The sequence below is a fragment of the Delphinus delphis genome, chromosome 20 (genome assembly GCF_949987515.2).
Source record: "Delphinus delphis chromosome 20, mDelDel1.2, whole genome shotgun sequence".
NCBI classification, from domain to species: Eukaryota; Metazoa; Chordata; class Mammalia; order Artiodactyla; family Delphinidae; genus Delphinus; species Delphinus delphis.
The window spans coordinates 20,755,586-20,826,293 of NC_082702.1; the positions used below are offsets into that span (position 1 = coordinate 20,755,586).

Consider the following 70,708-nt stretch of genomic DNA (forward strand, 5'->3'; position numbering starts at 1 on the left):
CCATTCCTGGAGCAGTCCCTCCAGAGCTGACACCTTGGAGTAGGCCCCTTCAGATTTCTAGTTGTAGAGGACACTAGTTATTTATGCCTCCCAGCATGCGCCTCCCTCCTAGGAATAGCTTACTTGTTCTTTGCTCTTAGCCCACGTGCATCCAATGAAGGTGAGTCCATCGTGGGCTCACCCAACCAGCACATTTAGTCCCTCTGGCCCTGGCGATTTGTTCCAATGAGCATATGATCCAGGCCAGGCCAACTCCGGTACTTTGGTTGAGCTGGTGGACCTGCTGCCATGGGCTCACCACCATGTGTAGCCACCTGTGCATCAGGCAGACCTGAGAGACAGCAAGAAGAGGACAGGCCTTAATGCTTCTGTGCCCTGGACCCAGCTGCAGCCAAATCCAGCCCATATATTCTGTTTTGGCTTGAACCAGTTTGGATTGCCATATTCGGTCAATATGATACACTTTTACTTCTTAGAGATCAGGTGGGCCCACCTCTCCTACGTGGAACCTGATGCTTCAGGTACAGGTGCTGTGGAGAATGGATTTCTTTAGTGTCTGTATGTCACACCATTTGAGTGCCCCAAGGTAGTCCTAAACTGTGGTCTTGAGTACCATGCATGGATGTCCACTGCATCCATGCATTTATGGGACATCTGCCAGCAGCCTTGAGGACAGGTCTCAGAATTGTAGGCTTGGGCTGGTAGAAACAAATCTGGGGTTTGTGGTCAGGCTGTCATAGTCTAGCATGTGACCTGTCTGTGTCTTGTCAACCTCTTTTGGCAAACAGGGAGAGTGGTACTTGGATTGCAGACTTGTTCTCTCTCTAGTCTTCAACCTTCATTGCTTTGGTACCCATTCTTCCCTCCTTTCTCCTTCCCATCGTCTGGGATCTTGCTCCATCAATTATCCTTTCTTCCACCTCTCAGGCTCTACCTGTTAATTGCCTTTTCCTCCCAAGCACAGATTGAAGACTTGGATACTGAGCAGAAAGTGTCCTCTACCCTGGCCTTGGTCCTGTCATCCTCTAGCTACTAATCTCTTTCCCTTGTCAGCCAAGCTTCTTGAAAATATGGTCTATACCACTTCCTCCCATCTCATTCATTCACCCCCACTGCAATCTTCTCTGGTAAAGGGGACCAGTTTGTCATATTGGCAAAATCAGTGGAAGCAGCATACACAAAACTACATCACAGAATGTACTCAAGGCATGGGTGGCTTTGTGCCTGTGTATGCCCTTCTGTGTATGTGCCTGTGTGTAGGTCTCTGGGGCATTGGATATTTGGAGCCCTTCAGTTACTTGAAACTCTCTAAGCCCTGGGTTCCACAACCTCATTCTCTGATGAGTTTTCTTCTAGTTCTCTCTTTCTTCCACTTCTCTACTTCATGGTCTCCTTTGTGTTCCTGCCTCTGTGGGTTTTGCCTTTAAGATACTGTCCTTCCTCTGCTACAGACTCTCTCCAGTGGCACTCATGGTTTTAGTTACTAGCTCTATGCACTTGCTCCCGAATATTTATCTCTGGTCCCAACCTCTCCCATTACTTACAACTGTTGGTTAGATATCTGCAGTTGGGTATTCTGCAGGAACCTCAATTTCAAAATGTCCAAAATGGACTTCTGCCTCTGACCATGACAGAACAAAAGGACTGAACTTATCACAAACAACTAAAAGAAAAAAAAAGAAAAAACAGACAAAATGGATTAACAACTGCTCTCAGCCATTGAATAAAAGGCAGCACAGGGCAGTGATCTATGAGAGAAGGGAGACAAATGAGGTGAGGCCAGATTGCCTGAGCTTCCTGCCTGGAGTGGGTTTCTAGGGAGACGGAGTCCACACAGAGACCAGTGGTTTCCCTAAGTTGAAAGGCTGAGTGGAGGATTCAGGGAGGCAAAGTAGCTAGAATTTGCAGGAAGAATACCAGAGAAGAGATGGAGAGAGCATGATAGAGGGTCCTGAAAATTTGCTCAAGTCTTTAGTTGAGTATTTGTCAGTGTGTGAATGTGAGGAAAGTACTTGAGGCCACTGGAAGAACCACCAGGAAGAAGCAGGTAGAACAATCTCTGGAACTGATACAGGCCCCAAATAGGTCATGTTCCCAGTGACCAGAGTGGAAAAATACTCAGTATTCCACAGTATAGATAAAATGGACAAATTTCTTGAAAGACACAAATTACCAAAGCTTACTCAAGAAAAAAAGTAGATAACCCAAAGAGCCTTATATCTATTAAAGAAATTAAGTTTGTAGTTAAAAACCTCCCCACAAAATAAACGCCAGGCCCTGGTGGCTTTAGTGGGGTATTGTACCAATCGTTTAGGGAAGAAGTAATATCAATTCTATCCAAACTCTTCTAGAAAATGAAGACGAGGGAACACTTCCCAATTCATTCTGTAAGGCCAGCATTACCTTTAATTTCAAACCCAGAAAAAGACAATACAAGAAAAGGGGACTGCAAATTAAGATTTCTCATAAACATAGATGCAAAAATTCTTAACAAAATTTTAGCATATTGGAGCCAACAAAACATAAAGAATACATCATGACCAAGTGGAGCTTATCTAAGGAATGCAAGCAGTTTAACATTTGAATATAAATCAGTGTAATTGACCTTAAACAGACTAAAAAGGAAAATCATATAATCATCTCAATAGATGTAGAAAATAATTTGATAAAATCCACAAACATGATAAAAATCCTCAGTAAACTGAATAGAAGATATTTTCTCAACCTGATAATGGGTTTCTATGAAAAACCTTCTGCTAACATCATACTTAATGGTGAAAGACAAAGTGCTTTCCCTGTAAGATCAGTAACAAGAAAGGGACGTCCATTCTTATTATTTCTATGCACTTCTCTTCATTTCTATTCACTTCTAGCAAGTACATTGTATTCCTATATACTAGCAATAATCATAAATTTAAAATAATATAATTTACATTAGCATTAAAATTTTGAAACACCTAGAGATTGGCAAAAAAAGTGCAAAGGCTGTAAACTGAAACCTACAAAACACTGCTGAGAGAAATTAAGAGACCTACATAAATGGGGAAAGATATACCATGTTCATGGATCAGAAGACTCAGTATTGTTAAGATGTTAATTCTCTCCAACTTGATCCTATAGATTCAACATGGTCAAAAATTCAATCAAGATTCCAGAAGTTTTTTTTTAAGAAGCCAACATGCTAATTTTAAAATTTGAATGGAATTGCAAAGGTCCTAAAATAGCTAAAATATTCTTAAAAGGATGAACAAAGTTGGAGTACTTGCACAAACTGGAAAGGAAGCAGATAAATGGCTAATTGTGCCTGGAGTTTTATGGCCAGGCTGGATTTGGCAAATCTCCCTTCCATCCACATCTCGTTGCCATAGTCGAGTCACTTCATGTTACAGACTGGGTGTTGGCCCACCTTGATGCTCTTGGGTCACTTTCATCAACTCCATGCACCTATCCCTGAGCATCTGTCTGTTTTCTGCTTACAGATGGCCCCTGCAACCTTCTGTGGGCTGCTCTTGTTTACCAGAGCCTCCTCCCATATATGTAGAGAATATTGTGTGACATGAGACATGATTGACTGCTGTGGGAGAAGAAAAGACCAGCGTTTTTGCCTTGAGGCAGGTCAAACTCCAAGATGTAATTTATGCTCCAGAGCTTCCCATGGGTCAGGCTGAGTCTGGGACTTTCATGTGCAGTCACATCAATCATTCTTGTTTGCCTTCTCCCCTTCCCTACCCTGCTTCCCCCCTACCTCCTTGCTAGCAGCTTCAGCAGCATATTTTCAACAAATCAACTGCACCCAAGAGAAGCAAGAACTGGTGAGCACCTACTCAGTCTCACAGCTCATTATTTACCTAAATTTTTCTTTTGGAGACTCAGGTCTAGGCTTCTCTGTGTGAAGAAACCTCTTCAGCTCATCTCCATCACTGAGTGGCTCTGTTGACATGTCTGTTTTCCCTCACTGGACTGGCTCTCCTGCAGACAGGAACTAAGCCACATTCATCTGGCATCCCAGGTGCTCATGCAGCCCAGCAGCAGGCATACAGTGGACACACTGTTCCTAAACTTTGCATCTCTTCATGAGGTTCTGCTGCAAGGGTAGCATGAGGTACGATCCAAGGGATCTTTGTTCTCTGCCACCTCCCTGATGTGGAGAGAGCTGAACTGTCCAATGAGGCAGCTGGAGAGAGATGCTGGACTCTTGGTGCTGTCCTCAGGACAGTGTTCCCAACTCTGGACTTTGCAAGAACAGTTAAATCATTCTTGGCTCCCCAGGCATTACAGCTCCCAAATTACACACTCTATTGCTTTGCAATTAAGCAATACTGCAATTAGAACTAATGCAGCAGAGATGATGATCTGTGAGACTCGTTCATAAAAATGCTTCATTTAAATATTGAGCTCAGTGCTGAGAAAGAATAAACAGACATAATCCTCTGAGATGCATCGGGGTCTCGCCCTCGTGGTGTCCACATTGCTTGTCCCCACCGTACAGTGGGGGTGGTTCCACAGGCAGATCATGTCTCTTGCCACTTGGGCAGCCCCTCTGATGCTTTGCCATGCAGTGCCTGGGGACCCAATGACAGTTACCTTGTACTTTCTACCCTCTTCCCTCTCCTGGGGAGGTGGGGGAGGGTGGTGCTGAGTCAGTGCAATGGAGGAGGGGCCATTAAAGCAGAGCTTTATGCCTGGAGCACAGTTTCCATGGTAGTGGCCCCAGGATGGGCTTCCCTGGCATTCTTTGTCAAGATGGAGAAAGTCAGGCCTGGAGACCCCAGAGTGACGTGGGTCCCTGGCTGGTCTGATGAGCACAGTGCAGACAACACAGCAAGTGCTTCATGTCTGACATTGTGAGACAGGAACCTTCCTATATTTTTGGTTAAAATAGTCTTACCTGTTTGAAATGGAGTTTTTTTCCCAATGTTCTTGCTTACTAAAGTCAGTTGCCAGATTGTTTTGTATTCAGTCGAATCATGTGAAATTGCTAATATTTGACTGTTTTGACCTATAAAAATGGCAAATTTGCTTTTATTTCATCATTTGACCAATAAGAATGGCAAGTTTGGATGATTCAATCTAATAATTTTACTAACGCTTGGGAAACCAAACATCTGGGGCCCCATGGTGTAGTTGGAAAGAACTATATGCCAGGACTGGGTGGGTTTAGAGTCGAGTTTGGTTTCTACTTCTTCCATCAACCCTGGTAACTCCCTTGCCTGGATGAGTCTGTGGAGTGGAACTCACAATCCATGTCCTTCCCATCTCACAAGTCACATGCCTTTTAAATGGTAAAGTGCCCTGTGCATGTGGGTTAATGGCCTACAGCTGGGAAGATTCTTCGGTGTCATGATCAAACCCTCGGCTTGGACTTTTTGGGGGCAAAGTGTCCCTTCTTTAAACTCCAGTTTTTACCTCTTTGGGATGAAGACAGTTGGGGCCCAGCTCTGGGGACTGGCCAAGGTAGTCTGCGAGAGGCTAAATTCTGTATCTGTTATGGTGGCATCTCATCAAAAGTCAGAACAACTGGGTTAAAAGTGCAAAAATCCGGGCTTCCCTGGTGGCGCAGTGGTTGAGAGTCCGCCTGCCGATGCAGGGGACACGGGTTCGTGCCCCGGTCCGGGAAGAGCCCACATGCCGCGGAGCGGCTGGGCCCATGAGCCATGGCTGCTGAGCCTGCGTGTCCGGAGCCTGTACATCCAGAGCCTGTGCTCCGCAACGGGAGAGAAAAAAAAAGTGCAAAAATCAATCTGTCAGTTACATTGTCTCCAGAAGATTATGCAACCAGTTTGGATCTTTTCAAAAAAGAAATTGACTTTAGAAAAAACCTTGAAATTCAGTTTTCCCTTCTTGGGGTGGCTTAGAGACCATGTTATTTATAAAATGTTTTGAAATTCTTAGAATAATATCAAAGAGGAAAAAAGTATCATTATTCAGGAAGACATTTCTAACCTTTTTTGTTTTTTCTTGGCGGCACGAGGACCTCTCACTGTTGTGGCCTCTCCTGTTGCGGAGCACAGGCTCCGGACGCGCAGGCGCAGCGGCCGTGGCTCACGGGCCCAGCCGCTCCGCGGCACGTGGGATCCTCCCGGACCCGGGGCACGAACTCGTGTCCCCTGCATCGGCAGGCGGACTCTCAACCACTGCGCCACCAGGGAAGCCCAAGAACACGTTTCTAACTTTTAAAGCTCACAAAGTGACTTTACTCAATATTCTACCTATGAAAAATCTCTACTATGTTTTTGTAAAGGGCCTGATACAGTGGTACATGGTATTACTATTACAGACCTGGAGGAATTGAAACATTCTCAAGTGACTTTAGTACCTCCAAAACAATGTAGTTCAGTCTAGTCAGCCTTTGGAAATCGCGGATGCTGTTGGTTCCCTGCCCATGTCCTGTTACCCTTCTCACTTTAGTGCATGTGAGCCTCGTTTCCAATAGCCAGCACCTGCATCTCTTTCCCGGAGGACTCGTTTGTCACTGGGCACTGTAAGCCAGAAGAGCTCCGGGAGCAGTTCTCAACAATAACAGGAGTTGGTGTCTAAAACCCGCAGCTCCCTCATTCCTTGGGTGGGATAACTCTGAGGTGTGACTTGCTGTCTTCCAGAGTTCCCCAGTGAGATTAATTTCAATCTCCCATCACGGTAACTAGCCTGGTAACATACCCTTTATCGACAGCCTTCCTTCCCTGTTTCACTTTCCCTCTCCCCTATAGATATTTCATGATCTCCCAAACAAACTACTTTTGCTCACATCTTTATCCCAGTAGCTGAATCTGGGGTGACTCAAACTAAGACATTCAGTAATCTGGGGATGTTGTGTGTGTGGTCCCAACATATTAACCAGAAATATAGGATTATCCATGACCTGCTACTTCTTGGGCATGTTGGATAATGGCTTATATAACATTATGTAAAATAATTACAATTATAAGAACTTATGCATTGTCCCCAGAGGTCTAGTTGCTTTAGCCAAATTATAATGTGCTTGCCTTCTTCTGGAGCAGTCCCTCAACTTCCCCTTCAGGAACATTCTTCTCCCACCCTCTGTCCTCAGCTCTAGTGAGAGGCTTATAACTCATGTTGGCCAGTGAGAGTGCCACATCTTCCTGGCCACTGTGGTTGGCTCTAGGTTTGGCATATAACCCAACCCAGACCAATGAGAGGCAACCCCAGGATTTTTGCTGGAGTTTTAAGGAAAGAGGTGGTCTCTTTCCACAGGTTGCTAAAGCAGTGGGATGCAGGCTGGGAGCCACAGGAGTTACCACATGGAGAGGGGCCTGCCCAGGACCCATGTGAGCCTCAAGGAAGCCAGAGCTGGGAGATGGAGGGAGAATAGAGCCTGGTAATGGTGTTTCACCCTAGGTCATGCCTGTACTTTTCATCACATGAGTTGTTTTTCTGTTACTTGCAGTTGGACCAGTCCTGACCAAGCTGCTGAACTGGGAAGAGGGTTTCCCTGGGGGAGTACAGGGCTCCCTTCTCAGAAATGGCTTTCTTAATGGAGGTGTGGGCTACTCTTGGGTGTGGTTACTGAGAAGAAAACTCCTGGCTCTGGTGCCAGACCTACAAAAGATTAAACTCTATGAACTGGGAAACTTGCCTTTGGTGGCTTTTCCTAGAAGAGAGGTATATAAGAGTTTTCACAAAAAGGTGGGGTACAGGGGCCATGTGAAATGCTGAGTAATAGGTGTCAAGGCCGCACTGCTCTTGCAGCCTCACCCATGGAGCACAGTGCCAGGTGGTCCTCCCCGGCCCCTGTGGGGCCTTACAGACAGGCTCTGCAGCATTCGGGTGGTAGCCTCTCCACTGAGATTGTGTTGCGGCCCTAAATGGGCACCCCCTATACCCCATGGTGGTTTAGTCAGAGAACTTAGCCATCTCCTAGCTGGCTATTAAGCAGGGAAGGGCTGTGAGGGGCATGTGGCCACAGCCAAGAAGAGCAGGTGAAATAGGATCACCTGGTACTGGTTGTCACTGAGACCACAGACAGGGCAGGATAGAACAGATGCAGATGGAGGCAAGGGGGGCTGTAGGGGAATGAGATTTGCCAGAGGCTGGGGCCAGGATGGACAGCTGAGCACACTCCAGGGACTGGGTAAAGGGGACAGATGAAGCAGATCACTTTGACTTGGCCAGTTGATGTGACCACACCAAAAGTGCTGTGTTGAAATGTAAAATCACTGCTTTTAATTAATCCGTGATGTTCCCATCACGGTCCCTAGCAGATTATGGGGTAAGGCTCAGGCCTAGGGTCTGATGTTATCTGATTTGATCATTACTTGGTAAAAGTAATTACTTGGCTATAAGTTTAATGGTTTGGTTTGTAGGCTGAGTTAAATGTCCCTGTGTAAAAACAAGGCCCATCAAAATGTCATCGACAATTCACTTCTTATCATATCTCAACAGTACGTGTGGGGAGGGCGGGCCCTTACTTAGTGAGACTGAAGAGGGCTGAGTGTGTCCTCCTTGGCTACGCAAAGTATGGACTGTGCACTCACATCAGTACCACCTGTTACCCCAGACCTGCATTTTAACAAGATTCTCCAGTGGCTTGTGGCACAGAGAAGTGTGAGAAGCACAGAAATAATGGATCCATTGTAATATCTTACGAGATCACAGTGGCACCCTGTTCCCTCACCAGCAGGATGAGGTAGGGCTGGCAGCCATACCGGATACCATGACCCCAGCTCCTTACCACATTCACTTAGATTAAGGCTGGTCATCTGACCTAAGATTTGCCAATCAGAGCCCTTCTCTGGGAATTTGGAATAGGACTGGTATGTGTGTATGTGTGTGTGTGTGTGTGTGTGTGTGTGAGAGAGAGAGAGAGAGAGAGAGAGAGAGAGAGAGACAGGAGGCAGGGATACAACTTCTCCTTGGGTAAGTGGATGTATAATAGGCGTACTTTCACCAGCTGCAGTGCCCTGAGCAAAGGGAGCCAGTGGGTATAGAAGACAAGCAGATGTGTTTGACAATGCGTAGCTTGGCTGTACACTGAGAAGCAGGCAGAATGCTTTCCAGAGTGATCCGCCTGAGGATGGTGAGGCAGGGACATCCATCCATGGGATCCTCCAGGGCACTGCCCCCCCCCCCCAGTGTGCTTCTGCTGTGTCTTCTCTTGATGGAAACAGGTTCCACAGCTTAGAGGAAGCCCTTGGTAGAAAAGCAGAGAGCACAGGCTGCACCTTGAGGTGGGGCCTCAGTCATTGTCTGGAAGCATCCACCACAGCTGTGTGAAGTCGGAGAGGGCTGAGGCAAAGTCCTATGTGACCCAGAAAGTACCCGTCACAGTCAGGACATACTGACAGTCACATCTCCATCCCCTCTGTGCCTAAGTAACCCAGATGTGGGAACGTAGTAGATGCCCCCAAATTGGAATGGCTGAAATTATCACCTCAAGTGGCAAGAGCAAATGATCTTCCAGCGAAACTTCCCTTTTAATCTTTACCAACGGCATAAATTGGGAAATTGAGAATATATATATATATATATATATATATATACATATATATACATTTTTTTTTTTTTTGCCGATACGCGGGCCTCTCACTGTTGTGGCCTCTCCCGTTGCGGAGCACAGGCTCCGGACGCACAGGCTCAGTGGCCATGGCTCACGGGCCCAGCCGCTCCGTGGCATATGGGATCTTCCCGAACCGGGGCACGAACCCGTGTCCCCTGCATCGGCAGGCGGACTCTCAACCACTGCGCCACCAGGGAAGCCCGAGAACTTATTTATATTAACAAGCAAGGACAAAAATCTCTGAGTTTTCTCCCCAGTTTTATGGACTTCTTTCTACGATTTCTATTTTGTAGAAAACGCACACTGTAGCATGCCAAACACCGTGCAGCTCTTTAATAAATAAAAACCAACTGCTGAAATATTTCCTGCCGGATAGATCATTTTCTTAGTCCCTATCTTATAAAATTTAGGAGGGAAGTGGCAAATGTCTCATTTATTTGACTGATTTTAGTTTTCTACAAAGGCAACAAATACATCCTTTGGACCTGGATCCGCCTATTCATTTGCAAAATTTCCACGTGGCTCATGTTTCTGTTTTCCCAGGTGAGTTTTTGTGCACAGACTGGCCGGCTCTGGCAAAGCTAAGAGCAGAAGAGCTGACGTTTCTTCAGTCTTATTTGACTGGAGTTTTCCTTGTTATTTTTGATCTGTGGTGTGCCTGGCTTCCACCACATCTGTCTCCCTCATTATAGGTGCCTTCTGATTCATGCGGTGCAGCACTGTCTCTCCCAGGCACCGCCTGCTTGGAATGGCTCAGAACGGGTCCCACTCCCTGTGCCTGACTCAGCTCTGCACCTGCTGCCTGTCACAGCCCTGTCCAGACCCATGCTCGTGAGTGGGCTCTGAGACCCCCACATGGCTGCCTTTTGCTCAGACACCCTGAGACTCACTGGTTCTTGTTTCCATATCTCAACACATCTTGGAAAGAGATATAATAAGGCCTCTACTTCTGGTGACAGCCATTTGTGAAAAAGCACTGAGTTTTGCCCAAATGACAGCAGCTCTGGTGGTAGGGGAAATCCATCTGTGTCTGGTCTGATAGGACTCTCCAAGCACTGGGGAGAGGGAGGGAGGCCTCGTAAGTCTCAGCTCAAATGCCACTTCAATTCAATTCCACTAACATTTGATGAGTCCTTGCTATCCCTCCCCGACACCTCCTCGCAATTAATTATTCCTCCCTCGGGGCCCCTTTCTACCCCATTTCTGTGCTTATCATGGTCCAACTTAAAATTCCAGTTAACTGTGGATGTGTTATCCCTCCTGCTGGACCACCAGCTCCTTTATGGGGTGGGGGTAAATCCTTCCGTATTCATCTCTTTCTGCTATATGGGGCAGTTTACAGAATAATAATCAATGTGTTTGTTGAACGAATACAAGTAACTAATGTTCAGGCCCTGCAGACCTTGTGGGTCCCTGGCCCCCAGGACACCCCACATCCCTAAACTCCCCTTCCTCTGAGTCCTGTTTGCCACCTCTCCCCTGCTTAGGCCAAACAGATCCATTTTTGCCGGTGGCAGGTGTAGTAGATCACCCACCCCAGGTGTGCCTCAGGCTCCCTGCCTCAGCTATCTGCTCCACTCCCAGCCACCACGGAGCCAGGTGTGAGAAAAATTACATTCCTGCAGAGCCTCTCCATAGAGTAAACGTTCTTCTGAAAACCACTGGGAAGTTACACCTTCATAATTGAATCTTCGTGTGTGTGTGTGTGTGTGTGTGTGTGTGTGTGTGTGTGTGTGTGAAATTGTCTTTTCTTTAATTAAAAATATTTTATTGCTTTTATCTTATTACAGAAGTAATAAATGTTCATCACAGAAAAGTTGAACCTCACAGTCAGGCATTAAATTATACATCATCCCGCCCACCGTGGAGACATAAACGTTTAACTCCTTGATGTATAACCTTCCAAACCTAATATTTGCAGTGTGCTTCACTTTCTCTGGGTAATAAAGTTGGGGTTCAAATCCTATTTTAAACATGCTACAGAAACTTGCTACTTAAAGGAATTCTAAAGTGATTCCTTTTGGGATGTGAATAATTCCTCTGGGATTTATTTGTGCTACTGGATCAGGCAAAATCTGGAAGTCATAAACTGTTTATGGTTGGGGGTTTTGTGTCTGATCATTTTTGAAAATTTCTGTCTCTATCTCTGCCTCCATATCCATCCACCCATCCATCCATCCATCCGTCCATCCATCCATCCATCCATCCATCCGTCCATCCATCCATCCATCCATCGTCATCCATCATCCATTAGCTTGTCGTATATTTCCTAACTGAGTGTTGAGAGATTGAGATAAAGAGACAGGCAGGGAAGCCAGCGCTGGCTTGATCGAGTGCCCTCATCAGGGAGCCTCATACACCCAGTGCCACATATTCATGGTGTGCCTCAAGGACTGGATTACATGGCAAAAGATTAACATCCCTGCCATACAAATTAAAAACGTTCTATCATTTGCAGCATGCAGCAGACTAGCTAAAGATGAGCATCTTCTCTTTGAACAATATAATTGAATGTCTCTCAGCCTGAAGCCCTCGTTGTATTGATTTGAATTAATTATTTGTGCATTTGTAATCTCCTGGCTTCCCCAGTCCAGGAGTGCCCACATCACAACACTGCGTCCTCCCCAGCCATCACCTCTGGTCTGGAAGCCTTGACAGTACTAAGGACAATTAATCAGTCAAATGGAATCAGTTTTTGCTGATAAAGGAGAGCCTTCCGTGTAAAACTGACATTCCATTTTATGGGAATTAACGTTTTGAAAAGTGACTGTGCTCTGCCTTATTTAAAAGCACCGATGATCTGTGAGGGCCCAGTTCGGGGAAGCTGTGGAAGGAGGTGGTGGAGGGATCAAACTTTCACCGTGGAAGTGCTTAGAGCTGGGTGAGTGGAGGGAGCTGGAATAACAAGACCAAGGCTTTTGGTGTTCAAGGAGCAGGAATCTGTTCAGCTGCAAACCGAATTAGTTACATAAAGTATGTTGGTAGATTGTGTTGCAGACACACCGCAGACCTTCCAAAGCAAAATGGAGAATTCTGTATACTATAATTTACTAAAAACAAAAGGCACAGAAAAATTAGCATTTGCAAGGAAAAGAAAACTCAGGTTATCTGCAATCCAATTGAACTTTGCTGTGTGCTTAAATAAAAAACTGGATACATGGTACTTGAAAACATCCATTACCTGCTTTGGGAATGGGATTCTGGTGAACCCTAAACCTTCTCTTGCTTCAGCCTCTTTGAGGAGCATTCTGAATGGCTGCTTTCTGGTCCTGTAAGTGACCACAGCTGTCAGAGGCTGCTGAGGGCAGAGGCGGGATGGAGATGGCAAAGGATCTGGGTGCATACTCATTTTCCTGCAGGTGCTCACAGACTGTGTATCTGCATAGAGCAGGCTGCGTAAGGTGATGGGGAGTGGTAGAGCTTGTAGGGAAGTGGGGAGATTGTCCTTTTGTAGGGGACAGCTACTGCTTGGCACCGACACATTCACCATGTGGGAATGTGGGCCCCATATTATGATTTTTTTCAAGAGAAGCCAGAAATTTGATTTTTACATGAGAGTTCCCAATATTGTCAAGTAATAATAAAAATCCTTGTGCAGGCCAAACATCCTTGTGTGGCCCACGAACTGCCAGTTTGCAACCTCTGGGTGGGAGATTAAGATATGCATTTGTCTTGGGGGCTTGGAAAGGGAAAGTTATTTTGTTTTAATATAAATCCCTGGTAGGTCTCAGTCTTTTTGGCTTCTTTTGTTTTTAATTTCACCTGCACAGAAGGTCTGTCCTTGTTTATGATAGGCTCTCAGCATTGATTCCTGTATGGCATCATTCATTCATTCAAAATAATACAGTAAGTTCCCTACCCCACCACTCAATTCGAAAACTAGGATCATGAGAATCAGCTGCGTCCACCTGTGGGTTCCTCTCTCCCTACCCGCTTCCTGCCTTCCTCTACCAAGGTATCCATATTCATCACTCCCTTACTTTCCCTTTTAGATTCTTTATCTCTTGGTTTTAGCTGGATTTTAACTTTATAAAAAGGGTATTATACTATATGTAATCATTTGTAATTTATTTTTTTCAACTAATAGATGCTGAGATGTAGTTTATCCACTTTGGCTCTTGTGTAATATGCCATCAGTGTGTTCTACAGCAGATTCAGCCATTCTCCTGCCTGTGGGGACTTGTCTGTTTCCAGGTTATGTGAATGGGTCTGCCGCTACTTTTGTTTACATCTTCCCTGAGCCTACAAACCTGAGCAAGAGTTTTTGCCACTTAGGAGTGGAACTCCTGGGCCACAAGGTATGTGGATGTTCAGTTTTAAGAATTAGTGCCAAAGTGTTTTCCAGTGACGTTAGACCAATTTACCCTCCTACAATCAATGAGTAAGAGATCTTGTGATCCACATCCTCTCTAACACTTGGTACTGTCAAACTTTTTAAATTGTTGATAATTGAGTGGGCATAATCATTGTGGCTTTCATTCACATTTCTCTTATCACTTTGAGGCTGAACACCTTTTTTATATATTTTCTGGCTGTATTTTCTCTTCCATGATATGGTGGTTCATGTCTCCTATCTAATTTCCCATTGTATTATTTGTGCTTTTTTATTGATTCCTAGGAGTTCTTTATACATGCTTGATACTAATCCTTTGTTGGTTGTATTTCATGAATTCTTTCCACTTTCTTTACAGTGGCTTTTGAGAAATGATCTTAATTATAATGCAGTCAAAATTATCCATCTTATCTTTTATAGTGACCACTTTTGATGTCTTATTTAAGAAATCCTCCCTGACTTCAAAATCTAAAAGATATATCATCTATATTTTCCAAGAGTATTACTTAGTGATAAGAGCTATCACTTATCACTTCCCCCTTAAAAAAAATTAGATCCAGGGAACAAATCTGATTTTTGTTGGTTTTTTTGCTAGTTGCTGGCAGACTAGACTTGCTGTGAAGTCATGTTTTCTGACTTGAAATGTATTTTTAGTGCTCCATGGCTCTTTCTCATTTAAAAGGGGTCACTGCCAGTGTTGTTTCTAGACTTTACCTCGTGCTGTGTCTGCAGCCACAAAATAGGATGGGTCCCTCCTAAAGGACATGGGTTTTCCATGCATTCTAGGGCCCCTGGAGTCCCAGGGATGAGATAAAGTTTCTTCTGGGCTGAGGAAGGCAGGGAGCTCTGCAGGGCCGCAGCATCACTGTGCAGCCAGGTTGGCTGAATTGGTGCACAGGGTGGGTCACTCCACTGCTGCATCCTTCCCTTCCTCCCTCTGGAAGGAAAGGGTTTAGAGCAGCAGACTGCTAAGCAGGCACATGCACGGACACAGGGAGCAGATGCACTGAGCTTCTTGCCTCTTGTTATCCAGAAAAAGAAGGGGTTGCACCCTCTGAACCCTGGCAAAATGGATGCCAATGTTGTCTGATGTGGAGGTGGGCCTGTATGGGGAAGCAATGCAAAGATAAGAACGGGTACCCCTGCCTGCCTGTGTAAGAAGCACCTTAGCTACAAGATCAGCTCACAAACGGCTTGATTGGTTATACTCCAACCAAGGCCAGTCTTGAATCAGTCAGACAGAGCTCTTTGTTCTGACTCAGAGCTGTAACTAAGATTGTGGGGTGGTGATAGACTCAAAACACAGCATGCCCCTGGCTCTGGTCACATCACCTCCTGTCAGACTGAGAATTCCTGTCCCTCCCCCAAGGCTGTGCCCTGAAGTGCCACCTGCTGTCTGAAGGGCCCATGTGGGTCAGCAACAGGAGGTGCTGTCACAACTGTAGATGCGGGGGCTGCTCCCCCCTCGCCTCCCCTACTGCCCTCCTCCACCCTCTCGCTCCGCCTCTGGCAGGGCTGGAGTTTGCCCCGCCATCACCTCCCTCCTCTTCCCTCCCGCCTCCACGCCCTCATTTTGGTGTTGGTTGCAATGCTGACAGTCCCTTCAAGCAGAGTGGGTGGTCCTCACAGGCTGGGACCAGAGGTCCTGAATCACCCACAGTGTGTCCTTCCCAAACTGAAATAAATTGTCTTGTCCTTGGACCCCTATCTGCCCTGGGCTGGAACTAAAATCCAAAGGAAGAGGTGGTTTGGGTGGTGAGTCCAATCCCACCTTTTCCCTTTTCAGTGGTGCTTGGCCCTCCTGGTTTGTATGCATCCCATAAAATTCAATGCAGGCTATTCAGTCTTTGTCCTTATCTTGGAGTGTGGCATAAAGGACCCCAGAGAGCATGTGCCAAGATCCCCATCTGTCTGCTTTGTGGATCTGCAGGGGAACACTTCACTTCTCCCTCCTTTGAGTCCAGGGCACCAAACTAGCAGGGATGCTGGGCCATGGGTGTCCCAGGGTCAGAGGGATTTGCTGTTGCCTCCTATGGACACTCATTCCTCCTTAGTCTGACTTCCATTTTCATCTATGGCGGGGGGGCAGTTAAGCTCCCACTTTAGGGAACTTGCCAAGCCCCGTCATGACTTCCTTCCCAGAAGTCCTTGATCGCCAAGGAGAGACTTAAGGGCTTGTTCCTCTGGGTGCGAGACACTGCCTCTCTGTGCTGAAAAGGGGCAGCCCGTGGGAGCAGTTCCCCAAAGCACCCCTGCCTCCTCTTTCCCACACACATCACACCAGGACCAGTTGCTTCCAGGTAGGAACCTGGCTGATTGCATGTATGCAGAGGGATTTGGTTTTGGTGATGCAAAATGGCTCCCCGGCTCCTGGCCCCTAGAGCGATCTGGCACAACATCAGCCCATCACTGACACATTGCTTCCATTCAACCTGGCCTCCAGGAAGTTCCTTTTTCTTGTTAAGCACAGAGGGCCTGTATTTAACATGACAGCCTGCAGCAGTATTGAGTTAACTATAAACAGAGATGATCCTTCTGGACAGAATCACTACCCACCAGACAAAATGATTAAATTTACAACTCAACTGGTGCTGATCAATATAAATGAAATGTGAATCAGCTTAACGTAGCCACCAGAAACAGCTGGCCCGAGGTTGTCTTCTCACAGGTATCCCAGTATGTCAGCTCCACACTGGGGCTCTCTGCACATGTAGGATCGTCCAAACTCACTTTTATTTTCTCTTTCCTCTCAAATAAATATGGCAGTACCTTGCTAAATCAGTAGGGATAGGCTGGATTATGCTGCAATAACAAACAACTCCAAAGCTCAGTGGCTTGAAACAGCCAAGGTTGATACCTCATCATGCTGCATTTCCAGTGCTGGCCAGCAGAGGAGGCTCTGCCCATCATAGAAACTTGGGACCTTGGCTGGCAGAGCATTTACTGTCTTGAAAGTTGCCAGTCATCCTATTAGGGTAAAAGAATGCTTCTTGCATTAGCAAACCAATGTCTGGGACTGGAAATCGTGCATGCCCCTTCTGTTCACAACTCGCTGGCCAGAGCTGGTGACACGGCCCCACCTTCTTGGTATCCCACGCAGGATACCAAGAGGCACAGTCCTAATCACGTGCCAGCCAGTGAAGAGATAGAGATGTTTGGTGAGCAACGTCAGTGACAAGCACATTTGTCTAAAAACTGGCTAGGTTTTAAACGAATCCATGGGATCTGGTGCTTTCATGTGATCTTGAGCCTAGAGCCTGTCTATTTCTTGAAGACATGTGTAACCTGCCCCAAACACACACATTTCAGAGGCTCAAAGCAATCTCTGGATGCATGAAGAAAGAGTGTGGAATGCCCCACCTTCTCCCCAGATGCTCTCCTCAAACTAGCACTGAGTCCAACAACAGTAATCACACCTGGGTGCATAATCTCTAACTGGGCAAATGCATTTGCACAAAGAGTTAAGCCAAAAGGGAGAAGAATGGTTCTTAATCTATATCACACCTCTTCCCAGGACAGGAACGCCTTTCCTTCAGGACCCAGGCCAGGGTGCCTTTCACTCCTGGTTCCATGAGGTTCCCTGTGCCTAGCAGAGGCTGGGCAAGCACTCCGGTCTACTCAGTGTGGCCTTGGCCGGGTGCCCTGAGCTGTCCTCCAGGCTGGGCCACAGCCAGCCGAGGGTGCAGCTGGCATCAGAGACCATGAGGTCATGGCGTTCAGCATTCGGGCTGCTTTGGGCACCAAGGCTTAACATTCATACATGTCTGTAGAAAGGTTATTTCAAAGTTGTTTTTTATTCAACTGTTATTCAGCATTATACAATACAGTTTATAAACAAGTGTCCGACCTTGTTTCCAATCTTTATTTAAAAATAAATATTATTGACAGTGAATTTTAATTATGATAAGATGTATCTTTTTTTAATCAAAATGTCTCAAAAGAAATAATTTACTTTAATAAAAAAAGAGAAAAGCCCCCAAAGGAAAAAGTAAATTAAAAATTTCCTAAACACAATAATCTACTAAAAATATTTTGCTTTGTCAGAAAGGCTTTAACCCAACATTTTTACATAGTATCCTAAAGATAACTGCTCAACAGTTCGTGCAAAATGAAGACTTGGAGGAAAAGTTTAGAAAAGAAAAATACATTAAAATAGAGAAATCATTGATCCCATGCATACTGCATGGTCCAAACTCCATCTTATTTGGAAACTAGATGCATTATTTTAGGTGGTCTACATTTGTGTAACTTCCCCAAAAATATGATTTATTTATTTTCCACATGGACTTGGTCATGCTTCTCTGAGTCTGTCTGTGTCTGTCTGGCGACGCAGTCCTCACCCAGGGACTGGGCAGCCACGCGGGCCCACTCAGGAGCGCAGGACGGCGAGTCTGTCAGGGGCCCACCAGCAGGCGGAGGAACTTATGTACAGCTAACAGGAGCAGGGACAGGAGTGGGTCTGCGGCGTAGTTAGGGCCGGTGCCTGCAGGGGACGAGAGAGGGACAGGGTTAACACCTGATTCACCAGAACCCAGTGGCCTATGCACAGATGAGGGAGGATGAGCCCTCCCCCGGCTGGGCTCTTGATGTCAGCACCCAGCTGGTACTCAGCTGGCACGCAGCTGCTCTGCGCTCGCTTCCTATTTACCGACCGCACAGGAGCTGACCGTGGTCAGACACAGGGGTGCCCCTGCCTGAAGGGCGTGCGCTAGATAGTAGATCCAAAATCCAAACATAATTTTAGTTGAATAGGAAGACAATATGCTTCCTCTCCACCCCCACCCGCAAGACTACGCCGCAAAGTGGCCTCAGTGTTTAAGGCCCAGCTCCCCACTCCTCCAGAGAGACTCCGTGGTTGCACACAACTCCAGCCCCTCCAACTCCTGCCTGAACTGCACAGTTTTGCATTCACAAACATCCCGCTTGAGGCATCCTGATGTCTGTGCATGAGTCCTTTCCACAAACTGTCAGTCCAGCCCTTGGGGTCACAGTGGGGTGCTCAGCAATTACTGGCTGGTGGAGGTGGGTGGGCCAGGGCCCCCCAGGAGTGACCCAAGCACTGTCCTGTTGGGAGGTCACTCCCATCTGCTCCTTCAGTGTGGCCTCCAACCCAAGCCTCTGGCCCACTCCTGGGATGGTAACACCATGCCTTCATCCTCCTCACCTGGGCTGCCTGCTCAGCTCCCCATCTGTCTGTCATAAGGTCTTCATCTGGTTGGAAGGCCTCCTGTGTAACTGGGCGAAAGCCTACCCATGAACTCCAGGCTTCTCACCTGGGAGTGGGATGCTCCCTCCAGGGTTACCGAGAGGAGCCAATGTAGAAGCACCGTGCACGCCCCAGGTACTGCCCAAACCCTGGGGATATCACTACTAACTTGCATAGAATCGGGCTGCATCCGTGGAAGCAGTTTCCAGCCCCACCCTGCTCACCTGCAACATATGGAGGCCTGTCCTCCCTTCACCCCACCTAGCCAGCTGGGCTGGAGCTCCGTACCTGGGAGGAGAGACACAGGAGGCCCTTCCCTGTGCCAAGCAGATGGTACAGAGGTTGTGGCCACTTCCACTTAGCCACCTGCAGGAGCTGCTGCCAGGCTGGCCAGATTTGTGGCTTCCCTGACAAGGCTGGGCCTGAACCCACAACTTCCTCCCCTTTCCAGGTGGAGGAGCCATTTGTCTTTTCTATCCAAGGTGTTTCCCTCAATCCCAAATCATTCTTGTGTCCTGGCCCCCAGTCTCCCCTCTGTACAAGGAGGGGGTTGGACAAATGATCCAGGACCATTCTGGCTTGAGATGCCAGGATTCCATCTGTTCATTTTCAAAAAACAAGGGTTGTGTTTGAAGATCTGAAATAAAAGAGGGCATAGACCATCCACCGTGCTTGTCTTATCCAAGGTCAATCATTTCTGCACATAGTTCTGAGCCCCCACTGAGAAGCACAAGGACTGGAGAATCCAAACGTGCTAACCTTCCCTTGGGGTATTAATTTTTCACACAGTCGTCACTCCTGGCCCTCCGTGCAGCTTGGCCCGAGTTGACATCCTGCCTGTTGCCATCTGTCACTGGGGAGGACCACGGTGTGGTCACTCCAAAGACTTGGGTCTTCTTTTGCTGTTCTTCATTGCCCGTGTCTCTGGGAAGGACGAGGGTGGATGCAGTGACGGACTAGTTGATGGATGGCCAGATGCCTGGGTGGATTCACCGAGGCTCAGATGCATGGAAACAGGGATGTAGCCAGCAGAGCACTGGCTCCTGGGCACACAGGGCTCATGTGGCCAGACCGGGCCCACCGGCTTCCACATCTCCTGGTGCCGATCTTTTTGCTCCTGCAAACCCTGACACTCAGGCCCATGCAGGCGAGACAGAAACAAGCACGTGAGGCATTTAAAAGCAGATGTGTGTGTGCAATAGAACTCCAGATCCTCAAGGCACTCAGGGGCAGGAGGCATGGCAAATGGGCTGCGAGCCAGGCAAGGTGAACACTGCAGAACGATGGGCACAGGAAAAGGGAGGAGAAATTTTAATTTGCCTCCAAATACTGTTGACTTGTCTTTTCCACTATTACAGTCTCACCTACTCACATTTAAAATTTTTAAAAATTGCACGAGACTTTTAAAAGACCCTGGATTGAAACAACCAGTCTGCCACTGTGCTGGGCCAAGGGGGGAGCAGCTGGGGCTTGGAGGATGGGACTGGTGGCTCCCAGAGGCCAATATCTGGGGAGGGTGGACACCAGGGTCTTCAGTGTCTCTGCTGGTGGATGTCTGGGGGTGGGGGGAGCTAGGTTTGGCTCCTGGGTGGTACTTCATCCTCTCTCTGACCCAGCATCACCATACAGGGGACTAAGGGAGGTGGTATGGGGCAGTGGGCTGGCACCAGGACAGCTTCCAGGCCAGGTTGCTGTGTGACCTGGGCAACACCCTTCACCTCTCTGGGTCCTGTGGCACACTCCATAAAATGGGGATGTGCATATGCATGGCTCCAGGAAACGAGTATGTGCAGGGCATGTCTCACCAGGCTGGGGTCCAGATTAGCAAGATCGTAGTGGCAGACTTCAAAAATGGCTACAAATGCCCCATCCTCCCTCATCTACTTGCCCCCAGTGTCCACACTCTATGATAGTGCCCTTGCACACTCACGCTGGGGCTGGACACAGGACTTGCTTTGGCCAATGAATAGTATCAAATGTGAAACAAGCAAAGGCTTGAAAAGTGCACTGAGGCTTGCCCTTTCTCTGTGGCTCTTGGCACCCACTGCCATGTGAAGAAGACTGGGCTGGCTTGCTGCAGGGTAAGAGCTAGGAGATATCCTAGCAGAGGTCCCTCTAGACCAACCAGCCCCCAAATGAAAGGGCAGATGACCACAGATGCATGAATGAGCCTGACAGACACCTGCAGGAGAAACATTCAGCTGACCCGCAGAATCATGACCTAAACAGATGACTGTGGTGTCACACCAAAGCCACCAAGTTTTAGGTCTCGTGTTACACAACAAAAGCTCATTGATAGATACAATCATGTAAACAAAAGGGCCTCAAACAGTCTGGAAGTGAATAAAATGTCAATGAAACGGGCAACACAGTTCCTTTTCTGAAAAGTGTTGGAGAAGAACCAGTTTTGAGGGTTGTCCTCCTTTTTTTTTTTTTTTTTGTGGTACGCGGGCCTCTCACTGTTGTGGCTTCTCCTGTTGTGGAGCACAGGCTCCGGACGCGCAGTCTCAGCAGCCATGGCTCACGGGCCCAGCCGCTCCGCGGCATGTGGGATCTTCCCGGACCGGGGCACGAACCCGCGTCCCCTGCATCGGCAGGCAGACTCTCAACCACTGCGCCACCAGGGAAGCCCTGTCCTCCTTTTAAGAGAAACATTTTCCAAGATAGAATAAGCAGGGGAAACTATCTCCCCAAGCATTTGTTTTCAAGACGGACCGACATGCCTGGACCTCAGGGCAAAGGAGGACTCAGGTTTTGGAACCTCTTGCTACATCACCCATCGGATACCCAAATGAGCCAGGGCAGACCAAGGAAGACTGGCTTCCAGGCTGCTCCTGGAGGAAGAGGGGTCTCCACATCAGAATGGGTTAGAATGCAGGAGTCTGGCAGCCCACTGTCCCCCTCCCCACATACTATCCACTTGGAGGGCCACTGACAATTGTCTAGTACCTGGCTGTTCCCCCCCGACCCCTCAGCGTCTGCTGCCCTAGTCCCTGTTCTCACTGTTTTCTGGAGCAAGCTAGGACTGCCCACTGCTGTCAGGGCTCACCTCGACCCTCCAGGGCAGGGGCCAGGAGGGTGCCTTTGGCGCCTCAGTTGAGGCAGGACCTCCTATCTTGGCCTCTTTTATCATGCGGCACGGAGAGATCTGTGTTCCTGGTGTTCCCGAGGACGTGGAGGCTGCTGTGATGACTGGTTGCTAACAATCTATCTATTTCCCCATTTCCTAAGGCGTACCGGGGACAGCTCTACAACACACAGAAGCTTGCTTATGTCACGGTTAAGCTGGAAAATCAGTCTGCTTGAGAGGTGAGGGAAGCATCTGATGGAGTAGTAGCTGATTCACTCTTTATATGAAACAAATATCACCATGTTGTTAATCATTCTTAAAGAAATCAAAGCTGCTCTGCGAATATAAACTTTTATCATGTGGATGGTTGTGGGACTCGAGGGACATTGTTCCAGCTAATGATTAAGAACTCTCCAGACAATAGGGGCTTCTTAGACAATGGGTGAATTTCCAGGATGTCCGGCCCCCTTCCGAGGAGGGAGATAACAAAATGTAAAAAAGGTGTCTGTCAAAGACCAATCAGGCAGCTGGGGACAAGTTCCCTCTCTGGTCCGAGCCTAAGCCGGGACCAATCAGCAGGAGAACACAACCAAATCTATAATTTACATACGGGGAAGTGGGAACCTATAAAACTGACATATTCGCGCCCAAAAGGGTTCCTTCTTCGACCTCCTGCGTGAGGACCAAGGAACCCCGGTGCACCGGCCTTCAATAAACCTCTTGCGTTTTGCATCGACTTCCGACTCTTGTTGTTTCCTGGGCGAGTCGAAACTCCTAGGAGACCGCGCAGGTCTAACATTTGGGGGCTCGTCCGGGATTCCACTCGCCCCGGACCACAAGAACACCGGGAGTTGGAGGTACCAGGTAAGCTCGAGCTTGATTGTCTGTTTGTCCCTTGTTCTTTGTGGGCCATTATCGGAGGAAAGCCGTAAGAATCGGCTTATTATGGAATCTGTATCGGACCTCTGGCTAGGCAGACGTGCTAATAGCCGGCGTCCATGAGCCCTAGGGGACGCCCTAGTGGCTCATCTGGAAGGAGAGGCAAACTCTGTCTCCCCTTCACTCGGTTTCGGCAGTTCCCTTGGTGGTAACTGCCATCTGAAGAAGTTTCGGTTTTGAAGCGAGCTCGCGGTGGCCCATACATATATGTGTTTCGTGGAGTTTTAACTGTTTCTGTATTGTGGTCTATTCTTCTTCTCTGACGGACGACAATGGGACAAACTATGACGACTCCTCTTTCCCTTACCCTAAGCTATTGGACCGAAGTTCGGGCCAGAGCCCATAATTTTTCGGTAGAGGTAAAGAAAGGAAAGTGGCAGACTTTGTGTGCCTCTGAATGGCCAACATTTCAGATAGGATGGCCCCCCGAAGGATCCTTTTTATTAGACAAGATTAAGCTGCTGAAGTCTAAGATATTTAATATAGATCCCCACGGACATCCAGACCAAGTACCATATGTCTTGGTCTGGGAAGATTTAATTCTCTCCCCACCTCCGTGGGTCCGGCCCTTTGTTTCCTCAACAGGTACGTCCGCGCATACATCAGCAGCGTCGGAGATATTAGCCTTAAAGAAAAACCCCAACACGGAGAAGCTACCCGACGCCCCGGATCTACCGAAGGCGATTTATCCTGACCCGCAGTCCGATTTGCTTCTTTTGGATTCCCCACCCCCTTATCCTCCGGCCCCGAATCCCCTACCACCTAGAGGACCCCCAGCTCCACTGCCCTCGGCACCAAGGGAACCATCCATGATGGAAGAAGAAAGGGGTCCCTCAGTGGGCACTAGGAGCCGGAGGGCTATCTCCCCGGACTCCACTGCCCTACCTCTTAGAGAATATGGCCCCCGCGATGGCCAAGGGAATAGACCTCTCCAATATTGGCCCTTTTCCTCTGCAGATCTTTATAATTGGAAAATGCATAACCCAACTTTTTCCGAAAATCCACAGGCCCTTACCGCTTTAATAGAATCTCTTGTTTTCTCCCACCAGCCCACATGGGATGATTGTCAGCAGCTGCTCCAGACTCTCCTAACGACTGAGGAGAGGCAACGGGTTCTTTTGGAAGCCAGAAAAAATGTATTAGGCGCCAATGGGCAACCTACCCAGCTGCCTAACGAGATTGATGCTGGTTTCCCACTCGTCAGGCCAAACTGGGATTTCAATGCCCCGGAAGGTAGGGAGCGCCTGAAAATGTATCGCCAGGCTCTGGTGGCGGGTCTCCATGGAGCGGCCAGACGGCCCACTAATTTGGCTAAGGTAAGGGAAGTAACTCAGGGGCCCCAGGAATCGCCAACTGTGTTCCTGGAACGTTTAATGGAAGCCTTTAGACGCTTTACCCCTTATGATCCAACTTCGGAGGGACATAGGGCTACTATAGCGATGGCTTTCATAGATCAAGCGGCCCCTGATATTAAGAAGAAATTACAAAGGCTAGATGGCTTGCAGGGATTTTCGCTTCAGGAGTTAGTAAAAGAGGCAGATAAAGTATATAACAAAAGAGAAACAGAGGAAGAGAAGGAAGAAAGAAAGCAGAAAGAGCAGGAAGCCAGTGAAATAAGACGGGATAAGAGACAGGAGAGGAATTTAAGTAAGATACTGGCCACTGTGGTTGGAGGAAGAAATATAGGGGATAGAAGTAGGCAGGAAGGGCGAACGGCAGACAGAAGGCAGCCATTAGACAAGGACCAATGTGCCTACTGTAAAGAAAAAGGACATTGGGCGAGAGAATGCCCTAAGAAAAAGAATGGAGGAAGGCCAACCAAAAACAAAATCTTAACATTGAAAGAAGACGACTAGGAAAGTCAGGGCTCGAACCCTCTCCCCGAGCCCCGGGTAACTCTTAAAGTGGAGGGGGAACCTGTTCAATTTTTGGTAGATACCGGAGCCCAGCACTCCGTCCTTCTCCACTCAAAAGGTCCTATCTCAGCTAAAAGGTCATGGGTACAAGGAGCCACTGGGAATAAACAATATTCATGGACCACACGAAGGACAGTAGATCTTGGGATTGGACGAGTAACCCATTCATTTTTGATTATTCCGGAATGCCCCTATCCTTTGCTGGGAAGAGATTTACTCTCCAAAGTAGGGGCTCAAATCCACTTTCAGCCAGAAGGTCCCACCATAACTGATAATAAGGGAAGGTTACTTCAAATATTGACTATGAAATTAGAAGATGAATATAAATTATACGAGCAGCCTTCATCCTCACGAGTTAATGTTACTGATTGGGTAACTCGGTTCCCTCAAGCCTGGGCAGAAACTGCCTGAATGGGGATGGCCAAAAATCGGCCCCCGGTGCTAGTGGAACTCAAGGCAACTGCCACCCCAATAACAGTCCGTCAATACCCCATGAGTAGAGAAGCCAAAGACGGTATCCGTCCCCATATACAGAGGCTACTAGACTTGGGCATCTTAATAAGATGTCAATCAGCATGGAACACCCCTCTCCTGCCGGTAAAGAAACCAGGAACAAATGATTATCGGCCGGTGCAGGATCTACGAGAGGTAAACAAACGGGTGGCAGACCTCCACCCCACAGTTCCAAACCCTTACAACCTCCTGAGCACTCTTCCACCTCAACATACGTGGTATACTGTTTTGGACCTTAAAGATGTTTTTTTCTGTTTAAGACTCTCTCCCCTGAGCCAACCCTACTTTGCCTTCGAATGGAAAGATCCAACATCGGGAATGTCTGGTCAGCTGACATGGACACGGCTATCTCAGGGATTTAAGAACTCCCCGACCATCTTTGATGAAGCCCTCCATCAGGATTTGGCATTATACAGAGAATCAAATCCCCAGGTAACATTACTCCAATACGTTGATGATATTTTATTAGCTGCTGAGACCCAAGAAGATTGTATCAAGGGTACTGAAAAACTGTTAACGGAACTTGGAACCCTGGGATATAGAGCCTCAGCCAAGAAAGCACAAATATGCCAACAACAGGTCAGTTACCTGGGGTATCTATTAAAAGGGGGGCAAAGATGGCTCACGGAGAGCAGAAAGGATATGGTGGCCCAAATTCCGGCTCCCAAAAACGCCAGGCAGGTTAGAGAATTTTTGGGGACGGCCGGATTCTGTAGACTATGGATTCCAGGGTTTGCTAAGCTGGCAGCCCCATTGTACCCCCTAACCAAAAACAGCACTCCTTTCATTTGGGGCGATAAGGAACAACGGGCTTTTGACCAAATCAAACGAGCTTTACTTTCAGCTCCAGCCCTAGGACTGCCAGATGTAACCAAACCTTTTTATTTATATGTGGCCGAAAATAAGGGCATTGCAAAAGGAGTATTGACTCAGAAATTGGGTCCCTGGAATCGCCCAGTTGCTTATTTGTCAAAAAAATTGGACCCTGTGGCATCAGGATGGCCCACCTGTTTAAAGATAATCGCTGCAGTGGCCGTTCTAGTCAAAGATGCTGACAAACTAACTTTAGGACAAAATCTAACGATAACAGCTCCTCATGCCCTGGAAAATGTAGTCCGTCAACCACCGGATAGGTGGCTAACTAATGCCAGGATGACCCATTACCAAACCCTGTTGCTAAACTCAGATCGCATCAAGTTTGCTCCAGCCACAGGACTCAATCCAGCCACCTTGCTACCTGATCCTGACTTGGAAGGCTCCACCATCATACATGATTGTCAGGAAGTACTAGCCGCAGCACACGGCAGTAGGCCAGATCTGATGGACCTGCCCCTCCCTGATGCTGATTTCACCTGGTTCACGGATGGGAGCAGTTTCCTGGAGGAAGGTAAGCGTCGAACTGGGGCAGCCGTGGTAGACGGAAATCAAGTCATATGGGCAGCGGCGCTACCACAAGGGACCTCAGCCCAACGAGCTGAATTAATTGCCCTGACGAGGGCATTAGAGATGGCAGAGAATAAAAAAGTAAACATCTACACAGACAGTAGATATGCATTTGCTACCGCTCATATCCACGGTGCCATTTACCAACAGAGAGGGCTACTAACTTCAGGTGGCAAAGAAATTAAAAACAAAGACGAAATCGTGGCTTTGTTGACTGCACTCATGCTTCCTACTAAAGTCAGTATCATCCACTGCCCTGGACATCAAAAAGGAAATACCCCAATAATTAGGGGAAATAATATGGCTGACCAAGTGGCCCGAGAAATAGCATCGGGAGAAGTCATTTTAGGACTGTCACATAAAGTTCCTGAAAAACCAGGCCGCGATGAAGAAATCATCCCGGCCACAACAAAAGGAACTTTGTCCCCTCAGCAAGCAGAATCCATGTTACAACAGATGCACAGATGGACACATTTGGGGACTAAAAAGATGGTAGCCTTGTTACAAAAAGCCGGGTACGAAACCCCTGGAATGACAAAATAGCTGAACAAATTGTGCAGGAATGCGTCCCATGTCAACAGGTAAATGCTCACAAAGGGAAACTTGAAACTGGAAAGAGACTCAGGGGGGACCGCCCAGGAACTTACTGGGAAGTGGACTTTACCGAAGTGCGTCCTGGAAGGTATGGTAATAAATACCTTTTAGTTTTTGTAGACACTTTTTCAGGATGGATAGAGGCTTTCCCAACAAAGAAAGAAACAGCTGCTGTAGTAGCCAAGAAGATTTTAGAAGAAATTTTTCCTCGATTTGGAGCATCAAAGGTAATAGGGTCTGATAATGGTCCAGCCTTCGTCGCCCAGGTAAGTCAGGATGTGGCCAGATATTTGGGGACTGATTGGAAATTACATTGTGCCTATAGACCCCAAAGTTTAGGTCAGGTAGAAAGAATGAATAGGACTCTAAAAGAGACCCTAACTAAATTGTCCTTGGAGACTGGCGGTACCGATTGGACGGTGCTCCTTCCTTTGGCCCTATTCCGGGTTAGAAATACACCTTCCCGATACCATCTTACTCCTTTTGAAATATTATATGGTGCCCCGCCTCCCCTCCTCACTTTAGGAAAAGAAATAAAACCTGATTGTCAAAATAACACTGACTTATATGCTAGGCTACTGGGACTCCAATTGGTCCAGAAAGAAATATGGTCCCAACTCGCCAAGGCCTACCAACCGGGAACACCGGGAGAAACTCATCCTTTCCAAGTCGGAGACTCCGTATACGTCCGTCGGCATCGAACCCAGACGTTGGAACCTCGATGGAAAGGACCATACACCGTCCTCCTCACCACCCCAACGGCCATAAAAGTGGACGGCATCGCTGCCTGGATCCATGCTTCACATGTGAAGGCTGCACCAGCGACGGCATCATCAGGATGGCGGGCCCAAAGAACCGACAACCCGCTCAAACTCAAGCTTCTACGAACCTAAGACTTATAATTTTGGTTTTACTGCCTTTACTGACTGTAAGTGATTTTAGCCCTCACCTCCCCCAACGTTTAACTTGGCAGGTAATTTCTCAGACTGGAGATGTAACCTGGTCCATTAGTCATACTGCACCCCCCTGGACCTGGTGGCCAGATCTTTTTCCTGATGTTTGTAAATTGGCTATAGGAGCACCTTATTGGGATACAGAAGGTTGAGATTCCATGATTGGAATCAATAGTCACAAGAAAAAGGGGGGAATGTGGGACTCGAGGGACATTGTTCCAGCTAATGATTAAGAACTCTCCAGACAATAGGGGCTTCTTAGACAATGGGTGAATTTCCAGGATGTCCGGCCCCCTTCCGAGGAGGGAGATAACAAAATGTAAAAAAGGTGTCTGTCAAAGACCAATCAGGCAGCTGGGGACAAGTTCCCTCTCTGGTCCGAGCCTAAGCCGGGACCAATCAGCAGGAGAACACAACCAAATCTATAATTTACATACGGGGAAGTGGGAACCTATAAAACTGACATATTCGCGCCCAAAAGGGTTCCTTCTTCGACCTCCTGCGTGAGGACCAAGGAACCCCGGTGCACCGGCCTTCAATAAACCTCTTGCGTTTTGCATCGACTTCCGACTCTTGTTGTTTCCTGGGCGAGTCGAAACTCCTAGGAGACCGCGCAGGTCTAACATGGTGAGTGGGATAAGACTCACGCCAGAGCCATTTAAAAGGAGCTCCCAAAAATGTGGGCTCACCCAGACCCATGGGCACAGCAAAGGCGCCAGTCCAAGCAGCTTCCACTGGAAAATCCTGCTTCTCTATTTACCCAGCAATGGCAAAACTCCAAAGACCATGTTAGAAAACAACAGGGAACCTCTGGGGCCATTTATCACCTAGTGATGAAAGTGAAGGAGGAGGCTTGGCTCCAGACACCCTCTGGGATCCGCACTTTGCCCACATTGTCTGGAGGCCAAGCCTGTGAGTCTGGTTCCTGGGGGGATGCAGAGGTGGTAGCTGGACTCCTACAGGCCTGAAGGCACGGAGGGGACCACTTGCACTCTGCAGGCATCAGAATCGTGGTGGGCTGCTCCCCAGCTGACCAGTGAGGATGGCTAGCCAGGACAGACACTGCCCTCCCTCCACCTGCCCAGCCCACGCTTCTAGGATCACGGATGGTTCTCTTGGTCTCAAGGGTAACTTCTGTCCCGGCTGTGGTCTGCAGCACCTGTCATGCAGGCTGTGGATAGAGAGAGCTGCAGCCTCTCCGCTTCCCCACTGCAGGCCTGGGAGCTGCAGCCAAGGGGCCAATCTGGGTCAGGAGTTTGCAAACAGTGCCCCTCAGAGTCTGGTGTTGCCCAAAGTCTGTATTTTTTTGTTTTGTTTGTTTTGGCTATAGCTTAAAAACTAAAAATTTATTTCAGGTTTGAGAAGAGTAAGTAAAACTAAGATACATCTGAGGTCTGGTTCCACATGCAGGAATGGCTAACAGGCTGATTCTGCTCTTACGACCTAAGCAAATTTGGAGGTTCACTCTGTGGGTTTGCCCTTGCCCCCTCCAGCGCTGCACTAGAATATTCCCATGTTGAGTACAGGTAGCCAGAAGAGAACTAGTCCAGTCTCAGAGGACAAAGCCACTCCACCGGTAAGCATGGATATCCTAACATCAGGACTATGATGAGGGTCTGGAGGACAGACCCCTCCTCTGTGTCAAGAAGAGCAAGCCCACTTATGTCCATTCAGCATTTTGTGCTGTCATGACATGTCTTTTGAATAAGTGCTTTTTGGCTAAAAAAGTTAGAAAACCAAGTGGATGGAGTGCCCTGGATGAGGTTCTTTCAGCGTGGATGTTGAATTCTATTCCTTTCCCCCTTTGCTGCCATCTGAGAATGAGAGAAGATGGACACCTCCCAAGTGGCAACAGTCTGAGCTTGGCTGGCCTTTATGGGCTGGACTTGGACATCCGCTTATCATGGAAACCACGGTTTGTCTGCCTGGGGCAGCTGGGTAGAGACCAGCTCTTACACCTTGTTCCCATCACTGGCCCTGCACCCTCAGCCCTGACCCAGCTCCATCCTGGACCCACGCTGTGAGTGTGGTGGTGGCCAAGCCCAGCCAAAGAGGAAGGCTCCCCTTGGAGCTTCCTGGGGCCAGGGTACAAGGAGTCTCTCTGTGCTTTGCAGGGGCTTGTGGAGTAGAACAGAGAGAGCTCTTAGGAGTCATCTTGGCTACGGTTAGCACCATGCCATTATCTGCAGGGGAGATGCGTAAGGTCACAGAGCCCAGGGGCAACAGAAAGGCACCAAGTCGCCACTTGACGATTCAATCCGGACTGCAGAAGGGTCTGACTTGGTGCACACAGAGCTCTAAAAACTGTAAATTATAATCCAACATGTAAAATGTGGGAGACTTCTACCTAAAAGCACAGATCCGAATGTCTACTGGAAAGGCCCAAGACACAGCAGCTCTGGGCCTGCTTAGTCACCAAGCTACACGACCAGCAGCTGTCTTCTCTGCAGGAATCTCCTTCTCACTGCTCTCTCCTGACCCTCAGCTGGGCACAGGGAGGCTTCCAGTTACCTCCCTGGCCCCCTGTGCAGTCAGGCCTCCCTTCCCAACCCGCCTCACTCACCTCCATCCCCCACACTTGGCCCTTTGTGGCTGACTGAGTTTGCAACCTTGGAGCCAGCTCTGGTGTGGGATCCAGGGGGCCTGGCTTTCAAGCCGACTTCAAACCTACACCACTGTGTGATGATGGGGAGCTAGCCCTCCTTGCCCTGACATTCCTGGCTTCCTGACGGCCACCTGCACCCATCCTACTCTGGCTCTCTGCCCTCCCCTGCACGCTGTGCTGGTTAGGCCAGGTGGCCCAGCTGCAGCTGGGTGGGAAGATGCCACCTTGGAAGAGGCTACTTCCGTTGTTGATGTTTTAATTTAAGCCTCTTCATGGATATTTATTCAAAGGGAGTCAGCAAGGAATAATCAAGCACTAATGGAATTGGACAGAATTAATTTCTGCCATAAGATTAATGTGCGCTGGTAACTAGGGCAAAAACTAGGAGCAACAAATGGCCTTGGGTTTTAAAGGAAATTGGAAGTGTGGGATGTGGAGATGCGAGAGAAGGGATGAGATGTGGGTCCCTCAGTCCTGTGTTGACCCTGCTCTGCTGGCCTGTCCTACCCCAGCCTTAGGCAGCTGGCTCCTGGGTTTGAGAACAAGCTGTCCTCCTGGTGGGTGACAGCATGCCTACTGGGAGTGATGCCCACGGGCAGCCTCCTTGTCTAGGCAGTGGGAAGAGCCTGAGTGCTCCCGGGCTGAAAGGGGGCAGACAAAGGGGTCGCGCTTATTTTAGCCACGCCTCACTGTGCCCTCTCCCCTGCCATGGCCCCAGTGCAGCAGTGACCTCTTAAAGTGTTTTCCTGCCTCAACTGCCACCCTGTGCCTATCTCCCACCTTCTGACGCACCTGGATAACTATCCCTAAGGGGCAAATCTTCAATGGGTTCTCTCTGCCCTCAGGAGAAAGTGCTACCATGTCAGTGCCACTGCTGGGGCTGCTTCGTAATCCTCCCCAGCAACCTCACCCTCACTGCTCCTCTGCCACCAGTCATGCGCTCTGATCCACTGTTCCCTGCCAGCACCTCGAGTGCACTCCAGGCTCACCCTGCAGAACCACTGAGTCCTCCTTTTTCTCTGTCTGGGTCTGACCTGTACCTTAAGCCTGGAACAAGTGCGCCTCCTCCAGGCAGCCCTTTCTGAGCACCCAGACACAGAGGGCTTGGCACAAATGAATGTCTGTGTTCATATGGCCCTTGCCCGTGTCCCCTTCTCCCCCAGCCCCATAAACGGCTTCCTCACATGTCCTACCTCTCCAGCCATGGTGGAACCACAGGTGCCAGAGGGCTGGCCCCAGGCCTCCTCCCCTCCTCTGCCCCCAGCAAGCAGCCCCACCCACATCCGGGGCTCAAGTAGACCAAGCCAAGCACTTTCAGGATAATGATAGCAAACCTGGCTAGCTCCTGCTGGGGCCAGGCACCGTGGCAAGCACGTTACTTGAAATCCCATTCTCTTTACTGCAGGAATTACTATTTTATCCCTATTTTACAGATGGGAAAACTGAGATCCAGAGAGGTAAACTGACTTGCCCAAAGCCTAGGGTTGATAGATAAAGTACAGGATGCCCAGTTAAATTTGAATTTCAGATAAACAACTGATAATTTAAGTATATATTTATCCCAAATATTGCATGGGACATATTTATACTAAAACACTATTGACTGTTTATCTGAAATTCAAATTTAACCGGGTGTCCGATATTTTTATTTGCTAAATCTAGCAGCCCTACCAAGGCCACACTAAAATCAATGGCAGATCTGGGACATGAACCCAGACAATCTGGCTTCTGTCCACACACGTAACCACCACACACACCAACTCTCAGGGGTGAAGAGCCAGAACTCTTCTGCCCACAGTGCCTCGGCTAGACCACAGCTCCAGGCTGCTTCTAAGGGAGAGAGCATGGGAATGAGATTTTTTTTTTTTGGATTTTAACATTTATAATGGCTTTTTAATGTGGTCAACTTTGTTGCTAGCTCCTTTCCAGCTTCTTAATTCCTTTGAAATGAAGTCTTGCCCCAGATGATCCTTTAATGGTGCCACTTAATGAAAATGGTTAACAGGCCTTTCCCTACGGTTAGGCGGCTGGTGTCTGCAGGGCCAGGGCAGCCCCGACCACAGTATCAGGGTACTTCCCAGGCAGGGATGGTGGGGGGGTCTCTCTCAGTTCTGAGCCTCGTCTTCAGGGGAGGATCTCCCACCTGCCCATTCATATTCTTTAAACTTTGAGGCTGCGGGATGCAAATAGGCCTGTGGTTCTTTGTTCTTGGTGCTGAGAGAATTCTTTCCTTTAACCCTCTCAGGAGGCTTTGGGAGGTAGGAACCACTATGCCCTTCCACAGGTGAGACAGAGAGGTAAAGTGACTTGCCTAAGGTTGCACAGCTGGTAGGCAGTAGAGGAGTTATCTCTAGTTTACTCCCTGGTATTTTCGAATCAAGTCCAGGACACCTTCCTGACCTTACCCTCGGGGAAAGGTCTGCCTCACCTGCCTCCACACTTGCCTCAGGTGCCCCAAGACCCAGGCAAACTGGGCTGCTGCACAGAGACCACACGTGCCCTCACTTTCCTGCCCCCCCAGGTCTTTGTTGGTGCTGACAGCCCTTTCCTGTTCCCTCCTGCCCAGAACCCACCCATCCTCTGCAGCTCAGCCCAGAGACACCCACAAGGTGACCTCCAAGACAGCTCTTAATCTGTCGGCTTCTCAGCCCTGACCCACATTGCCCCAGGCCCACCCCTGCCCTGGTCCTTTAACCCTCCCTCTTACCACATCAGCGCTCAGGTTGGCCGCGCAGTACTCCTGACTGGGCTCTCCACAGCCACTAACCCAACTAGCCAGGCAACTGCCTAGCCAGAGGCCAGAGTGCCCTTTTAAAATGCAAAGTACACATCATACCCCCGCCCTGCTAAACCCCTAGAGGCTTCATCTAGGCTGAAGACCTAATTCCTCACTGGGCCCCTCCTCAGCCCCCCTGCACCCTTACTTCTCCCTTCCGGGTCCAGCATCCTTCCACACTGCTTACCCCCTGTCCTCTCATTCACCACCTGCCCCTCCCCTCCATGGGGCTCCCTCAGACACCACGTCCTCCTTGGCCCTGCTGGATTGGCCCTGCTGGAGGCTCCCTTTGTCCCATGGGCTCCGGAGCAAGTCACATTTACGCTGGGCTGTGTTTGGGCAGCCACTGCGGTTTACTTGTCTTTAGACTGTAAATCTAAAGACAGGGGTAGAGTCCTCTTTTTGCCAAGTCCTGTGGTGAATGATCATTTTGAATTGCAAATTCAGGGAAGCAGCTTCAATCCTGCCGGGACTTGTCTCCCCTGTCTCCTCTGCCAGTGGGTAAACCCATCATCACCTAGCACCCTGCCCACACCTGCAGTGCTCACAATGTATTTGTTGAACGAATGAATGGGAGTCTTTCTTAGACGCCCCCAGCAGTCTAAGCAGGCATGATGTGCGCCAGGCATCGGCCAGATGCTTCATGTTTGTCATCTTAAACACAAGCTGTATCTCCAAATACACTCTGGGGCTGGAGGCCCATCGCTATCTGACCTTTCAACTGCCCAAGACTGTGTACACACATCTCTTTGTCTACCTTTTCTCAAATGAATTTCACCATTTTCCCTTTATTCCAATTTCTTCATTAAATAATTTTTGTTCTATTATGCCACGTGCAGCTTTATAAACCACTTCAAATTTTTCCCTTAGGAGAAAAAAATTTATATACATAAAAATATAAAAATGTATTTGTATATTTTGTATAATTTATATATTTATATATTTGCATGTATATATATATATATATAAATATTTGGTCTAAATCAGTTGTTTTAAAATCTTTTAAAGCAGTGGAACTCCTTTTTCAAGCTAAATGCTGCGTGGAACCCCAATATTTAAAACCATTAGAGGGGGAACTTCCCTGGTGGTCCAGTGATTAAGACTCTGTGCTTCCAGTGCAGGGGGTGTGGGCTCGATCCCTGGTTGAGGAATTAAGATCCCACATGCCGGGCGGTGTGGAAAAAAACCCACACAACCCCCCCCCCAAAGAAAAATTAGAGGCAGAACTGCTCTGGTTGAAGCTGGAGGTAGGGCTGGCGGCCCAGGGTTCCAAGGAACAAAGTTTGGGAACCACTCATTAGAGACTCTCCAGGGCCCCTTCCAGACCTAAAACTCATGGACTTGTAGATGCTGGAGTGCTGGGGTGCCCATTACACAGATGGGGAAAGGGAGACCTGTCAGGGCTTCAAGTGAGTGGTCCCTTCCCCTCTTTGGAGCATTGCAGCCCTGTTTAAATCCCACTTGTCCCCTCCATAGCCTTTATGTCCCTTGAGGCAGAGTGTGCCCCAAATTCCCCAGGTCAGGCAAACAGTGAACACTCAGTTAATGCCTGCTCAGTGCAGGCTTCTCTTTGTGTGGGTCCAGGCCTCAGTCTCCCTTGTCCCACTCAGTGGAGCTGGGCCTGGCCAAGAAAAAGCAGGAATGACAGACTGGAAGCTCAAGGCTAGGGGAGAAGGGCTGCAGGTCCCTGAGGCCAGCACAGCAAGGACACAACAGCAGTTCCTTCCTCTAGATTCCACCTCGGTGACACCTGGATATTTCTTTCTGTTTCACACTGAGGACTTTTCTTCAGAAACAATTTAACTGAAAAGGTTAACACATTTTAATTACCCAGGGATAGTGCTCTGAAAATTCTATAACATGTGGGCTTCCCTGGTGGCACAGTGGTTGAGAGTCCGCCTGCCTATGCAGGGGACACGGGTTCGTGCCCTGGTCCAGGAGGATCCCATGTGCCGCAGAGCGGCTGGGCCCGTGAGCCATGGCTGCTGAGCCTGCGGGTCCAGAGCCTGTGCTCCGCAGCGGGAGAGGCCACAGCAGTGAGAGGCCTGCGTACCACAAAAAAAAAAAAAAAAAAAAAAAAAAAAAAAATTAGCACAGAGGAGCTGCCCAGGATATGTCACACATTAAAATATGACTCTGTAGAATAGAATGCATTATGAATTATTGCCTTGTGTATTTTTTGTTACATTAGTCTTTAACGTGACTACAGTTATTCATCTGCCCACCTGGAGATTTGATTTTTTAAATGCTTGAAAAAATATATCTATATTAACTTTTACATGTGCAATAGTCATCAAGTCTTGGCCAGGCTACATCCACCAGAGTGCCCAGTGTCCAGCAGAAGGAGGGGTCCCCTGCTCCTGCCCCTCAACAGCGCGTGACAGAGGTATCTTCTGAAGATTGAGGGATTCGGGGATCTGGGGCAGGCTGGGGACTGGCTGTGTCCCCTTGCTCTACCCGTCCTTTCTGTGGCCTGGGACAGTAGGCAGAAGCATGACCTGGCATGAAATTCTGGGCCTAGCCAGTCTGTGCCATGCCACCACCTGGGACCTTTCTCCTTGTGGCCTCCCCTTCCTGGAGGACGTGGACTGAGTGTGCAGAGTGCAGGTGTGGGGAATGTGAACCCTAGGCACGTCTGCAGCCCCAGCCCCACTCCTCCTGCAAGGCCCATCTTGCATGCCGCATGCACTCAACTTCCCATCCGTGTTTCATGCACATATCCACTCATCCTTCTTTCTATCCCCCACTTACCCATCCATCCACCCAGTTACACCCTTTTCCCACACATTCCTTCCATCCATCTACCCATCCACATGTCCATTCATCCTTCCTCCCACCCACCCCCAACCTCAGTCATCCAGTCACACATCCTTCCCTTCACTCACTCATCAGATACTTATTTTGCTACCCATCCATCCATCCCGTCACTCATCCATCCAAACGTTTAGTCCCAGCCCTGCCATCTCTTGGCTGGATCACTGGCTCTAAAGTGCTCTCCCCACATCCACTCTGCTGCTACCTCTCCATTCTCCACAACTGCAGCTAGGGTGTCATTTCAAAAAGCATCATGCCCTGCCAGCCACTTGCTCCCCATCCGTTGCCAAAAGCCAAAGCCTCCATCTCTGTGGGGTTTAACCCCTGAACTACTCTTGACTTTAATTTCCCCCTGCACCCCTTCTTGCTCTCTCTGCCTTAGTCATAGTAACTCTTTGTCAGGCCTTGCCACAGGACCTTTGCACATGCTGTCCCTGCTTCCTGGAAGGCCCTACTCTCTCTCTTTCTCAAGCCAACTCTTAATCATCTCCCAGATTATGGCTTAAGTGTCATTCCCTCAGGGACCCTTTCCTGACTGGGTCACATCCCCCTATTCTTAGTTCCCATAGCCCATGGGTCCCTCATTTAGAGTGCCAGCAACAGATGCAAATTTTTACTTGCTATGTGACCGTTTGATCAATGTCTGTCTCTCCCTCTTCTGACTCCCAGGACCTTGTTGGTCCTATTCACATTGTGTTCTCAGTGCCTAGCATATTTCTTGCACATAAGATGCTCAATGGACATTTTCCGAATGAACGAGTAAATGAATGATTGAACAAACCAGTGCCATGCCCAGTGAATGTGAATGTGGGGTGGTAGGGATACAGACATGAGAAAGAATTGGGCCTGCCTTCCCAGGGCATCAGTCTGGATGGGGTGCTCAGTCAGGCACTGACTCCAGGACAGGAGGGAAACGTTGGGGGCCTAAGAGAGCAGTGGGGCCCTTCTGAGTTCTCAGGATGGATGAGACCCCTTGGGCTGCAGGGTCAGGAAGACTTCCTCCCTCTGTGGAGTGATCCCCCACTACCAACCCACCCTGGCTGCACCTTTTCTGAGCCCCTTTTGTGTCCCAGCTGAGCCCTGAGTTCATTCTCAGAGTACCTGCTGCTCAGTCTGGCCACCACTGCTGGGCCATCAGCTCCTCCCTGAGGCAGAGGTGGGGTCTATCTGATGCCCTGGGCAGCCCCCACCCCTTGGCCCTAGCCAGACCAGAAATAGTTAGCTAGGAACCCCTACCCCAGCTCAGAATGAGCCCTGGAACTATGTCAGCTCCATCTCCCCGGGGGTTTATTAAGGATCTTTTCTCTGGGCTAAGCGGCATTTGTGTGATAATCAATTGTAATAAGTGTCATTGTAAGGGGACTGACCTTGCAGCTGGGCTTTCCTGGCTTAAAGAAAACCAAGACCTTCCTGAGGAGAGCCGAAGGCAGCCGTTGGGGGGGGGTGGTGTGTGGCAGCAGAGGGAGGGGCTCTGGACCTTTGGCTATATCCATCCGTTAAAGGCAGGCAGACCTCCTTCTTGATGAGCCTCATGTGGGGCCTGAAGGGGTCCTGGCCTCCTGGTTCTGCATGCAGCCCGCTCTTCATCCTACCCTCTCCCCATTGGTCCCTGGGTGCCAAGCAGCACCTTCACTGGCAGTCATCAGGCTCAGTGAGCCACAGCGAAGGGATCCAGGCAGGTATGGATATGAAAGACAAAATGCAAGAGCACGTGGTGGAAGACAGTGCAGGCTTGAGCCCCATCACTTGACACGCCCATCCCTGCGGGGCAGCCGGCCTCCCCACACAAGTGGTTCCATCTCGTATGCTAAGAGTCCCAGTGAGGAGGACACTGGGCACCTCCTCTCCACTTAGGCCGGCCCTGGAGGCTCTTTGGCTGCTTGACCGTCACTAGGGGTCCAGGTGCACAGATGTGATGGTGCAATGTGCAGGTGGGACACGAGGAACCATAGTGAACCTGTCCTTGCTCACCAAGGAGCTCCTGACTCATGCAAAATAGCTGCCACCACACAAGGATGAGGACGTGGCATCAGCCCCATTTCCTTTCCTCCCCCCTCCAAATGGCACGGAGGGAGAAAGGACAAAAATAGCATCTCACTGAGCCACTGGCAATCTGAGGGCATTTTCTGTTCTGAAGCTCCATCAGCTCCTCTCCTTTAGCCCCATGACATGCACAGTGCATGGAGGGAGACACGTCTCAGAGCGAAGTCTCAAGATCGGAGCCCCTAGGCCTCATGAAACGACCCTGGCCAGTCAGTGCCATTCCCACGAATAACGCTGATAATAAGATCAGCATCTACTGAGCATTTTCTAGGTGCCAGGCCCTGTGCTGAGCTCCATTCTTTCTGTGGATTATCTCCTCTGATCCCGCCCCTTGCCTTCTGGCACCGGTCACTGGTGCCATCCAGATGATAACAGGCGTGAGAACTTGCATGTGGGAGGCAGGAAGCGTTGGATCAAGGATTCGAATGCAAGCAGCTGGACTCATGTGGAAAATGAGAAGCACAGTACTTACGAAGGGTGAGAGAATGAGGCATGTACTGTGACTTCTGGGTGGCTGGAGCTCTGTAAGTCCCAGAAATAGGGAGATTGGTTGGCATTCAAACCCTGGCCTGCCTACTAGCCAGCTAGCTGAACAGCTAGCTGAGTGTGTGAGATGCAGAGGAAGAATTAAGTGGTTGGAAAAGTGGTAACACTTTCTCCTGAACTGTTGTCAGCCTCTCTCAGGTTTGTTTTGTTTTTTCCACCATCATGGGCAGCTCCTTTAAGAGATCTTGTCTAGGCCCTGACTGACCATGGTCTCCCCCCTTAACAGTGCTGGGTGTCCAGCTGGGTGCACTCGGGAGGTGCCCTGTTCACAGCTGGCCTTCACACATGAGTAGCCCTCTGGAAGGGTGGTCACTTCTGAGATGGACGGAGCAGAGCCTGAGGGCGTGGTTGAGTGGGTGAATGGTGGGGCCCCCCAAAACACTCTCCTTGAACCACAAAGACCAGAAGCCAGTCCAGAGTAGCTTTGATATTTCAGCCTGGGGGGTGGTAAGGATGGAATGGAACAACCAGTACTTTCCAGAAATAGCCTCACCCAGGATTGCAGATGCAGGGACAAGGCTTCACAAGGCCTGCCCCTCAAGGGCTGTCTCATGGAGGGGGTGGCGTGAGAGGGGGCCCGAGTGAGGTCCCGGTCGGCCTCACACCCTCGCTGCTGCTCAGCACCCCTTGCAGCCGCTTGCACGGCTCTCTGTTCAATGGCAGCTAAACCCTAACCCAGAGGAGGCCGAACTGGGTAATCCATGTTGTATTTATAGCACACCTTCCCTGAGAACACCAAAACCACCACCAAGCAGGCTGTTTCCCCCAGAAGCTACATCCCAGGGGAGGAGGTTTGTCATCCTTCATAAGGAAGAGGTAGGGATCAGCAGTTGTAGGTGCTGGGCCTGTTTGCTTGTAATCTTAAACTCTCCTGCAGCCCTTACATAAGACAAAATGAAGCTTCTCACTGCTTTGGAGTTTCCAAGAGATGCCTAGTAACCGTCAGCAAAGCATGGGGGAATAGAAAAGATGAGACTTTTTTTTTCCTTGTGCCGCAAAGATGTCTTAAAACCAAGTTGGCATCTGCCATGAAGCTTAGAGGTTTAGTCCACAGCCGAGCCCTTGCCTCTGTCCACATGGGGCAGAAGTAATCAATATCATATTACAAAAGCTCTTGACCTCACTTATCCCCATGGATGCTTGGGGAATCCTTAATATTCAGAGCTTTTAAAATGTGTGCCTGGCATATTTAATGAGAAGCTTCTTGGTGGGTTCGGCTCCCGGTGACACTTAGAAAGCCTGGCTCTCCGCCCTTCCCAGGGGGCTGCCACCCTGGCTGAAGAAAGGGTCTGGGCTCTGGGGAGGGGACTGTTGGATGAAGTGGGGCAGAAAGAGTCATGGGGAACTGCAGAAAGGGGGGACATCAGTGAGATGTGTGTGTGGCATACACTAAGTACTCAGTGAAAGGCAAGTATTATTTATCATTATTACAATCCTTAGTGCAGCTGTTTCGTCCTTAATTTGGGGTCTCCCTGATGGCTGAGAGAACAGCCGCACAGTGAGCCGACTGACTGCTCGGTGATGGACAAAGGCCCTTCCATTTGGTGTGACTTTCTCAATCCATGGGGCACAGAGTGGGGAGGAAAAGAGAGGCCTCCAGAAACTTCCCCAAGACTGACCTAAGCAGGAGGACAAAGCCCCAGGAGCCTCTTTCAAGCCTGAAATCACACACTGCCTACAGGAGGCCTCCTCTGATTGCCTCAGCTGGATTGGGGCTATCCTCCCTCAGGACTTCCACTGACACAGACAGCTTTGTCCTGGAGTTCCACGGGTGCCCTTGATGCTCTGAGCTGAGTCTGTGACTGCAATCACTGGTTCCTGCTCATGGCAACCATGGGACTGGCAGACGAGGGAGGGGACACCATGTAGTTGATAATCACACACGTTTGCCACTGATGTGGGTGCCTCCTGTCAGCTGTGAGGCTCAGCCATTTCCTTTATGAAATCCTTTAATTTTCTCTTTCAGGATGCTCAGACAGCCTCACTTTCTCTTCTCTGGGACGATTTTTGCCAGATTTATTTTCTCTTTAATTATGATCCTTGTGTCACATCAGAGCTTGAGGGAAGAGTGGATTGTTTATTTAAGGTGATGGTTTTCAGGTCCTTGTGGGCCTAGGGAGATGGGAAGACCAGGTGACTGCCGCCTGGCTTGCTGGCCTAGCTGGAGACCCTTCCCACTGCAAGGAGATTCTCCCTGGTCACAGTGGCATTGTTTCCGCCAGCTTTGTCATCCACCAGGGGCATGGGTCGAGAGTAAGTGCCTTCACCTTATCCACAGTCCCCTTCGGTCATGGTTTACGGTTGCCATGGCCACACCCAAGGATGCTCCTCTTGATGGCTCCCAGCAGTAACAGTTTCTCTAAAGCTGTCACACCTATGGCGTTGGTTGTCTTTCTCTCATTATTAATTGAGATATTGAGAGCCAGTTCTCTGTGTGGGCACCAGGCAGCAGTTTGCCACATCCAGCTGGTTCTCTGTAGGGGCCATGGTGGCTCTTCTCGAAGCCGGAGCCCCAAGGCTAATTATAGGTTCACACGCCACAGAGCTGATCCCCAGGTCCCTGCAGAGGGGAACCTCTTGCCAACATACAAGGCATTTCAGCTGCAAACTGTATTCTATTAAGGCCACACTTGGCTTCATTGTGGCAACTTTCCAGCTAGAAGGGTTTATCTGGAAGATACCGTTTTGTTTTCTTTCTTTTTTTTTCTGGAAATGGCAGGCAGCAACAAAGTGTTCATGAAATATTTTCAGTGTTCAGATTAATTAGGAGTCAGATTTATGAACATGGCTAAGAAGGAGCCCAATCCCCTGTGCTGGCTCTGCTGTGTTAATCTAGCCCACGTTATTTTTAAGCACAAATATCAAAATGTCTTTTGACAAATGGGATGTGAAATGAATGAGTTTTGCACATAAACTTTTAGTGCAAATATGTATTTGGCTACATTGGGCATGTATGGAGCATAGGAAGGCTTTTCTGGCCTGGCTGTGCGGTAGCTAAAGTATGAAGTTCTGAGTAAGGACCCTCATCCCTTTCCCAGCGTTAGTAAAGAGGCTTGCTTAAAAAACACAGCAACACAGTGTTGTCTGGGGCTTCTGACTTCCTCCCAGGAGCAATTGCTTAACAATTGTCTGGGGAGGTGGGCTGGGACCAACTCTGAGGTTGCCAATCTGAAACAGCTAGTGTATCCACTCAACCCAGGCCTTATGTGACCTCTTTAATTAGAAACTCAGTTCTGGGTTTGTCTTGGAGTTGGGGTGGGGCAGAATTCATCTTCCTCCCTTGAGAGCTGGGTTATTCCCTTTGTCCCTCCAGATCCACCCGTCGGCTTTCTCCACTCTGCTTTGAGCCCCTGGAAGCTGGCTTGTATAGCCTGCATCACCTGGTACCCTTACCCTCCATGCCCAGGAAGGTTTGGCCAATGGGAGGCCCTGACAGGGAACTGGAGGGCAGGAGAAGAGTGAGGTTCTTGCTGGGCTACTGTGGGTCGGCTGTGTCCCTCTCCCAAGGCCTCAGCTCTTTCAGGGAGGCCTCTCCGTCCAGCTAACCTCTCTGGGTTCTGCTAATTGCTCCTTCCCCTTGCCCCTTTCAGGCCCTTTTAGGCCAGTGGCTCTCAGTGCTACTAGCCCTGGGGACCAGTTCTCATCCTTAGCTGTCCTAACCTTGTTCACACCTTTAAAAAATACTCTCACTGCATCTCCTCCATGACTCTGCTTGAGTGTGCCATCTGCTTCGCCAGCATCCTCACTGCTATACTCGGCAAACACCCTTGCCTGGTAACCAAGGGGCAATAGTCCTTCCTCGTCCCCTCCCCTCTAAGCTGCTAAGAACTGAGAGTGGAGTGAGGAGAGTGGGGACAGCGGGCGGGGGGAGCAAGACTGAGGTCACCGCCTCGAGCTCCCTTTCTGACTCACGCTGGTGGTGGCTCTGAGTGATTGGCTGGGCTGCTGCATCCCAGGGAGGCTCGGGAGGCCCAAGCACTGCTAGACAACACAGCCCTATAGAAAGGTTACTAATGCTGTGACTCATAACATAGTCTGCAGTCTTCATTCCGTCCACAGCCCACAGGCTTGGCAGCCTTGAGTGGTGAGGCGAGATGGGGCACTTAAGATGGTATGGGTCCCTCCTTGGCATCAAGCCATTCAGGTATGTTTGTGGATTAGAAGTCCTCTAATCCACTTCTCCATGCCCAGAGTGGGACACAGAGGGGCCCACAGCACAGTGATTCTCCCAAGAGCTCACCTGGAGAGTGGAGGTTACAAGCCTTTTGGTCTTCCAGCTGAAGGCCCCACCTTACTGGCCTTCCAAACTGGAGATGGAGAGAAATTTGGGGTTCTTTCTGAGATATGTCTGCATGGTTACTGGCCTGTTCAGGAGCTAGCAATGGTTTTGGGGCAACAGAGACCTTAGGGGCCACCAGACCCCTATCCTAGTTGCGCTGCCCTGTCAGCCCTGGTGGGAGCCCAGCTGGCTGTGCTTTCTCCAGGGAGGGCAGAGGAGTCGCCTGCCTGGGCTGCTGCCCTTATCCACGTGGGCATTAATATGCTGTCCTGTGGCTGGCAGGTGCCATCAGAACTGGGCTAACCTGAGGACCTTCCAGAAAGAAGGGCACTGTCCATGCCACCTTCCATGGTTGGGTTCCTGCTATAGCGATGAGTTACCGTGGAGCCTCCTTGTGGTCGAGCCCAGAGACTGGACATCTGACCAGCCATGGCAGGCATAGTCAGGTCAGCCTTGGTTAGGCTCAGGGGGTCAGGCTCTGGCCAGGGGGCAAGGGAGATTCAAGCAGGAATGATCTCTTTTCACATAGCGCTTCCTTGACCAAAGGCTTTAATGATCCCTGTTGCTCCACTCAGCATTCAAGGCCCTCCACAGCTTGCCAACCACCAGCCACTCAGCTTCATCTCCCTCAACCTCTCCTCTTTGGCCAGAGCAGATAATGGCCTTGGTGATAACAATGAGCCTTATACAGCAATTTCCATTCTGAGTTCCCTCTGAGGTCAGGGATTACTAAGTATTTCTGAAAGAAGTACTTTCAGAGATGGTAAGCCACTTGCCTAAAGTCACACAGCCAGTAAATGAAGGAGGCACAATGCATATCTGGGCTTCTGGCCTTCCAAATCCTCTGCTTTGCCGCTCTACTCATGGTCTAGGGGATATCCCAGAGGAATATTTCAGCTCAAGACACACATGTTTACTTGCTAGTGCCCAAGGGGATGGGGCAGAAGGGTGTTTTCTTCATCAACTAAGCCAGTCACCCTGCAAGTGAGTAAGCGCTTTTCCAGTATACGTACTGTGTGTGCTAGTCAGAGATGGCTACGTGCCCCATGATTCAGGCTCCTCTTCCACCCTGAATAGATGAGGCTGGATAACAGTTGCCAAGCTGAGGACATTTTCTAGCCTGCCTTGCATCTGTTGAACAATCTGACTGAGTTCTGGCCAATGGATGAGGGTGGAATTAACATTTACCAGGCCTGGCCTTTAAAAACTTCCTTTGTCATTCCCCATATCAGCTTTTCTCTGAGAGAATTAAGCCCTACCAAAATGATCTGAGTGGCCATTTTCTCAATCTTACAAGAATGACAGATAACTAGATCCATTCTAAATGCATAAGAAAGAAGTCAATTCATCACATGCAATGTGTGCCTTAGAGCCCTAGGGCTTGGTTTGCTCAGGGAACTGGGTTGAGAAGAGCTGCTTCCATTCTCTTTTCCCTTGTTTGTGGGCTGTATGTTGATGCTCAGAGTGAGCTTGGAAGCCACCTCTTAAAGATGGTAGAATTTCTGTCAGCCTGAGTCCCTGAATGACTGCATGGAACAGAGCCACTCCTCCCACCACCACCACCCCCCACCCCGTGATGTAAACCAGAAATAATACGTTTGAATTGTGTTAAGCCTCTGGCATTTTGAGGTTTTGCACAGAAACTGGTATTATCTTAAACTAATATGGGGGAAAGCTCCAAGACAGGTGGGGGAGTTTGGGGAGAGGACCTCCACAGGTTCCCAGCTGACCCACCTTCCCCCACAGTCTGGGGGAAGGTCTTGTGGACCCTAAGGGGGACGAGGCCTCCAGATGTAGCCAGCAGTCTGAGCCACATGGAGAAGCTCCCACAGGGAGTATAACTTCGTGAGAAACAACTGAACCGATGTGGAAGACAACTGGCAGGGTCTGAAGGCTTAAGAATCAGCCAGGGAGGGAGGCTAGGATGCCTGTCTCCTCGGATTCAGCAGGAGATCCCAGGAGCCTGCATCCTTATAAAGTGCTGATGCTGGTGGCAGGTGGTCTGTACTTTAAGAACCATGAGAGTAGGGCATGACAGTGTGCTCCCTGCCCCCCAGTAGGTTTATATACGACTGTCCCAGAGCCCAGCCTCCCAGTGATGCAAGGACAGTAGAGATGCTCTCTATGGGACTGTGCATCAAACAAAACTGAGAGGGAGTGATGAGCCTAAAGTCAGACACAGAGAGTGAGTACTGGGGCTGAGCTCATTTCTGAGGCCCCATCTTTGAGTTGGGAGTGGGGGATGCCTTGGGAGGAAGGGCACATTGGGCAGTAGGCCCTTCCACCCTCCATAAAACCTCACCACTGCTAAGCAGCCCCTCCTTCTCCAGACCTGCCTGCTCTGCAGTCAGTCCATTGTCCTTACTCTCTGTTCTCTGACTCCCTTCTCAACATCACTCCCTTCCCCTTCCCCCAACCCTCTCAGCTCCCTAGGAGAGCAGGCCTTAACCTCTGGGTGCCCTTCTAACAATAGCAGGGCTCCATCCTCACCTCCAACCCCCCCACCACGAGGGCCTAAAGCAGACTGGAGTGGTGAGTTATAGCAGAGCTTGTGTCTAGGACCAGCCTGGAGGTAGCCAAGGAGAGCAGAGCCTACACAGCCAGGCCACCCTTGTTGGCTTGAACAAAGTATGTCTGTTCAGTCCGGTCAGGCACCAGCCAGACTTACCAGACCTGAGTTGTAACCACCTCCTCTCACTCTAGACTGGGTGCTAGTGCCCACCCTTTAGGCGCTAAGGGTTCCAGGAGAAAAGCAGGCCCACTGCCGTCGGAGGGCAGCCCGCAGGGTTCAGTTCTCCCAACGCAAGGAGGGCTCCCCTCCCTCCAGCCCGTGTGTAGCGGGAATTCGCTGGCTGGGCAGCGCGCACACTCATAAACACACGTCCCGAATGCTCCAAGCGGCCAACAGTGAAGGCAGGAAAACAGCAGGAAGAGCGCAGAAGCGAGGCTGCGGAAAACGCTCCCGGGCGCACCCAGATGAACCACCAAAGACTCTGCATCCGCAAACTACCCGAGCTGGACCGCCCCTCCGGCGAGAGCCACCCCCGCGCGAGCGCGCCCTCTCGGCGCCGCCCTTACCTGAGCCGTGCCTCTGGCGCAGAAGGACCGCCTCACGGGGTGGCGGCGACGCTGAGGAAGCAGCGGTCGCGGCCGCGACAGTGGTGGCGGCTGCGTGGGCCGCGGAGTTGGCGGCGGCCTCGGGGACTCCGGGACCCGGGGCGGCGGTAGGGCTCCCGGGAGGCGGGCTTTTGTCGCCATGGCCGGGCTCCGAGGTGGCTCGGCCCGCGGCGCCGACGTTGTTGGCATTGGCGGCGCTGGCGGGACCGTGGCGACGCGGGCCGCTGCTCTGAATGTGGGACACGGCTTCGGCGGCCTGCATGTTGGGCGGCGCGAAGCGTGAGAGCACGCGCAGCAGCGCCTGGGCCTTGTGTTCCTGCGTGTCGTCGTCGCCGTAGTCCGACACGCGGCACTCGTAGACGCCCTCGTCCTGACGCCGCACGGCCGACAGCCGCAGCCGGTGCGAGATGTCATTGCCCTGGACGCGCACGGTCTGCAAGAGAGCGGGGGGCTGGGGTCAGAGGCCGGGATGGGCAGGCCCGTAATCCGCGCTCCTGGCCAGCGTAGTGCAGCTGTGCCCAGCCCCGCAGGGCGCTCCCAGGCCACAGCACCCCAACACTTCTCAGACCCGGCTCTGCCCATCATCACGATTCAGGTTTCCTTCACCCCCGTGGCTCCCCAGTGGTATGGAGCTCCCAACTCTGAGTGGACCCTGGGTGGCCCTGCCCATTGCATCGAGTCTCCAGCTGCCCCATATCTTAAAGGAGTGCCTCAGGTTGCACCCACTGCTCATACAAACCTACCTTCGCGTCTTCCCATAGCTTTCCCTTCAGAGCCGCAGAACCCACCCCTTCTTCCTTCCTCTGGCACCTTGGAGAAACCTCAGGCTCGGCCCCGCATCCACTGTGAGGTATGGCCTTACGTCCGGTCCTCCACATCTACTCGCACTAACGTTCCTTAATTCTAGAATCCGGTGGACCGGGGTGGTGTCCGCAGGAAAGCCGCCTTGCCCTCAGAGTGCGCATATATACCTGCTCCCGGCTCCAGCCCTTCTCAGCTAACCCTCCGCCCTCCCAAGGAGGCAGGTGATGCAGAGGCTGCTGCCGGACCCGCTCCGTCCCTGCTACTTATGAACTTGCCTCTCCGCGGCAGCATGAAGCTCCGGACAAAGCTCATCTCCCTGCCGCCTGGTGGAGACGCCAGGGAGCAACAGCTTTGTAGCCCTCACCGAGCGCCCAGAGAACCGTCACCTCTGAACCGAGCATAAGACCTGGTCGTCTCCAGGCCCTGATACTTCCACGCTCCAGCTGGGAAAGCTTGGGCACGTCTCCTCCCCAACACTGGCAAGACTCCTCCCCCTACCACAACTCCCCAAGCCAGCCCACAACACCCCGGCACCGCGACCCGCAACCCAGGCGGAGGAGAGGGCTGCAGCGGAGCGCCGGGTGTGTGCAGGGCACGAGTGGGGGCCACAAGCCTAAGCACCGGTCGCAGCTAGGGCAAGGAGACTGAGGGGGAATTTTACAGGTGACTGTACAGAGGAGGAAGGAGATTCAGGCCTGGGACCCTTGATTTACACGAAAGAGAACCCTATCCGCTACCGGTGACGGACGGCTCTCCGACACGCCAAGCAGCCGACAATGCAAGGCTGCGAGCACGGCCCTACACCGCACGTCCGCTGAGCCTTTCTAAAAGGGAGGAAGCTGCGGGGCGCAAAACGGCCAGAAGGGGTCTCCCGCGGCCCGCGCTGGGCTCAACACTTACGCTGATTTTAGTTGCGTCCTTATTTGTTACCTAAAATGCAAAGAGGGAGAGAGAGATATTAGGCTGTCGGCCTTCAGGCTCAGGGAACTCAGATGAGCCTCCTGCAAGAGGATCCTCCGCAGGCGGGCTGGGACTCGAAACCGCTCGGGAGGTAGCCACAGCTGAGGGCACGAAGGACATCAGGATTTTCAGGAGTTTTACCCTGAAGGAAGCAGGGCTTGCAGCTAGCATGGCGCCCGGCCAAGGAGGGGCTGCCCTAGCACACCTGCCTGCCAAAGAGGGGAGGCTGGATTGCCACCCGGTGGGAAGAAAGGCCAATTTCCCTCCGGAGGAGCATCCTCATTCCCTGCTGTGTTTCTCTAAACCCCTTGGATGGAGGGGCTGGTGTATCTGGACAGGACCCAGTGGGAGACGTGAGCAGCAACTAAGGGTGGGACTCTGGGTAGAGGGTAGGTAGGTGGTGTGTGTGTGTGTGTGTGTGTGTGTATGTGTGTGTGTGTGTGTGTGTGTGAGAGAGAGAGAGAGAGAGAGAAAGAGAGAGAGAGAGAGAGAGAGAGAGAGAGAGAGAGAATGAGAATGAGAGAGCGCCAGTGCTAGAGACTGTGGTTTAAGAGGCAGATGGGCAGTGGGGGAAGTCCCTCTGATCCTGCGGGGGCTGGAGGTAACCTGTACACCGTGCTCTGCCGGCCTCTGGAACGCAGCCCAGAGGAGCTTAACTCCTTGGCCCTGTGCCCTGGGGACCTCAAAGTGGCAGAGGGCAGGGAAAGCCCGGCCCCAGCAAGGGGTCTTCTTTCAACACCCAGCACCCATCAGCCTCTGGGCCCGCAGCCAGCAAAAGCAGGTGAACTGGATGAGGTGCGGCTTCTTAGGGGCTAGGCGTGGAGTTCGGGGAGGTTTCCGGCGAAGGAAGTGAATTAACAGGATCTGGGGGTAACAAATGCTGCTGTTGAAGGTGCTGTGGGCATGGGGAGGGTAGGAAATGGGTTGCACCACAGGGCGGCGCCCTGCCTTCCTCGCCCGGGTTACCCCAGCCGCCCGACACGAGCCGGGTGAGCACGGGCGCCGCGTGGGCGGCCGGTTACCTTGCTCCGGGCGCCGGGCACGCTAAGCGCCAGCTCGTGCAGCAGCTCCCGGGGCGGCTCCTTGAGGTACCACCACTGAATCTCCAGCGAATACGAGGTGGCTCCGCTAGCCCGGAACGCGCAGGGCATTTCGATGTCGTCTCCCTCCCGTACTGTCACATCTTTGGGGACTTCAGTAAATGTAGCTGGGGGCGGGGGAAGAGAGAGGCGTGACCAGCTGTGGGGCGGAGGCCTGGGGCAACCCCAGGAGAGACGGTCGGTCCCCGGCTCGCTTGGCCGTGTGCTTCCCACCCCCCAGCTACTAGTGTGGCCCAGGCGCTGGCAAAGTTCGGTCGAGCAGCTGCCGGGCCGCAGGGGAGACCGGCTACAGCTGCAGGCTGCTTCCCTCCAGATCGCGAGGGGCAGCAGGGGCGGCTTACGCTTCTTCCCCGCGCCTGGCCGCACTATCCAGGCTGGGGCGCGCCAGCTCCCGGCACCCCGCAAGCAGCCTGTCCGCTGTTGGAGCCCCGGTCCGGCTCCGAACGACCCGGGCGCGGGCGCCAGCGATGCGGCGACCCTTTGCCTCTCTCCACCCCCTACCCCGCCGGGCCTGGGCTGCACACCGGGATTGCTGGAGACTGTGAAGCCTTCCCCTTCTCTTTCTCCTCCTCCTCGGCGACAAGGGCAGGCTGGCTCTGGCGGCCCCGGCAAGGACCCCCGAGCCCCCAGCGGCAGCAAAGTTCCCGCGCTCACCGTCGGCCACGAAGAGCAGCAGGGCGTGCAGCAACAACGGCGGCAGGTATCCGGGGGCACCGAGCCGGTTCCTCTGTTCCATCTCCCGCAGGGGGCGCGGCGGCGATGGGAGCGCGGGCGCGGAGAGGCGGCTGTGGCGGCAGCTCGGGCTCGGATCCGGCTCGGGCTCGGGCTAGGACGCCTCCGAGCCTGCCATGGCCCCGCGCGGCGCTCCCTCCCCCGGCCGCCGGCGGCCGCCAATCAGCCCCGCTCCCTCGCCGGCTTGCCCGGCGCGGCTCCGGCTGGGGGCGCTGCTCCGGGTGCGCAGAACGCGATGTCCCGCCGGGAGGCTACTGGCGATCGGTCCGTGCCTCCCTCTCTCTGGTTATACACTGGACCGATGGGGACCCGCAATTCAGTCTCTGCCGGGCGGGCCGGTCAGGGGCTGGGCCGCCCCGGGACCCATCCCTGGCCAAGAGAGTGTGCGCCTCGGAGCCTTGAGCTTCTGCCTCTCAGTTTCCTTCTGGTTTGGCTCCCGACTGCCACCTCCTCCGGCTCCCGCCCAGCCCTCCCGCCGTCGCCTCCGCCGGTCCCTCCTCGGCTCTTTCTGCAAGGCAAGTGGGCGCTCAGCCGCGGCGCGCAGACCTGGCGTCCGACCCAGCGCAGCGCCGGGGAGAGAGGGTCCGGCGCGGCCGACCCAGAGCCGGAGAGAGGCAGGAGTGGGGGAGGGGAAAGAGAAAGGGAGGGGGCTGTCAGTGGCTGGGCACTGTGCCACCTCCACCGCTGCATCACCCCTCCCTTCCCCTCCCCTCTCCTCCCCTCTCCTCCCCTCTCCTCCCCTCCCCTCCCCTCCCCTCCCCTCCTCTCCCCTCTCCTCCTCTCTCCTCCCCTCTCCTCTCCCCTCCCCTCCCCTCCCCTCCCCTCCTCTCCCCTTCCACAGCAGGCACCGCCCCCGCCCCGGAGCGCTCCCCCCCCACCCCGGTCGCTTGGAGGGACCACAGTCTCTCTGGTTGGAGCGCAGCTGCGCCCCGCACCCGCTTTGGCTGGGGGTCCTCCCACCAAAACTCTCCCTTGCTTCTTTCCAGCCTCCAGAGCCGGAGACAGCCGCTTATCCCTGCGCCCCGCGGGTTCCGAGGCCCTCTCCGCAGACCCCCGCCCTCAACTTCTTACCCCGGTTTGGGCAATAAGCTGCCCCGCTCTTTGTCCCAGGCCCAGGCCATGGCGGGTGGGTGGGCGCCGTGGGCCCGGGAGAAGGGCGGAGCGCTGTGCTGGGCCGGGGACGAGGCTGGGTGACGGCGGTAGCGCCGGGAGTCTGCAGTGTGCGAACGAGAAGTGAGCGCAGAGCGCCCGGCGAGCAGGTGCCAGTCGCGCGGAGAGCGCAAGAGCGAGCCAGAGAGCAGCAGCCGTGAGTGACGGCAGAGGCGGCGGGGGTGGGGTGGGGTGGGGGAGCGCCCGGCACGACTCAAGGCCCCGGAGGTTTCCGGGCGGGGGTGGGGTTCCTGCACCTTGTTCTCTGACCCCTGCGTCCCCACTTGTTCTTCGCGGGTCGCGGCCCTCGCTTTACCAGGTGCAGGGGAGTATCCCGAAGAGGCAGGAGGCAAAGGTCGGGTCCACAGCCGCGTTCCGGAGCCCATCCCCTGGCTTCGCATCCCCCCGCAACCCGCACCTCTCACAGCTTTCACCCGGAGCCTTCTCCCTCCTCAGCCGTCTGCGGGGGTGCAGTCTGGTCCCCAAAGGGAAGCGTGGGGTGGGCTTGTGATTTGGAGGGGCACCTTGCTGTAGGGGCGACTCCCACACCTCGGCTTGGCTCTCTCTTGCTTCCCTTCCTCAAGGGAGACCCCAGTCCGTGGAGTTCAGTATCTCTGTCGCTATCCCTGGTCTCTAACCTCTTAGCTCTGACCTAAGGTTGGGGTGAGAGGAGCTCCTGCAGATTCAGGAGGCTGCTATCCCTGCTCACTAACCTTCCTGGAGGCTCTGCCAGAGGGCTCCCCAAGAACTAAGGAGAAGGAAAACGACTGGGCAAATACCAGCAGCTGACCTGGTACAGGATGCTCACGGTGGGGGGTGGGGGGAAGCGGAGGTGGGGGGAAGAAGCCGTAGGCCCTTTCTAAGCCATGTCTTTACCAGCGGGGTGCCCTGGGCAGGGCCATTTACCCCTCCTAGGCCTGGGTTTCAGCATCTCATCTGGGCCAAGGAGTCATTCCTACCCACTCAGACCACTGTTGCTCATCTATTGAGCCCTTGTTAGCCAAGGTCTCTGGCTACGAAGGGAGGAATGTCTAGGGACTTCCTTTTCTTCCTACAGTTTCTCTCCAGGTGCCCCAAGGAAGCAGTTGCCAGCTGCCTTCTGCCCTTTCAACTTCCCCCACCCCCCACCCCCCAAGAGGGGACTTTCCCTTGATAATTCCACCTTCCTTTAGAAACTACCCTTGGATCGCTTAATGTAAAACCCTGCAGGGCCCCATTGCTGTCCTCAACTTCTAAAGGGAGGGGGCAGACTTGCACTGTACTACACAGACTCAGGACACCAGTGGGATTCTAGGAAAGCAGATTCATTTGGGGGCTGAGTCCAAGCAGGATTATGATGGCAAGAGCTGCCTGCTGTGCAGTGGCCTGCCTGGAGATGCAGCGATCTCCTGTCCTGATACCAGCTCCAAGTCAAGCTGGATGGCCAGTGATCAGGGATGCACATGGGGAGAATTCCTGCAGCTAGAGGGAGTTATACCTCGCTTACTTTAAGGTTTGTGAATCTTGTAAACCTGTACCACCTTGTGGGGTAAGGTGTTTCTTTCCCATTGCATGAGTTGGTGTTATTATTAATAAGAATAATAGCTATACTTTTTTACATACTCTTCATGTACCAGGCGCTTTCCATGCATTAGTTGTCAACATGACAACTGAGCAATCCTTCTCAAACAGAATTCAGATTATTCTCCCTCTGCTCAAAACCCTGCAGCGGCTCCCTTTTCATTCAGGACAAACATCAGTGACCGTGCAGTGGTTGATAAGGTCAAACCATCTGCCTTCCACCTCCACCTCCTCTGTCCTTATCTCATGTTTTCTGTCTTTTTCCTGATCACACTCCTCTAGCCGCACTGGCCTCCTTCCTACAATACCACTCACATAGTGTATTCCCACCCCCAGGGCCTTTGTACCAGGTGTTTCGTCTGACTGGGATGATCCTTCCTCTGTTACCTGGTTCACTAACTCTGTCACGTTCTTCTGATTTTTGTTAAGAAGTCACCTCTCAATAAGGCCTGCTGGGACCACCATTTTAATATTGCAATTTGCACTCTTCCACCCCCCACCTCCAGCACTCCCAATCCCTCTTTGCTCTTCTTTTTCTCCTTTCCTTAGTGCTAACTTCCTTCCAACATACGATCCAATATCCTTATTTATGGTGTTTCTTGTTTGTGGTCTGTAGATTCTACTCAGGTGGGGTTCTTTGATTGCTTTGTTCCCTGATGTATGTCCAGCACCTAGAATAGGGTCTGGCATACAGTAGGCACTCAATACATAGTTGTGGAGTGAATGAATGAGCTCATGTAAACCCTATAACAGTGGGTAGACACTGTGATTTCACCCATCTTAGAGATGTGGTGGCTGAGCTCAGAGAGCTTGAGGAATTAGCCCAAAGTCACACAGCTAAGTAAGGCTTCATCCCAAGTCTATCTTACTCTGGGGTCCTAATTCTTAACCCAAACACCCCTACCCCAGGTGAGACTGTGGTCCTTGTACCTGGAGTTGGTATAGAAGGTAAGGCCCCTCTGCCTTGACTGATGGCAGCCCGGTGAGGTCTGAGCTAGTTGTGCATCTTCTTCCCTGCTTTTCAGTGGTGCACAGCAGCTCTGTATCGAAAGGGTCTGTTTGCTCTTCTGTCCTGTCTCGTAAACTGTGAGGCCACGGCTGCATCTTTCTTCCCTGTGTCTTTAACTCCCAGCTGGGGCTGACCCACACGTAGGGCTCCGTGAATGTAGGAACCAGGAGCACTGTTAGGAAGTGTCAAGAAGCAGTGCTTTGCTCCTGCTTTCCTGATGGGCAGGGCAGGGACTTCTGTCTCTTTCACCTATAGCCCTTCGGCCATTTGGAGGATCAGTGAGCTGAAACCAGGCAGCAGCCCCCACCAGTCCTTGCCGATGCCTGGCTGGCCCCCACTCCTGCAAGGAAGCCAGTTCCTTCTCACTGAGTCAGGGTGGGATGTGGTCTCAGTTGGAAGCTCTAAGGAAGGCATCTGTGATGGAGTATGTGTGTTGCTTCTCCTAAGGAAAACTACTCTCTGGGGACACAGCTACTCAACCCTACCAACTGCCAGTGTCCCTTGCGTTTCCACAAAGATGCCCTCTTTAGAGGTAATGTTGGCCATGTGAAATGAAGCTGGTTTCCCACAGATGGATTTGTGAGAGAGCATTTCAGAACCGTTGCATCCCCAGTCCTGAGTGCTCATCAGTAGGTAGTGACAACCATCCTTTGCGCTACAAGGTTTTTCCCTCCCTCTCTCCATTCACAGGCTCTGAAATGCCTTCAGAATCGCTGTGTATAGGGACTTGGAGGTGAGCCCTCCTGTAATGTGATCAATAATCACTCAACCCACCTGACCCATGGTCTGGCAGTGCCTGGGGGCTTGCTTGTGCCCATCCTCAGCTCTCTAACTCACGCCCACCGTCAGCACACGCTGTTCTGATCGGGCTGTGAGTTGAGGTATGCAGTGCTTGTCAATACCATTTTGTGGATGAATTCACCGGACTCTCAAAGATGCTTCAAAAGTGCTAGTTAGAAAGACTGCCCAGCCTCTCATGAAAGCACCCTTAAATTACAGCCCTGAGTAAATGGTTTTCCTGGAACTCACTTTCAAAATTTATTTTAATGTTCAGGCCCTCTTGGAGTTTTGGTTTCGATAGTCTTCTCTCGGCTGACCTTTCCTGTCCTCCCCATACCACGTACAGCAACATTGATTTTGCGTAATGTATTTTGATTTTAAGATTCAGTCCATCCATAAACTTTTCCATCAATAATCCTGGCCACACTCTGTGTCCCCTACAGCTTAAAGGAAAAGATCAGATTTATGGGGACTTTTATTTTTGGCCAGTTTAGTCATTCACTTGCCATTAGTGTCAGGGGATAAAGGCCTGAAGTCTAGCCCCAAGAGACTCCCCTCCAAGGGCACGCCTCAGGTCAGCTGCAGCAGCTGAGGGGTGGTGGGGGTGGCAGTGGCGTGGCCCTCTCTGTGCCCTGGTGGTCTCTGTCCTGGATGATGAGAGGGAGCTGATGATGGAGTGCCTCCGAGGTGGGGAGGGCAAGTGGGGAAGCTCACAGTTTGGGTTCCTGTTGCCCTCTTTTGCCCTGAATTCCAGGAGAAAGACAGTGGGGCGTCAGCCCCTGAATGGCACAGAGGCAAGAGAGGGCCCTCTGCTCTCACAGGCCTCATGGCCGCCAGGGAGGTGAGCCCGCCCCTGCCTGTGTGCACACCGCAAAGTGGGCCTGACTTGCAGTCAGCTTGTTCTGGGTTGGCAGCAGTTGGGGACCCATAGCTATCAGGCCCCAGGGTCTGGCCCATGGATGCTGTGTCAGTGTCACCACGCTGGGTTCCCTGAGCCTGGGGCTATTTGTTTGCGTCAGAGACAGGATTGCTGGGACTTGGAGACTGTCTGGAGAGATGGAATAAGGGAGAGAAACTCCAGGCAGAGCCTGTTTCACCTCAAACATTTATTTAGCCAACGTGTCCTGAGAACCTCCTCATTCATTTATCCAATGCATATCTGTGGGCGCCAATTTAACTGTGTGCCCGGTGCTGGGGAGCCCACAGCATCCTGCCTACATTTCATCCTGCCTGCATTTCAGCCCAGAAGGGGGCAGAGACACACCCGCAAAGAGGAAACAAAAACTAAGCCTCATCCTCTCAGCCAGTGATGTGTAACGTGCAGCCCACAGCCCGCACACGAACATGCTCTCACACACAGACACACACAGTGGGAGTCCTGGTGGTCAAGGAAGATATGAAGTGTCAGCCAGGCAAAGACCTGGGAGAGGAAGGGTGCTGTAGGCAGAAGGCATGGCAAATGCCGAGGCCAAGGGTAGGGTAAAGGGGGTTGGAGGGTATGAGGCAGCAGAGCGTGGTGAATGAGGGGCTCAGGTGGGGCTAGGAGGCAGGGCAGGCAGGTGAGGGCATGCGGGGCCTTGTAGCCACAGTAAGGATTTCTGGGCCTAGAAGAGTGGGGCTCAGAGCCCAGTGGGAATACAAATCCAGTCCAGAGTGACCCCAGCCCTGGCAGGGGACCTTCAGGGAGGTGGCAGGTGGATCCCACCTGGGAAGACTTCCTGAACTCCTCAGCCCTGAGCGCAGGGCAGGATTTTGACTGAGTGTGGGGGCAGGGTTTGGGTGCGTCAGCATCCCAAAGTAGCTGCCGGTGCAAGGATGGGAGGTGGCAGGTCTGGGGACAAAGAGAAGAGTCCAGTGACAGCATCATCGGGTGGAGTTGAGGGACAGGACAGGCTAAGGCTTTGGGCTTGGAGGTGACAAGGAGGAAATCTGACCCTGATGGCAGCATGAGGTAGGGGTGGGAGCAGGGAAACTGGAGGTCTCAAAGATGGACAAGGTCTGGAAGCTGGGAGCAGGTGCAAGGCAGTTGCCACAGACCGCTCCTTGTTTGGACACAGCTCCAAGGAGGGGCCTTTGATGAGTCCTCACCTGTCACTGTTCTCTTCTCTCCACTCCCTTTGCACTTGAGAGTTGGCTCTGACAAAACAGCAGCACACCTGGCCCAAAAAAGGTGTGAGGGTTTCAGGTGAACCACATGGTGCCCGAGTCCCCAGCAGAGTGCCTCACCCTATCCTTCCTGGGTCCTTGACCTGCTGAGGTCTTTGGACCTCTGGGCTTGGTTGGGAAAGCCCTCAAGCCTCAGGTTCTCCAACTGCAATATGGGTTCTAATTTCTGCCCTATCTGCTCTCCCTCCCCCACCTTCCATGGAGATGCCCATGGTGCTAGGCCAGGGTTGGCAGGAATAGTAGTATGTGGGCAGGCTCCAGGGCCTCTAGATACCATCTCTGATGAGCATCATCCTCATGGCCTGGGCTATCCATTGCTCAATGGTTAAGACAAATGCAAAACAAAACAAAGCAGAGCAAGGTGGTGTCCAGGGCTATGGAGTCAGATGGGCTTTGGTTCAGATCCTGGTCTTGCCTTGGCCCTCTTGGAACCTCAGTTTTCCCATCTGTAAAAAGGGTATACCAGCCGTGCTGACTGCAGAGGGTGAATAGAAGGATTGATTTTAAGATAAAGTGTTTACAGCAGATCACTCAGCACCTGGGATGTAGTACTAACAGCAACAGTTCACATTTTAAAGTGCATGCCTATCTGACTTTGGTGTTGTGACAATGTTGGATGGGGGATTTCAGGGTCTTGACTGGCTCTCCTTGAGCCTGGGCACTTGGGAGGGATGGTGTTATTGGGGGAGGTGATAAGTAGAGCTGAGTGTCCTCTGATGGATTTTATTATAGCCTTTGTGTGTGTTATGTACACAATTATTTGCCAGAGTAAATCTTACAGACCCACGGAGAGTTGTGTGTTTTTAATATTCACAATACACTTGGGGTTTTATTTCCCACTGGATCTATTAGTTTAATTTAGTACAGGACAGACTGTATACTTAACCAAAAGTTGCTTTGACATTATGGAGAATTAAGAGGCTGGGGCAGATGGATCTGAGTGGATCGATCTGCTTGAGGTAAAACTCTCATTTCCCCATGAGTGTTCTTCACCTTAATGGTGAGGATGGTGATTAGAAAACATGGAGCTGGCTAATAATGACCAGGGGCCGGCCGGGTCTCTGGCTCCAATGCTTTCTCTAGACCCATGAGAATCTCCCCCTTGGCGAGATGTTGTTTGATGGTTCCACTGGAGATGCTGTTGGGGGCCAGAGGTGACCCCTCTGGTGACCTCCCAGTACCTTTGACCAGTCAGCCTTCTGAAGACTCGGCGTCATGTAGTCAGGGAACCAAGACAGGCACAGAGCCCAGAGGCCTGGGGCACAGTGCTATGGAGGCAGTGATGGGATGGTCAAAGCTGGGAATCTTGGCTGTTTCTCTGCCATGCTGAGCTGAGCCTCAGCTCCCCCTGTCAGAGGTCACCAGGATCCCTGCCTCCTGGGGCTGCTATGGGAAGTGATGAGCTGAAGTCTGGGAAGCAGCTTTGTGAATTGTCATGGTGGGGGATTTATGCTGATGACTATGGTCCAGTATCCTCTGCATTTCTGGGTCTCAGCAGCCACTCAGGAAATGCCAGTTGGGCTTACAGATGGCTTCATTTCCAGGTCCCTAAGGTTTTGGCATCTTTCCTTCCACATCCTTCTGAGCCACCACCTAGAAGTTTCAGCCCAGAGCATCCCTATGGGGGCCTTGGGGCCAGTGAGAGGCACTGTGGCCCACAGGAGGCTCCCGGGTGCTTGGCGGCTCCCTCTCCCTCCCTGCAGGGTGGGCTGAAGTGGTGCTGGACTTGGTGTCGTGAGTGGCTCTGAAGGGTGAGGGGAAGCAGCAGGGCTCTCCATCACTGAGACCATCCTGGGCTGAGGCAGCCCCTGCAGGTCTGGGGGAAGGCTCACTTCTGGCCCCACCTAGAAGCCCCAAGGCTGAGCTCAGGATGCTGACTCGAGTCCCGTTTCACAGCCCCCTGTGGTCCTGCCAAAGCAGTTCAGGCTTGCTCACCTGCCTGTCCACCCCACTCTTCTGGCTGATTCCAGCCAGCCAGACCCTCTTCCTCCAGTAAGCCTTCTTCATGGTCTCTTCCTTCCCCTTGGCTGCCCTTGCGTTTTGTCCATCGTGCCTGGGTTAAGCTCTCTTCTCAGGAAGGCCTAGACCTGCTCTCATCTCACAGGCTGACTCCTGTGAGGTGGTGGTGCCTGCTGGGGCTCTGGTTGAGGAGAGCAGGGGTGCACAGCCGGGTTCTGGAGGGAAGCGTGCTGTCATGGATTGGTGACGTCTGCCAACAGCATGGGGGCGCTGAGAGGGAGCAGGGGATATGCCATCTCTGGAGTGAATTCCTGGACTCCCTGATCTCTGGACAGAGCTTCCTCTTCTTGCTTCCCCTCAAGGCCAGCACACGAAGGTCTGTGCCTGGGATTGGCAGAGCCTGGGAGTGAACCGGAGGGCTCACTGTAGCGGCAGGGACCGGTGCCAGGGTCCTGGTGGCACCATATTTCAGCCTGCCTCCCTGCTCCTGCCCAAGTGGAGTTATCTGCAGAAAAAGAACGCTTGTCTGTACCTGCCTGGACACTTTGCCTGGCATGTGGCAGGAAGCTCGGGCAGTTACACGGCTCGCGGAGAATTTCAGAGCCAGGCTGTTTTTGAAGGACCTTTCCCGGTTTCATACTAGATGGTGGCCCCTCCCCGCTTTGGGGCTACAGTAGGTACAGTAGGGAATGGGCACAAGTTCTGAGTTCAACATCATCTTTGGTTTCAGAGCCTCAGAGTGTCTGGTCTGGGAGACTCTGGAGGTCAGCTCACGTCCCCTGCCTGGGTGCACCTGGGGAAGCGCACAGACAGGGTGCAGAAGGGACAGATCTGTCACGCAGGAGCTCCCACCCTGGCCATCTAAGCCCTTTGCCCCCTCGGTGCTAACGCCTGGGCCTGGGAGAGGCTCCACAGCACAGCGGTGACCTTCATGCCTGACTTGCCCCTTTAGAGTTCCTCCTGCCGTTAGACTGGCAGCTGCCAGTGTGCTGCTCGGTTCGTGAAATGTCAGTGGTTTAATATCAATTCTGGAGGTTTTATTGTCTCCCCACCCCTGTTTTCCAATGGGATTTTGATCCAATCAAGGCCAATCCAGAGTGATGGTAGGTAGATTTGTGTTCCTGTCCGAAGTTGACAAAAGGACACCCTGCCTGGGGAGCCAGGGGCTGCCAAGGCTTCGAACGTGTGTGATTACTCTTCTGTCCCCCTGGGCTCTGGAGTCAGGCCACACTTTCCCCAGGAGAGCAGTTTCGGATGGGTGCGGCTGCTTCTCCCTGTGGGGACTCATGGCTGGGCCAAGGCGCCTGGGGGTTTAAACTCAGGCAGTGGCCAGCCACAAAATGCCCTGGTTTTGTTTACAAAATGTCTTTGATGCTTCAGACCTAAATTAATTTTTCACAGTCATGTTTCAAAATGTCATTTTTCTCTTTCCAAAAAAACCAAAACAAAACTGTTGAATGAGATTCTTGGTTTGGGAAGAGGTCTGAGTTGGGGAGACCCCAGGCCCCGACCCTCACTAGCCTGTGCCCCTCTCCTCCTCTCTCTGGCTTGGCCCTGCCCTCTCCAGTCCTACTCATTCCAGGGTGGAGTGTGGGTGCAAGAATTTTTGTCAGGTTTTGATCTTGTGCCGTGGCATTTAGAGAGGTGGTATTTAGAGACTCATCTCAGCCTGGCAAGTGTTTAGTGAGCACCTGCTGTGTGCATGGCCCAGTGGGGGAAAATCAAGCCTAGACACAGAGGAGCAGGCGCAGGGGCTCTGAGTACGTGTGGAGCTCCCTGGTGCGGGGACGGGGAGGTCTGGCCCCACGGGAGTGCAGCAGCATCCACTGTGGGCCTTCTCTGAGGTAGGAGGGCTTCCAGAGCCCACCCGGCTGAGGGTGGTGGAGGGAGACCAGGGTGGCCAGGTTGAGGGGCTGGTATAGCTGTGAAAGGTCTGGCGCTCTGGTTGAGGAGCTGGCAGTGCTCCGTGGTAAGAAAGAATGGCCGCGTGCACCTGGAGTAACCCGGGCTGGGGTGACGAAGGAACATGGCTCTCCCCACACCTGCCTGCAGTCCTGGGCCTGGCCTTCAGACTGGGGCGGCAGCCCACCCCACCTCCGCCTTCAGCATGGCCAGGCCCTATCGCTTGTGCGCGTCCTCTTACATCCTGCAGCCTCTGTCTCCACAAGTCTCCGATGGGCCCGACCTCCTACCCCAACCCTTCTTCCACGGACTGGAGTCCCAGGTTGCGCCCTCAGGACAGGGGTGGTAGGCACGTGCTGGGTGTGTTTATGTGCAGGGAGGATGTGTGTGTGTCTGTGTGTGTGGATGGGGCACTTGTGCACAGACAGACTGCCCTCTGTGCGCACGGGCAGTGTTTGCCTGGATGAGTGACTGCTGGTGTGAGCAGACAGCATGGGTGTGTGTAAATGGTGTGCCTATGCCCAGACAGTGTGTGCACAGTGTGTGTGCAAGTGGAGCATGTGTGTGGTACACACATAGGCAGGGAGGCAAGTTGTGGCCAGGGGGCTGGCGAACAGGAAGCAGGAGACTCTGCTCTCCTTGTCCTGCCTCCCCTCCCCCTCCCTCACTTCCTCCTCTTTCTCTCCCTCCCTTGACTCTAGCTCACTCCTTTCTTCCTTTCTCTTCTCCTTTTAATGGTTCTCCTCTCTCCAAGGACTGCAAGTCTGAGCCAGCTTCCCTTCCTCCTCCTTCCTCTGGGCCATTCCATCTTGTGCCTGGCGGCTCTGGTTGGGGGAGTGGATGGGGACTCTGGACAGGCTTGGGGTGGCCAGAAGAGGGCCCACCTGCCTGCAGAGCATGGATACTCCCTCATCCCTCATGCTGAGTCCCAGGCCTCTCTTGGAGGCCCGAAGCTCAGCATGTGGATTCTCCGGCCTGCGGGGCCAGGCAGAGGAGGAAGGGGTGAGGCAGCTGGTCCCAGAGGTGCTGGGGAGTACCCAGGACAGGGCAGCCCTCGCTGTCACACCCCACCTTGGTGGGGGGCACTGCTCAGTGCAGACCCTGAGAGGCCTGATGTTCTAGTGTTTTAGATGAAGCTAGAAATCCAGGTTTTTATGAAAAATCTAATTTTTAAAAGTTGATTTCACAACAAAAATAAACCCTACGGGGTCTTCAGGCTAAATGTGACCCCGGGGTCCAGTATGCCTCATTAGCAGTCCCAGCCGAGGCCCCAGAGGCAAGACACTTTTGATGTGGCCCTCACCCTCCCACTGGAACTGTGGAGACACTGACGCAGGACTGACACTGACACCCTTGTGCCAGCTGTGGGGACACTTGTGAGACCGGAGGTATCTATAAGGTACGACACTCGTGGATTTTTCAGACTCACCTGAATTTTCTCTCCATTTCAAGTTCAGGTGAGAATGTTATTCTTGAATCGGGCTTTTTTCTTTTTGCAGTTGCTTAGGTCTCTTACCTGTGCTGGCGCCAGAGTGTTTGAGCCCAAAGACTGTCTGGGGAGGTGCTGGCTGCAGGGAAGCAGTGGCCTTGGAGGGGTGGGAAGTGCAGCTGGTGCCAGTCAGGCTCTGTTCCCTTCTTTCACCCTCCCAGCAACCCTGTGTCTAGAATTCCTGTCCCTTTTACAGGTGAGGAAGCTGGGTTCACACACAGAAAGGAGGAACTTGGCCTATAGGTCCTGCGCTGCCCGCTTTGTGCCCCCGCTCCTGGGATGGAAGGTCTCAGGCTAGGGAGGGCAGATGGTATGTCTTGTTCCTAGGCCTTCCTGCAGAGGCCCACAGAGGCCACCATCCACCTCTCTCTTCCCTTCCTTGGGGCAGCTCTGTGTCTGTGTCCTTGCTGCCCAGTCCTTCTCAGCGTGGCCTCACCCCTTCATTGCAATGGCTCCCAAAAAGATACCTCAGTGCCTCAAGATTCTCCAATGTGAGGGACACTGTTTAGTCCTAATCTGGACCTTCTAGCACATTCAACATGGCTGGGCATGCTCTTCTCCCTGAAGCACCTGCTCCCTGGGCTTCTGCGACACTGTCTCTTGGCTTCCCTCCCACTGCTCTGGCCACACCCCCTCAGTCTCCTTGTTGGCTGCTCATCTTTGCCAAGCTGCTGAGTTGGAGTCTGCCCAACTTGGTCCCAGGCCCTCTTCTCTGGCTCAGATGGAGGTGGTCCTTTGTCTTTGTGGGCTTCCATGTAGATGTCACAAAGGATCCTCATGATGTCCACCTGAGGCTCATGACTTCCCTCCACAAGCCTGGTCTGCTGCGAACGTGGTGGTCATCTCTGTCTCAGTAACTGGCCTGGCCATCCCTGGACCATGCTGAGGTCTCCCGCACCTAGCATTTGCCTCTATTGTGAAAGAAGCTCTGTGAAGTTGCTGGGTCTTTGTGCTGAAGGGTGGGCCTCTGGCTCTTTCCTGCAAGGCTCCGTCAGTCCTGAGATGTCTTGTCACGTAGGACTGAGAGGCACCCACCAGCCTGGTCTGTCAGGAAGTCCAGTGTGTTTCCTTCTTTTCCTCATAATCATTCTTACCATTTATTGAGTACCAACAGAGAGTAGATCTGCAATAAATTCTTCCTGAACAAATAAATGAATGAAGGCATGAATGCGTTAACACCGTATGGGAGAGTTACTATTATCATTCCCATTATGCAGATGAAAAGTCTGAGTTCTGGAGCGATTTAGTAACATAAGCCAAGTGCACAGCTCTGGTACTGGGTAGAGCTGAGGGAAGCCTGTTCTGCCAGCAGAGGCCAGCAATTGGAGCTGTCCAGGGTCCCTGGCTCAGCTCCTCCTGTACTTGGTCTCCTCCTCCTTTCTCCGTTGGGGGATTTCCCCTCTTAGTATCTCCAGTTGGGGGCTGTGGGTTAGTCAGTGCAGACGTTGGTGGGCAACTCGGTAATTATTTCCAAAAATATTGACTTGTAATGGGAAGAAAGCTCTTCTCCATGCCACCCGTCAGCAGAAAATTGCCTTTGGTATTAACATTTCATCAACCGCATAATGTGAATTGATGTAAATGCATAATTAGAAATAATAGCCTGGGAAATTTTACTCTTATTTATAAAATTGGGCTTGTTAAATTAAAATGGGAGCTAACAACTTCCGTCTCACTCTTAAAACATGTCCGATGCTTTGCCTGCCTTGCTTTGCAGGAGCCCCACATCAATGGGTGCCTGTGTGCCTCACTAGCTCTGCAGGGAGACCCTGGAGAGGGGATACCCTCTGAGGAGGCACGGACACCACCTGTCCAAAAGGTGGCTCTCTAGTAACGTGAACGGGCCTCTCCAAGACATCTTAATCAGCACACAAAAAATGACAGTCCCTGAGGAAAGAAGGCTGGGTAATTTCCTCAGCCCTCATTCTTGTAGAAAGGGCGCCAGGCCAGCTGCCCCACCTGAGTCCCAGAGACATTGTGGGGGCTGGGGAAGATGCTGTATGTTCAGGTGCAATGAAATAGATGAACATGTTCTACAAATTCTAGGAGTTTGCAGAGGACAGTGACAAAAACTTCATCATCATTAATAATATTTACTCATTCATTTAACATCTCCCTTGGAGTATAATTGCTTTACAATGGTGTGTTAGTTTCTGCTTTATAACAAACTGAATCAGCTATACATATACATATGTCCCCATATCTCTTCCTTCTTGCATCTCCCTCCCTCCCACTATCCCTATCTCAGCCCTCTAGGTGGTCACAAAGCACCGAGCTGATCTCCCTGTGCTATGCGGCTACTTCCCATTAGCTATCTATTTTACATTTGGTAGTGTATATATGTCCATGCCACTCTCTCACTTTGTCCCAGCTTACCCTTCCCCCTCCCCGTGTCCTCATGTCCATTCTCTAGTAGGTCTGCATCTTTATTCTCGTCTTGCCCCTAGGTTCTTCATGACCATTTTTTTAAATTTAGATTCCATATATATGTGTTAGCATACGGGATTTGTTTTTCTCTTTCTGACATACTTCACTCTGTATGACAGTCTCTGGGTCCATCCACCTCACTACAAATCACTCAGTTTTGTTCCTTTTTATGGCTGAGTAATATTTCATTGTATATATGTGCCACATCTTCTTTATCTATTCATCTGTTGATGGACACTTAGGTTGCTTCCATGTCCTGACTATTGTAAAGAGAGCTGCAAAGAACATTTTTGTACATGACTCTTTCTGAGTTATGGATTCTTCATGGTATATGCCCAGTAGTGGGATTGCTGGGTCGTATGGTAGTACTATTTGTAGTTTTTTAAGGAACCTCCATACTGTTCTCCATAGTGGCTGTATCAATTTACATTCCCACCAACAGTGCAAGAGGATTCCCCTTTCTCCACACCCTCTCCAGCATTTATTGTTTGTAGATTTTTTTGATGATGGCCATTCTGACTGGTGTGAGATGATATCTCATTGTAGTTTTGATTTGCATTTCTCTACTGATTAATGATGTTGAGCATTCCTTCATGTATCTGTTGGCATTCTGTATTTCTTCTTTGGAGAAATGTCTATTTAGGTCTTCTGCCCATTTTTGGATTGGGTTGTTTGTTTTTTTTGTTATTGAGCTGCATGAGCTGCTTGTAAATTTTGGAGATTAATCCTTTGTCAGTTGCTTCATTTGCAAATATTTTCTCCCATTCTGAGGGTTGTCTTTTGGTCTTGTTTATGGTTTCCTTTGCTGTGCAAAAGCTTTTAAGTTTTATTAGGTCCCATTTGTTTATTTTTTGTTTTTATTTCCATTTCTCTAGGAGGTGGGTAAAAAAGGATCTTGCTGTGATTTATGTCATAGAGTATTCTGCCTATGTTTTCCTCTAAGAGTTGTATAGTGTCTGGCCTTACATTTAGGCCTTTAATCCATTTTGAGTTTATTTTTGTGTGTGGTGTTAGGGAGTGTTCTAATTTCATTCTTTTACATGTAGCTCTCCAGTTTTCCCAGCACGACTTATTGAAGAGGCTGTCTTTTCCCTATTGTATATTCTTGCCTCCTTTATCAAAGATAAGGTGACTATATGTGCGTGGGTTTATCTCTGGGCTTTCTATCCTGTTCCATTGATCTATATTTCTGTTTTTGTGCCAGTACCATACTGTCTTGATTACTGTAGCTTTGTAGTATTGTCTAAAGTCAGGGAGCCTGATTCCTCCAGCTCCATTTTTCTTTCTCAAGATTGCTTTGGCTATTCGGGGTCTTTTGTGTTTCCATACAAATTGTGAAATTTTTTGTTCTAGTTCGGTGAAAAATGCCAGTGGTAGTTTGATAGGGATTGCATTGAATCTGTAGATTGCTTTGGGTGGTAGAGTCATTTTCACAATGTTGATTCTTCCAAACCAGAAACATGGTATATCTCTCCATCTATTTGTATCATTTTTAATTTCTTTCATCAGTGTCTTATAATTTTCTGCATACAGGTCTTTTGTCTCCTTAGGTAGGATTATTCCTAGATATTTTATTCTTTTTGTTGCAATGGTAAATGAGAGTATTTTCTTAATTTCCCTTTCAGATTTTTCATCATTAGTGTATAGGAATGCAAGAGATTTCTGTGCATTAATTTTGTATCCTGCTACTTTACCAAATTCATTGATTAACTCTAGTAGTTTTCTGGTAGCATCTTTAGGATCCTCTATGTATAGTATCATGTTATCTGCAAACAGGGACAGCTTTACTTCTTCTTTTCCAATTTGGATTCCCTTTATTTCTTTTTCTTCTCTGATTGCTGTGGCTAAAGCTTCCAAAACTGTATTGAATAATAGTGGTGAGAGTGGGCAACCTTGTCTTGTTCCTGGTCTTAGTGGAAATGGTTTCAGTTTTTCACATTGAGGATGATGTTGGCTGTGGGTTTGTCATATATGGCCTTTATTATGTTGAGGAGAGTTCCCTCTTTCTTTTCTGGAGGGTTTTTATCATAAATGGGTGTTGAATTTTCTTGAAAGCTTTCTCTGCATCTATTGAGATGATCATATGGTTTTTCTCCTTCAATTTGTTAATATGATGTGTCACGTTGATTGATTTGCATATATTGAAGAATCCTTGCATTCCTGGGATAAACTCCACTTGATCATAGTGTGTGATTCTTTTAATGTGCTGTTGGATTCCGTTTGCTAGTATTTTGTTGAGGATTTTTGCATCTATGTTCATCAGTGATATTGGCCTGTAGTTTTCTTTCTTTGTGATATCTTTGTCTGGTTTTGGTATCAGAGTGATGGTGGCCTCATAGAATGAATTTGGAAGTGTTCCTCCTTCTGCTATATTTTGGAAGAGTTTGAGAAGGATAGGTGTTAGCTCTTCTCTAAAGCTTTGATAGAATTCACCTGTGAAGCCATCTGGTCCTGGGCTGTTGTTTGTTGGAAGATTTTTAAGCACTGTCTCAAATTCAGTGCTTGTGATTGGTCTGTTTATATTTTCTATTTCTTCCTGCTTCAGTCTCGGAAAGTTGTGCTTTTGTAAGAGTTTGTCCATTTCTTCCAGGTTGTCCATTTTATTGGCGTATAGTTGCTTGTAGTAATCTCTCATGATCTTTTGTATTTCTGCAGTGTCAGTTGTTACTTCTCCTTTTTCATTTCTAATTCTATTGATTTGAGTCTTCTCCGTTTTTTTCTTGATGAGTCTGGCTAATGGTTTATCAATTTTGTTTATCTTCTCAAAGAACCAGCTTTTAGTTTTATTGATCTTTGCTATCGTTTCCTTCATTTCTTTTTCATTTATTTCTGATCTGATCTTTATGATTTCTTTCTTTTTGCTAACTTTGGGTTTTTTTTGTTCTTCTTTCTCTAATTGCTTTAGGTGTGAGGTCAGGTTGTTTATTTGAGATGTTTCTTTTTTCTTAAGGTAGGATCGTATTGCTATAAACTACCCTCTTAGAACTGCTTTTGCTGCATCCCATAGGTTTTGGGTCGTTGTGTTTTCATTGTCATTTGTTTCTATGTATTTTTTGATTTCCTCTTTGATTTTTTCAGTGATATTTTAGTTATTAAGTAGTGTGTTGTTTAACCTCCATGTGTTTGTATTTCTTACAGATTTTTTCCTGTAACTGATATCTAATCTCATAGCGTTGTGGTTGGAAAAGATACTTGATATGATTTCAACTTTCTTAAATATACCAAGGCTTGATTTGTGACCTATGATCTATCCTGGAGAATGTTCCATGAGCACTTGAGAAAAATGTGTATTCTGTTGTTTTTGGATGTAATGTCCTATAAATATCAGTTAAGTCCATCTTGTTTAATGTATCATTTAAAGCTTGTGTTTCTTTATTTATTTTCATTTGGGATGATCTGTCCATTGGTGAAAGTGGGGTTTTAAAGTCCCCTACTATGTTTGTGTTACTGTCAATTTCCCCTTTTATGGCTGTTAGTATTTGCCTTATGTACTGAGGTGCTCCTATGTTGGGTGCATAAATATTTACAATTGTTATATGTTCTTCTTGGATTGATCCCTTCATCATTACGTAGTGTCCTTCTTTGTCTCTTCTAATAGTCTTTGCTTTAAAGTCTATTTTGTCTGATATGAGAATTGCTACTCCAGCTTTCTTTTGATTTCCATTTGCATGGAATATCTTTTTCCATCATCTCACTTTCAGTCTGTATGTGTCCCTAGGTCTGAAGTGGGTCTCTTGTAGACAGCATATATATGGGTCTTGTTTTTGTATCCATTCAGCCAATCTATATCTTTTGGTTAGAGCATTTAATCCATTTACATTTAAGGTAATTATCAATATGTATGTTCCTATTCCCATTTTCTTAATTGTTTTGGGTTTATTATTGTAGGTCTTTTCCTTCTCTTGTGTTTCCTGCCTAGAGAAGTTATTTTAGCATTTGTTGTAAAGCTGGTTTGGTGGTACTGAATTCTCTTAGCTGTTGCTTGTCTGTAAAGGTTTTAATTTTTCCATCAAGTCTGAATGAGATCCTTGCTAGGTAGTGTAATCTTGGTTGTAGGTTTTTCTCCTTCATCACTTTAAATATGTCCTGCCGCTCCCTTCTGGCTTGCAGAGTTTCTGCTGAAAGATCAGCTGTTAACCTTATGGGGATTCCCTTATGTGTTATTTGTTGTTTTTCCCTTGCTGCTTTTAATATTTGTTCTTTGTATTTAATTTTTGATAGTTTGATTAATATGTGTCTTAGTGTGTTTTTCCTTGGATTTATCCTGTATGGGACTCTGCACTTCCTGTTTGACTGTTTCCTTTCCCATATTAGGGAAGTTTGACTGTTTCCTTTCCCATATTAGGGAAGTTTTCAGCTATAATGTCTTCAAATATTTTCTCAGTCCCTTTCTATTTCTCTTCTTCTTCTGGGACACCTATAATTCGAATGTTGGTGCATTTAGTGTTGCCCCAGAGGTCTCTGAGACTGTCCTTAACTCTCTTCATTCTTTTCTTTATTCTGCTCTGCAGTAGTTATTTCCACTATTTTATCTTCCAGGTCACTTATCCGTTCTTCTGCCTCAGTTATTCTGCTATTGATCCCTTCTAGAGTATTTTTAATTTCATTTATTGTGTTGTTCATCATTGCTTGTTTCCTCTTTAGTTCTTCTAGGTCCTTGTTAAATGTTGCTTGTATTTTCTCCATTCTATTTCCAAGATTTTGGATCATCTTTACTATCATTATTCTGAATTCTTTTTCAGGTAGACTGCCTATTTCCTCTTCATTTGTTAAGTCTGGTGGGTTTTTTTCCTTGTTCCTTCATCTGCTGTGTGTTTCTCTGTCTTCTCCTTTTGCTTAACTTACTGTTTGGGATCTCCTTTTCACAGGCTGCAGGTTCGTAGTTTCTGTTGTTTTTGGTGTCTGTCCCCAATGGCTAAGGTTGGTTCAGTGGGTTGTGTAGGCTTCCTGGTGGAGGGGACTAGTGCCTGTGTTCTGGTAGATGAGGCTGGATCTTGTCTTTCTGGTGGGCAGGTTCACATCTGGTGGTGTGTTTTGTGGTGTCTGTGGCCTTGTTATGATTTTAGGCAGCCTCTGTGCTAATGGGAGGGGTTGTGTTCCTGTCTTTCTAGTTGTTTGGCACAGGGTGTCCAGCACTGTAGTTTGCTGGTCGTTGAGTGGAGCTGGGTCTTGGCATTGAGATGGAGATCTCTGGGAGATTTTCACCGTTTGATATTACGTGGAGCTGGGAGGTCTCTTGTGGACCAGTGTCCTGAACTTGGCTCTCCCACCTCAGAGGCACAGGCCTGATGCCTGGCTGGAGCACCACGAGCCTGTCCTCCACACGGCTACTATCCGGAGTCGGGTCCCCAATGCTTTTCCTGCCATTAGAGGGAGGTGTCCAAACTAGGCTGTGCTGCGCGGAGAAGTCCGAAGGCCGGTGGAGCCCACGGGAGAGCAGGTGGGGCGGCGAAATGGGAAGCCAATAGCTATTTTTAAAAATGAAACAAACAGGGACTTCCCTGGAAGTCCAGTGGTTAAGATTGCACACTTTCAGTACAGGGGTCCCCAGGTTTGATCCCTGGTCAGGGAGCTAGATCCCACATAGTGCAACGAAGAGCCCACATGCCTCAACTGAAGATCCCGCAGGCAGCAATGAAGATCCCACGTGCTGCACCTGCTGGTCTTGCAAGGTCTCCGGTTGAGGCGGGGAGACTGGGGCTTATCCTGGCAGCAGCCATATTTGGGAGCTCCTTCCACTGAGGGAGGCTGATGCCGGCCTCCAGCTCCTTAGCGACACAACCTGGCCTCGCCCAACAGCCTGCTGGGGCCAGTCCAACAAGCACTCTTTAAGCATCTACTCAATGTCAAACCCTGTGCTAGGTGGTGGGTGTACAGAGATGGAGAAGATATGGTGTCTTGTCTCATCTCGGAGCTCACCATCTAGGTGGGAGGGGCAGGCATTTAAACGTACTTTCATTTTGGTTGCAAGTGACAGAAAAACAATTCACACTATTTAAAACAAGCAAAC

The 70,708-nt window shown here is 50.4% G+C and overlaps 1 protein-coding gene across 3 annotated transcripts; it reads right to left on the reverse strand.

Moving 5' to 3' along the window:
* Positions 1 to 17,630: 17,630 nt before the first annotated feature.
* On the reverse strand, positions 17,631 to 51,851 carry VSTM2B (V-set and transmembrane domain containing 2B). 3 transcript variants are annotated; one of them, XM_060000949.1, is made up of 6 exons: positions 51,723 to 51,851; positions 50,180 to 50,803; positions 49,448 to 49,632; positions 48,366 to 48,395; positions 46,623 to 47,094; positions 17,631 to 18,330 (listed from the first exon to the last, which is right to left on the reverse strand). In XM_060000949.1, the coding sequence occupies exons 2-6, from the start codon at positions 50,259 to 50,261 to the stop codon at positions 18,242 to 18,244; spliced, it is 858 nt and encodes a 285-aa protein (XP_059856932.1). In that variant the 5' UTR covers positions 50,262 to 50,803; positions 51,723 to 51,851; the 3' UTR covers positions 17,631 to 18,241. The 3 variants fall into 3 exon arrangements, with proteins under 3 accessions (XP_059856932.1, XP_059856933.1, XP_059856934.1); XM_060000950.1 differs by lacking the exon at positions 51,723 to 51,851 and adding an exon at positions 51,329 to 51,519; XM_060000951.1 differs by lacking the exon at positions 48,366 to 48,395.
* Positions 51,852 to 70,708: the final 18,857 nt, after the last annotated feature.

What these genes read in the sequence shown, in the direction of transcription:
- VSTM2B (XM_060000949.1), bottom strand. Translation starts at nt 50,261, where the DNA reads ATGGAACAGAGGAACCGGCTCGGTGCCCCCGGATACCTGCCGCCGTTG. An exon ending in GCTGCTCTTCGTGGCCGACG is followed by an intron (nt 49,633 to 50,179) that starts GTGAGCGCGGGA and finishes CCCCGCCCCCAG; the next exon opens with CTACATTTACTGAAGTCCCC. An exon ending in TGCCCGGCGCCCGGAGCAAG is followed by an intron (nt 48,396 to 49,447) that starts GTAACCGGCCGC and finishes TTTGCATTTTAG; the next exon opens with GTAACAAATAAGGACGCAAC.